Source organism: Copadichromis virginalis, linkage group LG10, assembly GCF_057382275.1.
Source record: "Copadichromis virginalis isolate Kocher_CV1m ecotype Utaka linkage group LG10, C_Virginalis_male_GT1.1, whole genome shotgun sequence".
NCBI classification, from domain to species: domain Eukaryota; kingdom Metazoa; phylum Chordata; class Actinopteri; order Cichliformes; family Cichlidae; genus Copadichromis; species Copadichromis virginalis.
Genome location: NC_140627.1, coordinates 23,168,544 through 23,233,748, shown reverse-complemented (window position 1 = coordinate 23,233,748; position 65,205 = coordinate 23,168,544). Strand labels below are relative to the sequence as shown.

Sequence of the window (65,205 nt, the reverse complement as noted above, 5' to 3'; positions counted from 1 at the left end):
AGAGGGGAAGACACATAACAATGGTGTTCAAGCATTTCAGCTTGAACTCTAGAACCAGTTTTCACAGAACATCTAAAGTCAGGACAAACATCTTTATCTTAACATCATCTTCTATAGTTTATTAATGTGTATCTACAATGAATTTCAAGCATCATTGTTCTACCAAAAAGACACTAATTCTAACAGTGTGTTAATGTGTGCAGGTGCCAGCTCTTATATGGTCGAGTTTTTGGCAAAAATTAGGACACTGGTTACATCTTTTCCACATGTGTAAATATGTCAGTGAAAAAGCAATAACATTTGTTTTGCTGTATATTTTCTCCTAAGCACACTAAAATTTATCAGCATACACTGATGGCTAAACAGTATGCAGTGCAATAGTCATAAAATGGAACACAACAGGGCACTACCACCTGGGCCCCACTTAAAACAATACATTGTTCTAACCACCTTTGACAGTACAAATAACTATTGCTTCTGTCGCCTTATTGGCATGGAGATGTAGTGCCCTCATCTGCGTTCTAAAGCTGGTTCCTATGAAGTCTCTTCATACCAAATCCTTTAAGTATATCATTAAAATTCTTCTCGATACCATAGCAACTGAGCTTTTCCTGATGCAGGAGGTCAGTGGGAGCCTTTAGAGAAAACAGCAGGTTACCAATGGCTGGGTCTCCCACGCTGACAGGTGAGAGGTTACATCTCAACTTCTGCATCAGGTTTGAACTCTCCTCCACCAGATTACTCATGAGTATACATTTGTATTGTATTTGGTGTTACTCCAATCCTATGTCAAAGACACTCAAGGGGCCTGCTTTTTTAGTATTCTCATCTCATCTGTTATTTTGGTTCTTGAATTGTTAGCATAACACTTTTTGTACAGAAGATGATGGTAGCCTTAGTTTATCTGCTGCCTGTAGTTTTGACATTCTAAGAGTATATATCACCAATTTTAACTCATCAAGCATTCATGCAATAAAGGAAAAGAGGGTTTGATCACACAGTGAAATAAATTAATGTAATCTAAAGGCCACTTCCTGCAGTTTATGAATTGATTTTGAATCAGCATCAGCAAAACCATCATGTTTTTAGTGTGTCACTGTACAAGCAGTAAACACTAAAAACATTCATTGCTTTCTAATCTAAAACCAAGTCAAAACAACTGGGAATTGTTTTTTTTTTTTCTTTTAATGATAAGTACATAGCAGAATGATAACGTGGATGCTCAGAGAATCGGGATAATGAATAGCCTCCTGAAACCTGTATTGTGAAACAACTGACAAGCTGGAGGAGGTGAAAGCATAACCTTCATGACAACCATCAGGGTGTTGAACATGAGCAATCCACCATATGTGCCTGTGTGGGCTTGTGTACTTATATTCATCACATTATGGGTATATACTGTAAAGCTGTAAACACACAGTCACTGTTTTTTTTTTCATCATTAAACATATCACTGATATGCCAGACTTGCAATCTTTATTTGGTTTATAATGGAGCACTGTAACAAAAAATAATTTCCCCCAGGGATCAATAAAGTATTCTGATTCTGATTCTGATTTATTTAATTTTATTTTATTCTATTCCCAACTCCCCTGTGGTTTCAAACCCACTCCAAGCTTCACTTTTTCCCATTATTTATCTCCCCTACCTGAATCCACTTGACTGATAAGCCCTGTCAATATTTTTCCCACCTTCTACTTTTTGCCAGATAGCTTTGGCCCGCTCTGCTTGAGCTCTGTAACCTTGTTTTTGACCTGTTTTGATTCCTGTGTTTCTCCCTGCTTCGATTTTGCCTACATGTTGTAGTTTATTTTTTTATTTACTTTGGAGCCCTGTAAGAGAAGTTTCCAAAAAAAGATTCTCAGAAACAAGATTCCAGTAAGCAATTCTAGAGTGCTTTCTCTGTCTTTGCTCAATTTTTGGACTAGATGCGTAAATAAATCACACTTCCGAGCACATCCTTGTTAACAGGGACGATAAAGCTAAAAACTTCTAATGCTTTAGAAGATTAATGAGTTACATTAGTGATGTTTGTAATGCAAACCAAAACAGTGCCGGTGCCTGACTATATTGTCTGCCTTTAAGTTTGCACTGGCATTTGCCAGTGCATTTGTAATATATTTATCTGTCCTGATCACAAATGGTCAAGGACTGTTAGTGCTGTATTAAAAATCCTTTTTTTTTCAAGATTTAAAAATGATTTAAAAATTAAAAATCAGCAGTACTTTCCAGCTCCTTGTGAAAATGTATGAAAATCAATACAGTCATCTTTATTTCCAAACAAATAATAAAATGGTAAATGGCCTGTATTTGTATAGCACTTTACTAAGTCCCTAAGTACCCCAAAGCACTTCACACTACATTCAGTCATTCAAACACTGGTGATGGTAAGCTACATTGTAGCCACAGCCACCCTGGGGCACACTGACAGAGGCGAGGCTGCCGGACACTGGCGCCACCGGGCCCTCTGACCACCACCAGTAGGCAACGGGTGAACTGTCTTGCCCAAGGACACAACGACCGAGACTGTCCGAGCCGGGGCTCGAACCAATAACCTTCCGATTAGAAGACAAACTGCCAACTCTTGAGCTTTGAGCTATGAGCCATGTATTTATGGCACGTGTTCATGCATGCCTCTAAATGTCTCAATTGTATTCTACATACATGTTTAGTCCATTAGTCCATTCACACTAATGGACTAAATAACAATGCTGGTTTGGCTGCTATCCAGTAATGTTTAGCTCTGTGCCTAACCACAAACATGTATCTAATTCCTTACATTTGCATAGTGTGAAGAATAGTGTTACTCCTAACCCTGCAGTTTAGATGAAAAAACCCCCCCATTTATTGCAAGCATTACAGCAGGGGAGGATGACAGAAAGAAACATTGTGAGAGAAAAAGAGCACATACTGGGTGATGGGAAAATCTCATCTGTACTTAAAGAGAAACCAGTGCTATTAAGCAGCTTGGTGTGAGCTTGACGTCTAAATTATACTCTACATTATAAAATACCAATGATGCGCTTGGCCATTAATCCATGTACCGCAAATAAGAAGCTAGCTCATAGTCTGCAGGTAGTCGATTCAAATGTAAAATATTAACATGGTTACCACATAACAGGTAATAATGGTTTTACATTGGGAGAACAATATTTAGAATTTCAGCACAGAAAAGGAAGAATATGAAGATATGCGCATCTTGAAACGAAGCTGAAAGGAAGTTCTTAAGTTGTCTATGGGGGGGTTTAGAGTTAAAGTGTTAAAGGTTCACTGTAAAATGTAATTGCATGGTAATTTGAAATTACCACATTTTTATGTTTTATGTTAATATGTTAAAAAAGTAAGTATGTCATATCTAGCTTTATTGAGGATTATCTTGCCTTGTAGAAAAAAATATACTGGGGACTTTTATTTCAAATTGCTAACGGATTTGCTATTTTTGACCTGTAGCCAAAAAGTCGACGTGAAGTGTAACAAACCTGAAGTAGACATTAAAAATATAAAGAAAAATGCGCTATAATCCATTTAGGGAAATTCCTAAATAACAGATCTACTCTGCCAACAAGATAAAGCAAAAAAAAAAAAAAAAAACTTACAAGATTACCTTAAGTAGAAGAATGATAAGAGGCTAGATTGTGTGGACAGAATTATGCTAATATGGAACACAGGGGACCTCCCCTGGGTATAGGAAGCAAGCTGAATGAGAAGACACTACAGTGCACAGTTGGTAAATTTGTGCATTTTTATGCTGTTGTTATTGTTATTTGTATTTAAAAAAAATCATTTTACTGTTATAATGAGTATGAGCAATGAGAGTTTGATGTGCTTAAGTCTATATGGCTTATGTTGTTTGTGAATATATGTGAATATAGACTACCGTTTATGTCCATATTGTTAAAGAATGCATTTGTGGCGGGTGCAGCATTAAAGACAAATAAGGTCAAATCCACATTACCATGGTAACCCACCAGAAGAGACCAGCTGGTCCATCTGTTATTCAGCTAACTTTGAGTCGGCTCTCCCACACCTCATACCAGCTGCTGCTGTTATAGTCATACAGGATCTGCTTGTTCACTCAAGCAGCAACATCCTGTGCTGCGCTGTTTCCCTGGAATATAATTGTGAGGGATTCAGTCCCGTCCCCCCCCCCCCCAAAGAAAAAAAGACTGTCATGCCCTTTTTTTTTTTGTAAGCGGAAAGGTCAGACAAATGGAGGTATCTTATTTTGCCTTGCTGCTTAAGGTAGAGAAAGGGGTAAGACAGGGAGAGTTTTCTGTGCTGTGGGTCATAAAGGTAAGCAGTTTTGTCTGGTCTGTTTTTTAGATGTTTTTTTCTATCCAACAAGTAATATTGCCTTTGTTGCAAGCACAGTGGTTGTACTGACAGCTTTCAATACACCTTACCAAGTTTGCTTGCATTAGCTGAACTTAACACTTCACCATCTTACATGGCCTCTTCCCTCATTAGTCCATGACAAATTAAGATAGGAGTGTGTTGAACTTGTATTTGGTAGATTTTCACTGGAACTCTTAACCTGAGGTCCAATATCATGTTGGAGATATTGGAGGCTGATTCAGAATGAGGCTAACATTAGGCTGAAAAATTGAAATAAACCTATCAGAGAGACAGCAAAAACTGGTGTGTAAATACTGTAATTACAGTTAGAATACTTTTGTTTATCCCGTTGAATTAAAGCTGAAAGTCTGAACAGAGGCAAAAATGATGAAAACTGTGTCATTGTCCAAATATTTGTGAACTTCCTGTTTGCTGCCTTCTTTATAATCTTATGTACACAGATGACTTAGCTGTTCTGGCTCCCTGTAGTTCTGGCAACTGTTATGTTATGGTGTGTGGTATGACACTGAATTTAACACTAAAAAGACTTTGATAATGATTGCTGAATCCAAGTAGAATCAGAAGCAAATTTTCCTCTCATTCTGTTTGGCTGATCAAGAACTAAATGTGGTGATTAAGGTGAGATATCTGGGTCACATGTGATGATGATTTTTTGCAACATAAGTGTTGTATCCTGTATGCACAAGCAAACTGGCTGACACGCAAATTTCATATGTGTACAGATGATGTCAAAATAGCTCTTTTTATAGCCTAATGATTTCTGCTTTATGCAGCACATTTATGGTGCAATTATAATAAAGTAAAAATAAAAAAATCTTCACTTACCATATAATGATGCATTCAGGATTTTGCTCAAGCTACCAAGACGGATTATGTTTTGTATTAGTAATGTTCCTACATTTAATGCTCTGCTGATTAATTTTATGTGCAAACTTATGTGGCTTTTAGTTGATTCTGGGGATGTAATCACAGTTGCCTTAACTGGCCCTATTCTACATTACACCTTTACCAGAAACTCAGCAAACTTTCAGATCACAGATTTTTTTCACATCCAGGTGTTGGCATACCTGTTGTTCTGTGTGTGCGTGTGTGTGTGTGTGTGTGTGTGTGTGTGTGTGTGTGTGTGTGTACTTTTTTCTATTTATTTTCTGTTATTTTGGACTTCCATCCATCGATTTTCTTAACTGCTTGTTCAATTCAGGGTCACAGGGGTTGGAACGTACCCCAGCTGGAAGTCAGAGGGGCAGCACACCCTGGTCAGGTCACCAGTCTGTTGCAGGGCAAACACATAAAGCCAGGGAACCATTCAAACTCACATTCACATCTACAGCCTATTTAGTATCACCAATAAACCTAACATGCAGGTCTTTGGACTGTAGGAGGAAACCAGAGCAGCTGGAGAAAACCCATGAAGGAGGATTATACAGAGTCCACAAAGAAAGACCTATGACGGATTTACACATCTGAAATGGAGTAATTACATAAAATATATATATTTTTTGGTTAAAACAAATCTGAGATAACTGACACAAAAAGGAAAAATAAAAATATCGTCAAATTTCACAATACATTTGTATTCACTAGGTCCTTCTTTTAATGACTCAATGCAATCAAGGTCATAGACTCTCAAAAGTTTGTGCAAAACATAAGGCAGGGTACAAAATCCAGCTTGACAATTTATAAAGTACTTCTTGCGCTGTAAGGGGATGCTTGGCTTTCTCACATTTCAAGTAGCCTCATAAATGTTCAGTGGATCTGATGTCAGGTGACTGCGAAGAAAAGTACATGACAGTCAGCTTTCCTTGGTCCTCTTTGATCTTCAAATAGTTCTTGTAAAGCTTTGAGGTTTGTTTGGGATCATTATGCTGCTACAGTAGGAATCCTCCTCCACACAGATGTAAACCACAGAGTGTAGCATGTCTTTGGAGAATGCATTTGTACTTTTTTTATGAGGTAGTAGTTTATTCAATAATGCAGGTGTCCAACTCCAGAGTTCAGAAAAAGGAAAATGTAAAAAAGCACAGACACATATTGTTTTTTTTCTGGCATTGATACACTACTGGATCATTTATTCTCCTTTTATATGTTGATGCACATTCAAATTTATAACAAGAGAACGAAGACTGTAAGCTTATTTACTTAAATAAGGATTTGAGCTTCTCATCTAATATCACATATATAAATATCACAGAGTTAAAAAGCTTGGTATCTTATCTTTACAGTCATTTTAGTGTATATTTTAAAATATAACAGATTTTCAGATTTTCTATTTTTTCCAATTTAGCTCTAATTTATGTACGATTTCAATATACAACAATGTGTAATGCATGCAAAATTGTAATTAAATGGCTGTATTTCTATTAAACATTTACCAAAACACTTTACATTATCCTGCTTATACACATGTGCATTTTTTTAAAACAATAGCAACGATCCACAATGCAAGCTGCATGTCTAACCAATAGAAGTCTGGTCTTACCCAAGGACACATCCATGATATTAAATCAAAAAACATGTTTTTCCAAAGCTCACTTCAGAAGGTTTCTCTTGTACAAATGCTGAAACTGTAAAGGTAAGTGAAATAAGTGAAATAAAGCCCTTGTATCTTGTCCTTTTATAAAAGTGGCTTTTTCTGCCACAAATCGCTCTCACTTTTGTAGCACAAAGAAATCACAGATACAGCTGCCTAGTGTGTCCGGCTGGAGTATTTTCAGTCTAGATGTCAAATGGATATTTTTCTGGTTCCTCACCATGGCAGCCACTCTTATTATCATGTGAATCTGGGTGGTGGTGGGGGGTGTCTGGAACCAAGAAAACCTAATGAATTGGTTACATAAAGTCTTCTGCAATGATTGTCTCAGTCTGTCAGGATGTCTGGGAGAAAAGCTCACCACTCATTGGAGCACAGTGTCCATAACATGGACGAGCTTTAGAAGAGAGAGAAAGCAAGCAAGAGTGAGAGGGGTGGAAAATGGAGAACAGATGAGAGAGGTAGATTTAAGGATAGCAGAGAGCAGGAGAAAAGTTGAGAAAATAACAGATGGCCAGTTATACTGTAGCTGAAAGAGTGGTTGGGTGGGTCGATGGATGAGAGAATAAGTGGGGGATGGATAGCGTTAAACATTCTTAGATATATAGCTGGATGGCTTTAACTCAAAATCTGAGAAATGAGAGGACCAAAATGACAATGGTTTGTTGCAATATATATATATAGTTTTGTAAAATAGCACAAGTTATTGAATAAGAAAAATTTTTCAAGTGATTGATAATCACTGATCACCAGAGATGGGCAGTAACGCGTTACTGTAATCTGATTACTTTTTTCAGGTAACGAGCAAAGTAAGGGATTACTATTGCAAAAACGGTAATTAAATTAACGTTACTTTCCTGTAGGAACGCTGCGTTACTGCGTTACTAAAACGGTGATTTTTTGGCGAGAATGCCTCATGACACATTGGGGTGACTGTAGCTCAGGTGGCAGAGCAGGTCAGCCACTAATCAGAAGGTCGGTGGTTCGATCCCAGGCTGCATCCTGGCTGCATGCCAAATATTCTTGGGCAAGATACTAACCCCATGTTTGCCTACTGGTGGTGGTCAGAGGGCCTAGTGGCGCCTGTGTCCGGCAGCCTCGCCTCTGTCAGTGCGCCCCAGAGCAGCTGTGGCTACAATGTAGCTTGCTATCGCCAGTGTGTGAATGGGTGAATGACTGAATGTAGTGTGAAGCGCTTTGGGGTCCTATGGACTAGAAAAGCGCTATACAAATGCAGGCCATTTACCATGACAGTGACGTAAGCGAGTGCGACGTTCGTGACAACAGCTGTGTGCAGATCAACAATGGATCATATATCGAGTGCGGGAGAGAGTATGAGCATGCAGCGTTTAAAGCTTGGAAGTACTGACCTTATTTTGAGTTTGATTCCATAAAAAGTGACAAAACCATTAGTGTCCGTTGTGCGTGGGCAGAAAACTTCTTTTTACAGCGAAAACCCCCCCCTAAACGTCCAAGCAAGCACCGGGAGTGCGCTACGACGTAATGGGAAACTCACAGAGAAACTCGCGGATTCTTCCACTGACCGCTGCGGCACACCTGCACCAGGGCAAACCTCCGCCTACGCCACTCCTGCTTTACAGGTGAAAATAGAGCAACAGGACCGCTAGTCTTTGATGTTATTTATTTTCTGCTGTGTTTTACTTGCATCTATTTGAAAGAGTGAGTGTAAACACACAAAAAAAATTATTTTATGTGCTGGAATGTGTAGAAAATAGGTTTAAATATTAAACAAATTTCTTCCAGTCAGAGAATGTTGCATATAATTAAAAAAAAATTTGCATAAAGTTAAAAGGTTAAAACTAATAAAACAAGTTTTAAAAAGAGACCTTTCCATTTGATTACATTTTGTATGATGGATTATGTAGAAAAAGTAGAATTGGGCTGAAAGATCTATCGCTTTATCACCTATTCAGGTTGTAAATCGTGTTTTTAAAAAGTAACTAAGTAACTAAGTAATGAATTACTTTTGAAAATAAGTAATCAGTAAAGTAACGGGATTACTTTTTTGGGGAAGTAATTGGTAATTAGTTACTGATTACTTTTTTCAAGTAACTTGACCAACATTGCTGACCACATAGTTTTGTCATGTGGATCAACTCACACTTCTTTCATTGAATTTTTTGATTGCCTGCCAGGCCATGCAGCTTTTGTTGATTGCCTAATTCTCAGGAACTGGATGAAAAAATAAGATAATGAAGGAAACGAATGACAAAAATGTAAAAAGGGGAAGTAATAATTTACAATGTATCTACAATATAATAGATAAAGGACCAGTGATTCATCAGTGATTGAGCTCATACAAAAAAACCCCAAAAAACCCAGAAATATGCACTCTTAAGATGTAGTTACGGATTTAGTACGGAAAAGAAAAATAAATGTACTGACAGTAGTTTATAAGCAGGCACATATATTTATAAATTAGACTTAGCAGTTATTCGAGTTCCAAAACATTGACCTAAGATGACAGTAGACCAGCAGTTATTCGTCTTTATTATTATTAAGTCAGTCCATTATTATTTATCATTATTTAATTTAATGTTGTTTTACTTCATTACTAGATTACTTGTTGTTAATAACAAGGAAAGTGTTCAGCAAACTAATGTCAAATCACATCAGATTGCGGAGTTCTCTCTTTTGTAACGTTCATGCTCGAGATTCCTGGGAATTTTGCAGGCAGTTAGCTACTTCCTCAACACTCCTGTAAAGAGGAAGACATGTCATGTCACTGTCTGACCCCAGTAGCAGATATTAGACTAATATTGGGATAGAAACTATCGGGAAATTGGACCGTCATTTCTAATCATTAGTGGCTCATTAGACTTCCTTAGAATCACATTTTTAGAGGCGAGCAGCACTGTTATGAGTAGAGTAGCAGCAACTGTTGCTCACTGAACTGTCTGTACTGTGCTTGTGATCAATGCACCCATCACCTTTGGTTAGCTGTTGAGTGTTGTTATTCTTGTGTTTTGAATGCATATATTTAATGATTTCACAGCTTTACTACATGATTATATGATGTGATACCAGGAGACTCCATAAAGTGCATCCTGTTGTTCATTGTTTTTCTCGTTCTTGCCCAGTTTGCTGGTTTTTTTGAGCTAGCTCATTTACTGTTTTGCCTCTTTTGCTTTGTTTGTTTTATTGAACTGAAAACCAGTGTACTAAACAAAGCCTTCTCTTTGGAGTCATGCGTTTGGGTCCCTATTCTGAGTATACCAGTCGGTAAATTACCTTCACGTATGGTTTCTTATTGACACGAGTTCACACTTTTTCCACAGTATTGTTGGTGTCATTTTATTTGAGATAAGCCATTTTCTCTTTTCTAACTGCTGTCATTGAATTAGAAGATAGTATTTAGTAAAGTATTTTCATTTTTTCTATTACTAAAACCTCAAAGTATTTTGTTTGTTTAGTTGTTTAGTTGTTTGTATTTAATTGGATGTGCACCTACACAAACAACGAGGCAGAAAACTAGCTTGAATGTTTGAGTGAAGCTTCTGCACTACAGTGAAAAGGTTGAGCAAAGGTTAAGAAATGAGTGGGTTGTCAGAAAAAGAAACAGCAAAATGCATTTAAACTGCTGAAAGTGTATATGAAAATGATACTATACTGTACAATACTGTAAGTACATTACAGTAGACTACGAATCTGTTTTATATTCCTTTTATTTGTCTTTAAGGCTCTTAAAGGTTGTGCCCTATCTGTCCCGTCTTATTCTCTCAGGTCAGCAGACCAGACGCTTTTGCTTGTTTGAAAGACAGCACAAACTCAGAGGTGATACAGCTTGCGCAGTTACAGTTACAAAATTGTGGAACAATTTGTCATTGCACATCAGGCAGGCTCCTTCACATACAGTTCATTTGCTGGCCTTCGACCCAGTGTGAGACATTGACTGTGATATATATATACTGCCTATTTAAACAAATGTACAGGAGTAAACTGGAGTCAAATTTCTTAGTTGTTTGTCATTTCTGTTTGGTGTTATTGTACACCAAACAAAATAACATTATGTTTATGTAATATGTTATATTATATTATATATTATATGGGTGGTGCAGTTGTCAGCACGTTTGCCTTACATTGTTGCCCGAGTTCGATTCCACCACAGCCCGTGTGGAGTTTGCGTGTTTGCGTGGATGCTCTCCAGGTTCTTTGTGGGTTTTCTGGTGAATCGCAACCACCCTAGGGAAAATTTTGACCTTGGGATTTCCAGGCCATGTTTGGTACAGATGTTCCTGTATACCAGTGGTGTCCAAACCCAGGCCTCGAGGGCCGGTGTCCTGCAGGGTTTAGATGTGTCCTTGATCCATCAAAGCATCACACACATCACAGTTACCTCCTCAATATGTCTTGAAGTTCTCCAGAAGCCTGGTCATGAACTAATCATTTGATGCAGGTGTGTAGACCCAGGGTGAGATCTAAAACCTGCAGGACACCGGCCCTCGAGGCCTGGAGTGGGTCAAGCCTGCTGTATACTATGCCAGCCACTTTGTTATGGCATTCCATGTATGCTTGGTCCAGGATTTCTCCATATCAACCACTTCTTTTATCTGGCGGTGGTAAATGCCATACAGAATCCAGACCTTCCATGCGTAGTTCCTGTTCTTGCTCTTCTTCTTTATCGGGTTTCTGCTGCCTGAGGTATTCACTAAGCACATGATCTCTTGTGACCATCTTCTCCATGTACTCATGGACTCAAAGGTTTTTGTATCTCAAATACCTTGGAATCCATGCCTTCTGGTAGTGTGATCCTCTCACTTCTGACTACTACTTCTCCACTCTAAATGACATGTTGTTTCTGTAGATCTTGTTGGTTTGGATCAGTGAATCCAAACCACCATAAATGTAGAGGAAGCGGCTGATGTCTCTTTACTAGACATTACTCAGAATGTCTAATAACATCCTTTTCCAAAATAGATCAATGGCAGTTTCTTCTCATCTATGTTAGAGCCACGTGACGTTGAAAAAAGCATGGAGAATCAACGGGAAAGCTAGATCTCATATCTTGGAATTTACCACACGCTTTGATAAATGCAATGATCATAAAGTGGACTGGTCATCTTAGCAGAGTGAATAGCTCCAGGCTTCCAACACAATTCTATTCCCTCTTCAAAGATAGATGTCTTAGCCCCAGGGGTCAGAAGAAGCATTTATATGACAATTCCAAATCATGAGGCACACATGACACTGGCGACAAAACAGAGGAGGGTTACTACATTGGATTTAGGGCCAGTGTGATATATGTAGTATATAAAGCATGCCCCTCAAATGCTTGGCTGACAAGGCAGCAGCAATTTGTACTTCAAATAGCATCATGTTGATTTAGATTAAATGCCATCCCTATTTGAACACTAACTGTTACATATTAACAATTACACTTCACTGGATTATTATACAGAAAATGCCTTGCCTTGTATTACTTTCTTTCACCGTGTCCATGTATTTTAATTCAAAAACTGATGTGCTAAAGTAGACAAATTTCAGTTTGTCTTTGCTTTAAACTACATATCTTAGTTTGACTACAAAAAAAACACAAAAAAACAAAAACAATGATAAGATAAACAAGAAAGATACCAACCTTTCAAGTACTATGCATTAGGAGCATGCAGAATAAGCCCTTTTCAATCATGTTGTCAAATACTGACAAGTTCTATGAATGTATAAAAACCACAAGGTCAATTCTAAAAGTGTTATGGCTTTAGAGGCATCAGCCAGGACACTTTCTGTAAAATGGGATTGATGCTTAAAAGAATCTGAACCTACATTCTACTGTATAAGGCACAATACACCCACTGCAACCATCTCAACACCATCACACCCTATTACACATGTAAGCTCCAGTGGTCACCCCCTCGCCAATATGGTCTAGTGCCCTCCATCAATCAAGATCAACTAGCTATAGAGGCTGAATGGAGGTGTGGTAGGGACTGAAAAGCATTTGGGATATGCTAACGCAGCCCCAAATGACAGCCATAACCACTATTTAAAGATGTGTGACCTGACCTTAAATTAATTCACATTGCTTAAACAGCTTCTCTGTAAAATGAAACACTAGCAAAGGCTGTTTTAAGGTTGGGTTTTTTTTTTTTTCAAGTGTCAGGCTTCAATTTTTTCTCGTCCATAAGCACAGAAAAACACTATCGGAAACATTACACAGTGCTGTCAGTTTCAGTCAACATCACACAATGTCAATCTTGATTAAGCATTTGACCTTGGATGTCACCACTAAAGGGTGGGTGATACCACCTGGCACAGCTCTTGGTTCATGCGTGCTCAGTAGTGTGCTGCATTTTCATGCCGCAGCAGATCCGACTCTCCTGCATATTCTTAAACAGTGTAAGTGTAAAAGGCAAAACTTGTTTACAAGACTGCTATGTTAGTAGTGCATGTTAAAACACGCACAACAAAAGATTGTGTCTACAATCAATCAATCATTTTCAGAAGCTGCAAGGAGTTTGTTATTGTTTTTTTATTGTATGTTTTTAACGGCATCAACTTAGTTTTGATTCGTCTCTATAACTGCCATAAATATGAATATTTTAATATTGCATCCCAGAATGGCAGCAATTACATCAGCAGCTTGGCCATTACTCATTATAATGTTTACTACATAGTATTAATTACTACTTTCTGCTAATTTACTACTAATTGCTACATGTTTAACTAGTTATTGAGTTCTCCGCTGTTACCGTGGTGTATCTCCTCAATATTCCGTAGAACCCTTAAGCTGGTTTCCCAACTGCTACGTCATTCGGCTTTTGTCCTGCTCTTCGAAACCGTCGCTTGACTGTGGGTCATAGACGAAGGCAGGATTTTCTGAGCAAAGACAATTTTTCTCATGCCAGCTGCTGAGGTTTTTTCTCTCTGCTAGGGCTTAAGGGGCTGAGCCAAAAGCAAAAGCCAAATCACAGGCTCCACTCTCTGGTATTGATTCGCTGGCTCTGAGGTAAAAGGGACAATTCAATCATTTACTTTTAGTTTTTTGTTCTTCAGTGTTTAAAATTGATAACATGTCACCAGCATCATTTTACTCATTAAAAAGATGGCAGGTCAGATGACATAATTTCAAATCAAAACACAGTAAGTCTAGTCCTGTATTGGGCATTGTTTGAAGTAAGGTAACACATAGAATGGATTACTGAGTATCCACAACTCTGAGATTCTCACCTTTTTCCTCCTCACTCCACAAAAGGGTATGTGGAGTGTGGTTTACCAGGACAAAGACAACAATAATTTCAAATCCTATAGAAACAGATGCATGGTTATAACTGCGAATGTCACCATAGAGTTAAGAAGATCAGCACTCGTTATTATTTGAATATTTGTAATTACCCAGATGTCTGCACTGAGCAGCATCTGAAAGAAATGCCTGTATTGATAAAATATCTGGGACCATTATAATCTGAATATGTCATGTTGGTGTGCAACAATCTATTGATTTTTCTATTGTTAATAAACTGTGCAATTAAATATTTCAGTGCTGTGTCTTTTTTTTTTATCTTTTCCACGTTACACTGATTAGATTTGCTTTAATAACATGAAAGTAGGACTGCATGTGGCCAGAAGCTTTATTTGTGACATGACTTTGTGAAAATATTTTTTCACTGGTGCTCAAAATATCAATTTTTCTGCATGTCTGTCTTTTTTTTAAATTTTCTACTCCTGCTAATGTATTCTGAGTGGCAGCAGCTCAACGAGTGCCAAAAGAGCAAAAACAAAAATAAGCATCAAGTTTTACCACTTGTTCCTGCTAGACTCTGATCAAAGGGGGGTTTAATTGTAGGTCTGTTTCTGATGGATTTTCGTATGAAAGCAACAAGAGACAGAAATGATGATGCCTGCAGCCATTTAATTAGGTATCTAAGCTTTATCTTTTGATTATGATGCCAGAGTTGTTTATTTTCTTCATCCTCTGAATCCTGTGCTGTACTTAACTGCTTCTAGCTTCTTCAGCCACCTTCAGTTGTCTGTAGATGCCAGAACTTGCCTATAAATTTAGCAAACCTGGCTTCACTAACAAGCAAGTAAAGCTTGTGTTCACAATCTTTAAGTTCACACGTATACGCCCACACGCAGATGTGGTTGGCTGGGTCCCTTCACACAGCTAGCAGTTTTAACTGTTGAAACAAAGCTGTGAGAGACAGGACAGAGAAAATCAATCCAATGATGGAGATGTGATAGAAGTCAGATGCAGATGAGGAAGAGCGGATGCAGAAAGAAGAAGCTGTTATGTACATTACATAGACAAAATTTTGGCTTCAGTGAACAATTTACAATTTAAGAAGCTTTTTCCACAACCCTCTTTGTTTATAAGTGTTGGAAAAATTGCATTTTATGTTAAGAAGAATCATTGACTGTTATTACATGGGGTTTATAACCAGGGTTGGGACTAACGCGTTATTAAGTAACGCGTTACAGTAACGCGTTACAGTAACTACATTATTATTGTGGTAACGAGCACGGTAACTAGTTATTATGCCAAAATCAGGAACGCGTTAATCGTTACTGGGATTTAGATAGGCTCGTTAGTCGTTACTTCGTGTGGTGGCTATCGCAGAGCTTCCACAGATTCAGTAACATTAGCAAGTGGTGGAAGCCAGCAGGTGGATGAGGGAAAGGGGAGTCAAGAGGAGAGACCCGCCAGTCCGAGTGGCAGGTGAAATGAACTTCAGGTAAGAAGTTATGACCCGCAGTTTATCTGGGTCAGATATAAACCAAGTTTAGGTGGAGTTTATTTTCGTTGTGCTTTTTCGTACTGCGTGCTAGCTAGCATGATGGAGTTTCTACACAGCTGGGTGGGTGCTATGATGTTACTGATGTTGAACTTTATTTTGTTCATAAGGTTAATTATTAGAGTTGCCAACCGTCCCCTAAAAAACAGAGTCATCTCGTATTCAGAGCAAACATTATGCGTTTCGTATTGAGGTGAAAAGGAACACACTTTGTCCCGGACTTCAGCTACAATGAAAAAGACACAAAGCTGGGTTTATTCTGTCTTTATGCTGTCAGCTGCCTCTTCTTCACTCATTCTCTCCCCCTCCCTCTCCCATTTCTACTTCAATCACGAAACTGATCAATGATCAGCTGATCGGCTTTTCTCTCGTTTGTTTATTGCCCACTTTTCGCTAAACGACAGCAGCATGTTTAAGCTTGATCAGCTGTTGTTAGAATTTATTTAATATTACTTTCTAGTATCAGCTGATGTTTGCTGGAGCCACAGCTGTAAAAGCTGCTGGTCATGATGTCGGTTTGGTTATCTGGTGAGAGGGAAACATGAAGATGAAACCAGGAGATGTCCTTACTGAATCATCAGAGCTGAACAGGTGATGGAGAAACAGGTTTACCTTTTAGGTGACATGAATGAGTTGAAGGGAAGTTATGAACTGTTTCTGAGAAATAACACCAGGATCCTTTTCTACATAGCTGACAGCTGGTAACTGCGCAGGGGCGGGTCTAGCAAAGTTTTGCCAGGGGGGCAGGTAGGGCATTAACAGGGAGAGGTGGGAACAAAGAAATACTTTTCTTTCTTATTCTCATTTAAAATGTCTCGCTTTTAAAAGCAAATTATTATCTGAATCTTACAACAAACGATTAATGCATATATACCATAAAAACAGTGTTCATCACTGTCACAACAGCGTTTGTTTTCATTCAAAGGCTTTATGAGTTTTCCTATAATGGCGGGCCGCTCTATAGTCAAAACGCCCGGGCCGATTTTTTGTCCCAGTCCAGCCATGTATGCAGCTCATCTGCAGTCTGGTGTTACCTACATCTTCCTATTCAGAAGGCAGAATTTCCGAGTTCTGAGTACAATCGAAAGCACCACGACTGCAGTTTTTGTGTTGGATGTAAAAAGCGCACATGACGCTGTGATGTAGGCTAGAATTATGGCGGCGGTCAACGGCGGTCCAGGCGTGGGATTTCTCTTGTGGAAATATGCACATTATCTTTTCCTTTCTGTTGGTACGTGGCACAGTGCACTTGTGTCAAGTAAGCAAGCTAGAAGACTGGCAATCTTGCTGGGTATCCAGTTACGGAAGCAACATATTAACAAGAGAATTCTGAGTAAAACCAAAGTTGCTTTCCCTAGTAACTAGTTACTTTGAAAGTAACGAGTAACTTGAAGTAACTGAGTTGCTTTTGATAGAAGTAACTAGTAATGTAACTAAGTTACTAATTTAAAGTAACTTACCCAACACTGTTTATAACAGAACAAATAATGTACAACTGATGGTTCAAAACAAACCTAACATTCACTGATTAGACTTTAACAAGATTATCAATCAAAGGGGAAATTTGTGCTTGTTTTACAGTAGTTCACAGTAAAAATGATCTTTGGAAAGAATGCTATGAATTCACTCATATTTTTGCAGCGTGTGCATATATGTGTATGTATGTTAAGCCATTTTTCAGCATAATTCAAATTTTAAGACTCTGAAATCTACAAACTGCTTTAGAAATTGAGGCCTAATTATAAAAAAAATACAGGTTAAAAAAAGAAGGAAGAAATAGTGTCTTTTGTTGGCTGTATGGTGGAAAGTGAAGCGCAGCTTTTTGTGGCTGCAACCTAGAATAGCACCTCCATACAAATTTACAGTTTTGCTGAATGAGTGAATGATGAGCTCTAATGAGTTAGGAGATGTGTGAAAAATATTTCTTTTCCTCCATTCCCCCTCTCTGTTTTTTTTAATGCTGTCACTTTCTCCCTTTCTCACACATTCACATGCACGCTCTGACACCATTCGTTTCTCTGTCACGCAGACACACAACAATTTGCACAAATCCACACTCACACATGCATACACAAATACTCCTACACCTCCAGAAATAGAGGCAGCAACAGTCTCACTGAATCTCTCCGCCCCCATGTTGATAATGTCACCTTTTCAGAGTTTCATTACCTTGTGCTAACAATCAGAGAACATCTTTCTCTCTCTGCCGATCTACTCTATCACGTTCGCTCTGTCTTTATTTTGGGATCAGTGGGATGTTTGAAAGGAACTGTCATTCCATATAATTGCCACAGTTAATGCCGCTGCACTGTCATTTCTTCATCACATCTGGGCGGGAAAAAGATTTTATGATCCATTAGTGTCAGCACTTAAATGTAAACTGCACTCAGTGGAAATATTGGGCAAAGGGACAACAACATGGAACCGAGGTACATCATGAAGGAGGCTTCGTCACAATTACAAATTAAGAGAGCCCCTCAACTCTAACATCCCGTTGATCTTCATAGCTTCGAGTATTACTTAAAGCTGATTCGTTTTAGTTACAATGCAGTCCCAGAAAATCAAATCTTATTGTGTGCACCCAATTTGATTTATAAACACAAACAAGCAGTAAGCACATGGTAAAACAATGGTTGAGAAACTGAGACTTTATCCATGACTGAAGGTAAGACCTCAGGAGGGCTAATGGTCAGCGAGTCAGCTAACATGCCGAAGAACAACAAAAATACTCAAAATGAGCATCTAATGCTGTAATTACATTTTCAGAGCTTGCAGTTGTGTTTGGCTGTATTCACGGGCTGGCTGGGATAACATCCACTGATGTAAGGAGTACTGCCAAGAAAGCTTTGGAAGAATATACAAGACAACAATCAAATAAACATTCCCCGCTGAACAGAATGAAAACCGGTCATCCTGAGACATTAATCAACAATACCTATAACAAAATGCAAAAAAAAAAAAATCTTCCTTACGTACTGTATTGGTATACCCTGAAGCATTTACAACATCCAAATAAATATCCATCCCCTGAAGGGAAATTGGTTTCTTACAAGTCTAACGTGTTTCTCAACCTGGCTCACTTTGGAGAATAAATAAAATACAAAAACAAACCAACATACACTTGACAAGGAAAGTTTGATATCCTGCTCAATGCAACAGAAAAGAATTGGCCTAAGTGTGTTAATAATATCTTATAAATCCCAAAGATAACATTATAACAGAATAAAAAAAAACAGCATAAAGGGCTACATTGTATCTGCAGCTCATTTATTTTGAAGGTGATTTGCTGTGAAACCACCGTGTGAGGCATGACCGGCAGCAGCGGACAATTTTACTAGGCAGAATAAGTGTCCAGGAAAACTATTTGAAGGAAGTCAACTATGCAGTTGAACAGATGGTCAGTGAAACCCAGGCCAACTAAACTGTTGCGCATTGGTTGGCTAAATCTCAGGGTTATAATCAGTGTTATGTAAACTGATGAGTGAAAGCGCTGCTGCTGCTGCTGTGTGGTCTGCCTCTGCTCTGTGGCCTGGCTTGGATGCTTCCGCAGTGCTGTTTGTGTTTAGTGTGCTTTCATGTGCAGGCGTCCATGTTTTTGAGATGACCCCCCCCCCCCCCCCCCCCCCCCCCCCCACACACACACACACACACACACACAAAAACCCCAAAACAAACAAAACAAAAAAACTGAAGGCAGTTTGGCTATAAATCAAGCAGGACAGTAGGAGCAAAAGAGAGCTCAAGATGTGTGAGAGAGAAGCAGATAAATTCAGACATTTAGTGCAATTCAGATGCACTTGGTAGAGCAGAGATATTTAGGTGGCATAGTCACATCTCTTTCATGGAGACCCGAGTTAAACATTAAAATCAAAACAGCCGAATGCTGCAGTTACTGCAAATAATCCTTAAGTTGCATTTCCTCTAGTGACCACTAGAGGCTGGATAAAACAAGTTGTATTGAGGTGACTGTGTGAAACTCTGGGAAAGGATGAGTTTAGTTAGGACCTGGTGAAATTCAGGCACCACATGAAGAAATTGAAAGCTTTTCTAAATATAGAAAATAAATAAAACATATTTTAAAGCACAACTTTAAACAAACGGTCAAAATTGAAGTTATATTTGTAGCAGAAGACATAAAAATCAGATAATTCTCAAATAAATAATGCTGGCAGAAATAATAGTAAAATTACTTCTAATTTCCGTAAATATTCTAAGCTGTATTTAAATTGTCTTTCTCCCCTTTTACCATTCCTTGGAAACTCTTTTTTGATTATAAAATTATTCAAGTTTTTTACACTGGTCCCGTAAAGGTCCTTTAAACGAATCCCTGGCTGTTTTCTTCTTGTATTCAAACATAAGACACACCATAAAAACTAAATACATTGTTTAGATTTTAGATAGATTTTAGCACCACAAATCAAACCACAGAGTAAATTTTATATATGCAGTGCTATTGTTGCAAGCAGCTGTAAGCATGTGTGCATTTGTGTCCATATTCAATATGATTGCTTTATTTTACATATACCCATGTGGCCTGTGTGTGTCAGCAAGCATTTCAGCTTGCATGGATGATTCATACACACATCTACATAGGTACCATATCTGTATATGAGTGTGCATGACTGCATATATGAGTTCATATAAATGTGTGTGTGTGCGTGTGTGTGTGTGTGTGTGTGTGTGTGTGTGTGTGTGTGTGTGTGTGTGTGTGTGTGTGTGTGCACCTATGCTAGCGTGTGGTACACTGGACTTGGCCTAAAACTGTGAGTCAGAGAAGATGTCAGCTTTGGCTGATTGCAGAAAGCAGCTCACAGAGGGGAAGCACTCTTTTGTCCTCTGCACAGCCTGATTTATTTCTCTGAACAACTGATTGAGGCAAGTCACTCCTAATACTCTGCAGAAGGAGAACTACAGACAACAGTGACAGTGGATTTGTGTCTACTTGTGAAACTGCTAGAACGACAGGTACCCAGCAATTTGGTGATATTAGCTTGTGACTACATTCAGGTTCACTTAGTGCCTCCTTAAAGTCATTTATTAAAGGAACTATGCAAACACTAGTAATATATGGATTCACTGTTAGTGTCCCTTCTTCTTAGTACCACTTATGGATAACACTGCAATGAAAATCTTTCCACTATACTTGCAAGAGTTTTGTCCTGATTGGAAGGCTGAAGCATAAATGATGAAATTGGAATCCAGGTGGAGACGAAGACAACACACTACAGAACAGTGCAAAAGTCTTGAGACTTGATACATTTTGAGAAAAATATTTTGTTAGAACAATGGGGGAAAAGGTGTGATGACTTGTTGAAAAATGCACAAACATACATGAAAATTAAGTATATAAAGCAAACATTAAGTGTGTAAGCTTGATAGTCAATATTTGACATCACCTTTAATCTTCAACATAGTTTGAACTCTCTTAGTCAAGCTTTCTTAATTGTTCAGATTTATTCAAGCAGTCTTCCAGGCTTCTTGAACTGCATTCTGACCTGAAACAGTTACACCTGTACATTTTACTGTCCTGCTGTACAGTCCATGTGACAAAATAATATGGGTTTGAGGGTTTGGGATCATTGTCATGCAGAGAGATAGGCATTTCCAATCAGATGATTTCCAGATTCAAATCAGTTCAATTAAATATTATTAATACAGCACCAAATCACAACAACAGTCTCCTCAAGGTGCTTTATATTGTAAGGTAAACCCTACAATAATACCCCCTATGAGCAAGCACTTTGGCGACGGTGGGAAGGAAAAACTCCCATTTAACAGGAAGAAAACCTCCAACAGAACCAGGCTCAGGGAGGGACGGCCATCTTCCACAACTGGTTCGCGTGAGAGAAGGAAGACAGGACAAAAGACATGCTGTGGAAGAGAGCCAGAGATTAATAACAAGTATGATTCCGTGCAGAGAGGTCTATTAACACATAGTGAGTGAGAAGGGTGACTGAAGAAGAAACACACAGTGGATCATGGGAATCCCCCAGCACCCCTATGCCTTTGCAGCATAACTAAGAGAGGATTATGGGTCACCTGATGCAGCCCTAACTATATGCTTTAACAAAAAAGAAAGTTTTAAGCCTAATCTTAAAAGTAGAGATAGTGTCTGTCTCCCAAATCCAAGCTAGAAGCTGGTTCCATAGAAGAGGGGCCTGAAAACTGAAGGCTCTGCCTCCCATTCTACTTTTAAATACTCTAGGAACAACAAGTAAGCCTGCAGTGCGAGAGCAAAGTGCTCTAATAGGGTGATGTGGTACTACAAGGTCATTAAGATAATATGGGGCCTGATTGTTTAAGACCTTGTATGTGAGGGGCAGTATTTAGAATTCAATTCTGGATTTAACTGGGAGCCAATGAAGGGAAGCCAATATAGGAGAAATCTGCTCTCTCTTTCTAGTCCCTGTCCGTACTCTTGCTGCAACATTTTTGATGATCCTACATGGTGGGTTATAGCTGACAACACTTTTTTGTATTATTAATTACATCATGTTTGACAAGATCCACAACACCACTGTCTGAAATCTAGTCCCAAACCATGACAGAGCCTCCAACATGTCTTACAGAAGGCTGTAGACACTCACTGTTGCACTTCTCTCCTGACATCATCAATACATACTGATAATGATTTGAACAAACAATTTAACATTTTGATTCATAAATCCATAAAACCCGTTGCTAATTTTAGTCCAGTTATTGTGTAATGTGGCATACCTCAGTCTTTTCTCCCTGTTTCCTTGCTTAAGAATAATTACCTATCAGGTACCCTTTCATTAAGAGCATGTCTGAAGAGGTTTTGGCAAACTGTGGATAGATCACACAAATGCATCTCTCAGGTCCCATGTCACGTCTTTGCATGATTTTATTTTCTATTTCTTAAGGACATGACTTTCATATACTGTTCACCTGCTGTTTTAGGCCTCCGCTTGTCCAGCTTCTTCCATCTTTCAAGGGACAAACTGCAAACTGTGCAGTTTGAAAATGAGTAAAAAGGCACTCAATGCCCAAAGAAAAACTTTGACAGACATTCAGAAAGCCTGGAGAACTACTGGTCAAGACCTCTTTCAAAATGGCAAAAGGTCTGACTCTTTGGAATTAAAACATAAAGAAATAAGGAATGATTCAAGACATTTCCACAGTACTTTACATCCAGGTTCAAAGGCCACACCAGCACCAGAGTTTAAACCAACTGACACCATGAAATGCACTAGCCCTGTGGATAATAAAAAAGGCAAGTGCAGTAATTGAAATAAAGTACTGCACTTGAGTTTATATCTCCATCTCTATCTCCTGGTAGAGCCTTAGATGGAGTCAGCCAAGGGGGGAGCCCTGCCTGTTGTTGCATATGGACAGAGTAATCTAGAGTGGACTAAACAAAGCTAAAATGTGCAATTGGCTAGAACAGCCCAGAATCATGGAGACTGGATTTCCAATCTAGTGACGTCACATTCCAAATTAAGACACTTTTGCCTTGCGATGTGCATACTCCTCAAGAAATATACTGGGACTCTCTCATATCATGCTTCATCTATTTTTTAAATGTTCTTCAAAGCCTGCAAATAATTTGAAATTAGACTGGAGCTACAAATAAAGCTGAGGTGTTAAAGATTGTGTCACAGTGAGACTGCATGTGTTGACTAAACTTAAAATAAGAGTACAGTAAAAGCTTTCAGGGTCATGGGCCACTTTTTCTCTGAGACACAACAATCCTGATGCTTCAAGCGCATCCACAGAACATCCCAAACAGCAAATAACTGTCTTCTGGCATGTGCGGTCACGTGGCACTTGGGCAACAGAGAATGCAAAAACATATTGACTCTGTGAACACATAGAGGAGTTGGCAGCTGGTTGCTATTTGCGTTAATGTGTCATTAATACAAGACTGCAACACGTGGTGTATGAAAGCCAATTTACCGCAGTCAGTACTTTAAGATTGTGTAAAATGAAACAACTTATCACCACATACAGCACTTTGATGGATGCACAAAAGGAAGGAAGAGGGGAAGTGAGAGGGGGTGGAGGCGTAGTTACTCAACGCTTCTTTCAAAATTCAAAAAGACTGTTCACAGCGAGTGATTATTTCCACATAACCTGCACACCTCTCACCTAAATTACCATCATCCATCTCTCTCTGCAAACACATACACACAGCTCACTTCACTATCCGTTCCCATCACCTGTCCAGAGATGGAGCTGTGAGGAGCCAAGTCGCCTTTGTTTGCCATTTGTTTAAGCGGAGTCCCTAGATATTCATCTTAACTGATCACTTGCAATGTTTGGTAGAGGCTCTACATTGTTCCCCAAGAAGAAGTCCCCCTCTTCGGCACAACGGAAGGTTAATAAAACGCCAGGAGGAGGAGAAGGAGGAGGAGGCGAGGAAGCAACGACAGTCATACTTTTCCCTCTCCACTATCCATCGCGGGCGTGCGCGTCGATTTGAGCGCACACGGGCACGTGTTGGTTGTGCATGCGCTCAAATCGAGTCACATGCAGCGGTGGCGTCTGGCTTTGGGAGAAGGGAGGCAGCTTGAGACGATACCCCACTTGCATTCTGATAGCATTATGAGCTGGGTGGGGTTGTGGACCTGTTAAATATATATACACAAACACACACCCGTGCAGCATCAGGTTAAGAGCGGAATGGGCAGAGTGCAAGTGTGTGTATGCGTGTGTGAGGTAGTGGATATGGTGGTAGGGGTCCTTGTGGAATACATTTTCATAGATAGATTGATAGATAGGTAGATGAAAGACATGTCTTATTGAATACAGACATAAAGGAGGCATACAAACCCATGACGTCCGTCACAACTAATCACTCACATGCACTACTTTAACCACGCGTGAAGAGGCACACACATACACACACTCACGCTCACAGAGGAAACGTTGCACTGCAGACCAGACTGACGTGACTACACTGCCAGCTCACTCTGCCTGCTCTGATGAAAATAAACCCCCAGTCAAAACTGAAGGCGAAAAAAAGAGTTGTTCCTCTGTCAAAATCATTCTAGGATCAACAGACGAGATTTATGAGAGGCTTATGCGACCATCAGTCATAGTGATATGATGTAAACTGCCCATAAGAATGCCCTTGCTTTCCACTTATGCCTTCTTTCAGAGTCCTTGGTGATGAAAATGTCCCCTGATTTGTAGTTTAACTTGAAATACGCAGACGACTACAAAAATATACGCCGGTTATCATAAGCTCGTTTTTTTCCCTCCCTTGCAGATGCACGCAGCTCAGCGCTCCTCGTCGTTCTGTGCTCAGTCTGGAGCGGCGCGGCTGTAGCAGCAGAATATTTGGCTGTAAACAGAAACAGTGTTGGGGTCTCGATGCGAAACGTGGGTTTTTAGTAGACAGCGAGTGATTCGAGGAGGATTTTTTTTATTGCAGAGAGAGAAGCTCGTGTCATCAGTGCAAGCTGGTGAGGGAACACGATTTTCTTAACATTGTGGATGTGTCTTTTCCCCCCGCTGGTGCGCGGGAATCTGTGCCATAGCATCGTTTTTTAATTCATTTTTCCTCTTCATTGCGAGAACTCACTGTCCGTTTTATAGCCGTAACTCTTGTCCATACGATGTCCTAGCTGTTTCAGGTCGTGAGACGGTCTATTTGATGAATGTCAATATAATCTCTTTGGAAATCATCACGTAGGAGTCAGGGAGAGAGGGAGAGCGAGATGGTGAAAAAATAACAAGGAATTCCAATCAAAAAATGTAAGAGGATTTTTATTTAGCGGCCAGTGAAAAGAGATTAGTGCGACAGCAGTGGAAGTTAAATTGTGCTGCATATAAAATGGGCGGGCTTTTCTTTATATTAGGTCTGCACAGCCTATTCTAAAATTAAATAGTCTGCGCTTGGACATAGTCTGTTTGGTGTGCGCTTTATTTACAGATACGGTCGGTGAACAGCAATAATTTGGAGGGGGATGTCGGTACACAGACCAGATTTGGTAGTTTAGCAGAAGATTTCTCCTTTTTTTTCTTTTTTTTTCTTTGCTGCTGACAGACTGAGAGTTGAACTCACTACGGCACCACCAATGAACAGTGAGAGAGACCTGCGCATATCGTCAGCAGCCGCTTCTCCAGCCTCAAGCTAAAATTCGTCAGATCTGAGATCACAGAGGATTTTTTCTCATTCAGTCCGGCTAGAAAAGCTATTCGTAAAAGTTTGAGGATATAGGCAGCGGGCAACGAATATACCCCGACTCATCTGCTGTAAGTGATTTCTTCGTTTTTTTTTTCTCGCCTTTCTGTCAGGCAAAAGCGCGAGAGAACAGTCGGATTCAGAAAGGGATGGTTTGTTGCTGGACACCGCTATAACCGAAGACGAGTTTTACAGGGGAGGAAGGGGCAGTTTGTCGTCGAAATTAGAAGCGATTTGGGGGGTTTTTAAAAATGATTTCTGTGGAGAACACGAGCTGCTTGATGTTTTGAAGGGAGGCAGCTTGGTTTCATCACCACGGACAGCGCTCCGAATAAAATAGCATCAACGTACATTTGCTTAATTACTCTGCCACGCACGAATCCGATCGTCATGCATGTATTTAGAGCATCCATACAACGATGCCAGTTGCATGCCAAATGTCTGTCCGTGTCAAATATGTATTCATATGTTGTTGGGGACAGGGTGACATTTCCTCTGAATAACTTAGAAAGTGTGCCTATGCGGGATTTTCTCCTCCGTTCCTTAATCTGTAGTATCCTCGCTTATCAAGTCCTTGTCAGCCTCGGGATTTATTTTCATTTCATTTCATTTTAACAGAGCAGTGCATGTTCATCTCACTGTGCATCCCGCTCACTGTGCATCTTGGCACACCACAGCCAAGTATCAGCGGTATTGTCTTCTATCTGGGCTGTGGTTCTTTGGCACCATTTTATGGTCGTTTGTGAAATTTTAGCGCTTTTTTTAATAACTTAGTAACTGGCCCTCTCGTGGACACACTGAATATGCTTTCAGGAATGGATTGTGATTTGGGGCATTGTGATCTACATGCACAATAACCCTTTCTATCGTCTGTACACTTTATGACCCGACTGCCACAGCTAAATGAATAGAGAAGATGCAAATATTGGTCTTTTAGGGAGATTTGGTTTAATACTGCGGTAACGCAGTTTCAAATTATAGGGTATTAGAGGAGGCTGTGTACAGGTGCTACAAGCTCACGGGGGTGTTATGTGGTCAGTGATGTGTTTCCTTGTTATTTCTGCTTAATTATTATGCGCTACAGATGCAGCCATATCCTATGCATATGGATTAAGCATCAATTATGAGAAATGTGTTTACACCGTATGCCTTTTTGGTAATCAAAACGTTGATCAGTTCTTATCTCTCTCGTGGCTTGGGTGTAGAATGTGGCTCTGTCAACGTGACATGTAATGCAAAATTTGATGTCAAATCTTTGATGTAATGTTGGATGTAATGGCCCAATACATCAGTGCATGTGGCTTGGCTATTTGGTTTTTGATTCATGTGCTGTCAGTGAATCTGTTAGTGATGTTGAGAGTCAGGACCAAAAAACCTCACATAAAGCATCCTGGTCCATAATCATGTTTGCTGGTGTTTTACCACATCCTATTTGCTGACACTGAAATATTAGGAATGACGGTGTGCCACTGGCTCATATGACTTGATAATGATGTCCATTCTCTCTCTCTCTCTCTTTCTCTTTCTCTCTCTTTCTCTCTCTTTCTCTCTCTCTTTGTCTCTCGCTCTCTCTCTTTGAACCCCAGCAGTGAAAGGTCTTCATATTGCAACCATGTGTGGACGGGGCCGGACGCTCTTTCTGTATCTGTGGGCTTGCTTGCTTTTTACCAACAGCGTACTGTTTGGGAAAAGGTAAGAATAAACTTGAACTTGTGATTGCACATATCCTGTATTTCTATCGGATTCACTGGACAAATCATTAAAGTCACAAATCTGCATAAGATGCCTCACAGATTCATATCTATGTCTTCACACTGTTAACATGTTTTGGTTTTGAAGGCTTGCACAGTGCTAGAGGGGGAAAAAACAATGTTGAGGGTGGTCATTCTTGTAGGCATAGATACAGCCCATACGATCATGCTATTATTGGAACTCTAATTGCACATCACGATTTGAACATCAGATTGCATCAGGCAAAAAATAAAAAATAATTGTGGGCACTTTTATGAAAAAGCAGAAGTACCTTTTAAAGCTGGTGTCTTTGCTTACAAAATGGTCAACAGGCTTGTACTGTAAATATGTCAGTGAATCAGCTAAACATGGAGGTAACTAGTTCTGTTCACCTGAAATGCTGATAGTCTGTCTTACTACCTATTGCTTGGTGTATTGGGCTCCTCTCTATTAAAGCATATTCACTGTGGTTGTAACTGGGGCATCCTCACAGGACACCTCCATGCTTTTAATTGCATAGTGGTAATATTAAGTGGCGCATAGTGGGGGGAAGATGAAAGCCAAAATAGCCTCTATCAGCTTTATCACAGTGTTACACTTTTTTTGGTTCACTAGCCATGCAGGACACATTTACATTCCTAGATTTCAGTCCTGGGTTGTGTACAGTAGATGGTGTGTGTTGCACAGAGACATTTGGCAAGGGTTATTGCACATGTGTTTTTTGACGGTGGCTTCAGGGACAGCGGGGGTTGAGTTACACACACTTCTTCTCAGTGTCAACACTGAAGTGTTGGACGTCAGCTAAACCTGAAGCAAACCAGCAAGGACAGAGAGGGAGAGGAAAGTTGAAAAAACATGACACAATTTAAAAAAAAAATACTGCCATGCATTAATTCCTATACGATTCAACAGCGAGAAAACATAAAAGCATACGGTTAAAGATTCAAGAACACAAATCAGACCATTCCAAAAGGACAAGTGATTTATTAAATAAGACCACTGGAACTTTAACCCCTTTTTAAATCACGTGTACAATATTGGAGAAACTAAAGGGATTGGATCTGCCTCACAGCTGAATAATCCAGGAAGGCAGTTAACTTCACTGGAGATGACTTGATGGTCCAGAATGCTTTTTCTGTGTCACAAAAATACACATGGAGCATGAAGGTTGTGTCTCAGATAACACGCCTTGAGAACATGCAGAAGACATATAAAATGTTTCCCATTTTAAATATTTGATGAGTTGCAGCATCTCTGTATTTTTAACTCATTGTTTCCAATTAAACACAACAGCAGCTTTAGCTTGCGAAGCACTGACTTGCAAATAGAGGGTCTGATTCATGGGGTTTGATATGTTGTACATTAGAGAAAATCTAAAAGTACTCATTACCTTACTGAGGAACTGTCAACGCAAACTGCTAAGCAATTATCACCCAAAGATTTACTGTATAATCCAGTCCCCTTTTTGAAGTCAAATATAAAATCACGAACACAAACACACAGAGACGCGCGCGCACACACACACACACACACACACACACACACACACACACACACACACACACACACACCTTGGGGGATTTAAACAAGACACGGTAATCAGGAAGACCTAGAACTCTGCTACAGCATGTTGCCAACGAAAGAAATTGCCTTATAATTAGATATCCGGCTGACAAGATAGACAGATATAGAGAGAGCGAAGGAGGGAGAAAGAGAGAGACAGATACAGGTTAACAGAGAAAGACAGACACTGGCAGAGAGTGTGTGAGCAGCATTGTTGCTGTTCAGATGACCTGTAGATGGGGATGGTGTACAATGTTTCAGTAGGAAGTAGCCCCTGGCTGATAAACATGTGTATTCTTCCACATCACCTTTTTTCTGTATTCTTTTCTTGTCCTCGACATACAACTCTAACCTCTACACTCAACTATTTCCCACATATAGCTTAAAAAATATCTGCCTCTAATGAGGATCAAAGTTTGTCAAGTTAAGATAAAATAAATGTCATTCAAGAAATGTGAAAAATGATTTAATAGATAGATTGACAGTGAATTTTTCCAATTAGTTTTACCGATTATGAATATTTTCATTGCATCCTGTTAAATACCTGTTGACCGTAAAGGAGCGTGGCTTGTATTCTATATTGGTGGAGATTATAAGAGGAAGGCTATATTTTGGGGTGTCTTACTCTAGTTTGGCAAATCTGAAAAATACCAGATAAATACTGTGAAAATGGGAAATACACAAAACTAAGGCAAAGTAGACTGTGATTTATTTTAGTCTTAGCTGATGTGCCATGTATGCGGTTTGTGCTGTCTGTTTTTATACATAATTGGCTCCTCAGACCAGAACAAAAAAGAAAAAAATTATTATTATTTTGAATTACAGCACTTCAAAGCAGTTACCGACTGTGTTTATGGGCGAAGAAATTGCTCATCAGTCTCTAAAGTTTGAATGCTTTTTTTAAATGTATTTATTAATTTTCAGAGAAAAGTGGACACTTGTGAATTAAGGGAAACTGGAGGCAGAGTTAGATTAAGCATCTCTTAAAAACCCATGCGGATGTGGATGGTGCATCCTTATTTACAAAGAAGTGTTTAGCACGTTAATGTTGAAATCTGTAGGCTCTGCCTCAGACCTATAGCTTTTTTTGAGAACTATGTATCTATGTGGTTGTGGCAGTCGAAACTGTATCTTCACTTTTCCAAGGCTTTTGAGTCTCTATTCCCTTGTTTTTTGTCTTTTTAGACTATACATTGAAGCTTTAACTCCCATTCTTAATAGGCGTCACTCTCCCACCCGCTATCCCTCCTACTTTTCCCTCCAACCTTTTGCAGGTCCCCGCTAACTAATCTCGATGACCTCTCTCTCTCCTTGGAGCTTTTCAGCTAGCAGAGCTTGTTTCCAAACACTTGCTGTTTATTTTGCATGCAATCAAACCAAATCCCTTTGGCACAGCAAAGGAGGCGAAGATGATAGTAGAATAAAATATGCTGTTGAAGATAATCATTGTGCTCTCATATATGGAAGCTTGTGGGTGCAGATGGTACATGCATGCATTCCTTCATAGACACACGTGCTCTTTCACTGCAGTCCTTGTGCTACACATTGTAATTAGGGGCTGTATCCCAGATTATGAGTGCGTTGAAATATTTATGTGTGGAGATGCAAACCCTCCTCTAACAATTACTGATTGTGAGTGTTTTCAGCATTGCTCTAAGCATTTTGTTTCATGTTGTTCAAAGAGCACATTCAGCAAGGGCTTTGTGATCTAAAAGTCCATATTAAGGCATCAATAATGTATTATGGTTTCTCTATGTCTACTCTGTATTTCACTCTCTATTTTCTCTGCTGAGTGTACCTACACATACGGTACATGCTATGCAGCCCACACGCCCCACTAATAATAAATAAATAAATCCAGTGTCAAATTGGTCTCACTATCAAGTCAACACATACTGACGTTTGGGATGGACCCCCTTGGCGTAGCATTTTAACACACTGGATACCCCTTGAGCCATTTGTCATTGTGCATGGTGGCCTGTAAAACTATAGCCAAATGCACCCTGCTGTGCCATCACTGTTATGGGATGAGACAATGGCAGAGAGGTGGCTAACATGTAAAGTTGTTCTACTCCTAAACCTAACCATATAGTAACTGAGACTAATAAGTCAAAACTAATGTTTAGTTGAAATCAGTTCAATTCAATTTGATTTCTACAGGGCCAAATCAAACAACAGTTGCCTCAAGGTGCTTTATATTGTAAGATATAAACCCTACAATAATACAAAAAAACAGAAAACGACAACTGTCATATAAGCCCCTATGAGCAAGCACTTTGGCGGATGTGGGAAGGAAAACTCCCTTTTAACAGGAAGAAACCTTTAGCAGAACCAGGCTCAGAGGGAGCCATCTGCCCCGACCGGTTAGGGGTGAGCAAATGAAGACAAGAGAGAGACATGCTGTGAAAGGATCCAGAGATTAATAATAATTAATAATTAAATGCAGAAAATCACTCAGTGCATCATTGGAATCCCCCAGCAGCCTAAACCTATTGCAGTGTAACCAAGGGAGGTTTCAGGGTCATGTGAGCCAAAATAAAGTTTTAAGTCTAATCTTAAAACTGAAGGCTCTGCCTCCCATTCTACTTTTCAAAACAAAAGCCAAAGAAACTGGAACTCCTGCTATCACACTGAATAATAGCGCTCTTCAATGCTATCCACTAGCCCAAGTTCAATTTATCCAGTCATTTTTTTCAGTTGCTATACTTTGTCATCTGGCAAAAATGTAATCTGTGCTTTGGAATGTAATGCTATAGTGTGTGAACATGTTACGCCAACTGGTTCTGACCAAGCGTCAGTGATGACTTGGAAGTGAGAATGTGCTAATAGTAGAGAAAAACTTGGCCTCATGGGATACGTTCGTTTCCAGTCCACCTCTGAACAATCACTTGCTTATTTATTTCATATCAATATGATCTGAAACCTTATGCTCGTGCTCACACACTGAATTCTAATTTAGCAGCTAAATTTGTCAGTGTCATATAGGATTTGGCTGAGTTTTCTTTGTGTTATCACAATGTGATTCACGCTGCATTGACGCTACCCATGTGCATTAACTACAAAGCTGAAACCGTCCTTCTTCCCCCTTTGATTTATAATACAGTTTACACAGTTGAGAGTTCTGACTGTGGTTTTAGATTCTAGCTGTGACTTTAAATCTTATTCTTTGCGTTCCCAGCTCTGGGCAGAACGGCATGACAGATCAACAGAAAGATAACACTACAGTCTTCACAAAGATCTTAGACAGCCTTCTGGATGGCTATGACAATCGCCTCAGGCCAGGACTAGGAGGTCAGTAAACCCAAGTCATTGCATATATTTTGTCCCACATAATGGCTGCTGTTTGTCTTTTTTTTTAAACTTGCAATAGAATAATCTCCAAGGGTTTAAATGTTACAGAGGGGAGCTTGCAGTAAGTGTCAGACTTTAAAAGGTAAAACAATCTGAGACCTGGCCCTTCTATCCTGCTTTTGTGTGTGTTTGTTCCTTCTATTGTCAACTATCCATTGACAAAAGACGGAAGCAAAATGGCAGGAATTCAAGGACAAATCCAGGAAATGAAAAGGTGCAAACTAGATAAAGAAAGAAAAACAGAGAGTAAAAGGGAAAGGAGGGAGTGATGATGTGAGAATTAGTGTGTGAAGGACACTGAGGATTGCACAGTATGATGCAGCAGGCATCAAACAGACAGGCGAATAAAACAACGCCTGCTAGAAGTTCAGCAGCCAAGGGGAAGAAATTATGGATTATGATGGGTATCATTCATAAATTGTTCTGCCACAAACCTTTCACACACACACACACACACACACACACACACACACACACACACACACACACACACACACACACACACACACACACGCTCTCTGCAGCCCATTCCAAATGAATCCTCAGTGGTCCCATTTTGGCTATCAGCATTATGGGACTAGAATGGCACATTTCCAACAATGCAGCAATGCACAAATTTATTAAGAGATTAAAGCCCTGTCCGGTTTCAATAACAACAGAAATGGTTATTGACATCCAAAGTGGACATTTTTTTAAATGTTTTGTTTTTTTGTTTGTTTCTTGTGTGCATGTCTAAGTGCTAAAAATATTTCCGAATAGATTTAGTGCTTCAGAGGCTATAGCCAGGTGGTCCTGTGTTAACAGGTAGTTAGAAGCTAATGAATGCCACTGATAGTCACTCACTCAGCAATTTCCTGCTTCAACAGAGCGTGTAACTGAAGTCAAGACTGACATTTTCGTGACTAGTATTGGGCCAGTTTCGGACCATGACATGGTAAGACTCTTTTCGCCTCTATAAATGTCATTAGTTTTCTGGTATTCCTCCCCTCCATCTTTAGCCCTGCCTTATAGCCTTTCTGGACACAGTGTTCTTTAAGCTGTGAAATATCTATTGATTTGTAGATTCATTCTATTAACTTATGATGTGTTAATAAAACTGTCACCTGCAAACTAAATTTTCCGGTTCATGGTTTGTAAGCTCATGCTACAAAAATGCTGTGGTACCAGTGTATACTACAAAAAAAAAGCCTCAAATATCCTTCTTGTACAAGTTGGAAGGATAGACAATAAAATTACTTGCATTATTTTGGAACATTCACATGAACTAAAGTATAATTAAGAACAAATCAATACAATAACAAGCAAAATTGTGATTATGAGTGATTGATTATGACAAGCTTAAAGTTTAATCTGATTTAAAAACAAGTCATACTTTATTGTGTTTTTCTGCAGTTTGAAAGGTCAAGCTATTTGAACCCATCTGAAATTACAAGAAGCTACAAAATGCAAAGAAATATTAATAAACGTTTTTATTTTTTTGTCTTATTTAACATTCAACCTGAAAACACACACACTCACACACACACACACACACAAAATGTAAGTTGTTCCAACACAAGTGATCTTTACCCTGTTCACCAGAAACCAATTAATCTCATTTAAACGACTCACTACCCAGCCTTGATAAAAAAAAAAAAAAAAACACTCCTGTTATAAGCACGTGAAGTGTGTCTGCTCTGTTTGATATAATCTCAGTTAATTGCACTGGTTGACATACAGGCCACAACTATTTTGCTTCTGTTAAAGCCAGAAGGAAGAGCTGAGGAACATTTTCTCCATCTCCAGCCTTTCCCTATCCTGCTTTATTGCCTTGAAGCTCTGTTTCACTTCATACTAATTATCTTACGGGAACTGAGAGGCAAAGAGGCGGGGGAGAATAAAAAAAAAAACCCACGCTGTTCTGTAATTTTTACTGGCTCCCTTTACTCTGCCGGGCGGTCATGTGGAACCATTAAAATCTGCTCTCAGCTAGTCATTAGCTGGCTTGAAAATGAAATGTCCTCCTAATTTTGTGTCCGGTGCTTCCTTTTTGTGTCGGGTGTAATTTAGATTACTGAGCAAAGAAGTCCCCCCAAAGATAAATGCTAACAATGATCATTTTTGGCACTTACCTGACAATGCAAAACCAAATGGCCAGATAATTAATGATTCTGTATTTGCATAGTGCACATTAAACTGACCAGACAATAATTATGTAAATAACATAAAAGAAGAAAATGGAAAGGCAAAGCCACATATTACTGTTTGAAACACAGCAAAGTTACTGTACAAAGGAGGCATTCTTTAAAAAAAAAAGAATACACTTACCAGCCAGGAAACCTTCTTCTTCTATCCTTCTTCTTCTTTATGTTCGGCAAAACCGTTAATGTAAAAAGACAGTTACCAGCAGGGAAACTAGGCCAACCATAAGAAAGTCAAAGTGACATGAGGCAAAACGAAGAAAAAAAAGAGAGAAGAAAAGTGAGAACATGGCAACAGGGGAAAAATGAGGTTAGATTACTCAGCATCTTCCTCAAACCAGCTGAAGGTAAAAGTACAAAGAAAACTGCTACGAGGTGGTGGAGCACGACTTTTTGTTGACTTGTGTTTTTTTTGTCTGTGCCTCACCTGCTTCTTGTAGGAGTACACAATTGATGTGTTCTTCAGACAAAGCTGGAAGGATGAAAGATTAAAGTTCAAAGGCCCCATGGCTGTGCTACGTCTCAACAACCTGATGGCCAGCAAGATCTGGACCCCCGATACTTTCTTCCACAATGGCAAAAAGTCAGTGGCGCACAACATGACCATGCCAAACAAGCTTCTGCGAATCACAGAGGAAGGCACACTACTTTATACCATGAGGTAGGCCAATGTATTCTACTGCACTGGTGCAATAAAGATTTTAAAAGGAACTAGATAATGTTTTGAGATTGACTGAAAAGCGACTGGTATTATTTCATTACATGCAACATTTGATGAGGAATCTGGGCTAAAGGAACAGTAGATCTTAATGGTCTTAGCTGAAAAAGAAGAATTCAGTTATGGAAGACTGATGTGGAGAAATTGTGAGGAATGATGTGAAATTACTTAGCCTAGAGTTTCGCTTCGAGTTCTGAACTCCCTGTTCTAGTTGTGTCAGTCCTTCCCAAGACCATGTATTTAAAAAAAAAAAAAAAGTCTGACATAGTTTGATGAGGACAGTAAAAGTTCATGTCAGTCCCTACAGCTGCAAGCCACACAGATGTATCCCCTAGTACTAATAACTGGACCTCAAAGTAACTATGTGTATCTTTTTTGAAGGTCTAAAAGAGATAAATTTGTTCCCAAGCAGTAAAAAAAGGTACTGGAGAGCTCTCACTAAAGGCACAGTGCTCTGCTTTTTTTTTCCACATTCTGAAGACGTGTGTTATAAGCACATTGTAATTCATGAGTAAGACTAGGAAAGCGTTTCCAAGTGTATGAATAAATGATAATAAAAATGCACAGTGTAAAATAATGAATGCCCCCTTATTTAGCATTTTTTTTTAGAAGGTCCATTTCTGTACTTTTTACATTACGGTATAAAATTGTCATCAGAGGTTTAAGACTGAGCTCTATAAAATGCAAACCACAAATAATTACCCCCTGTCAAGGACACACATCAAATGGTACTGCTCCAGTGACAAGACACCATAAACCAGTAACAAGGTTTTGTATTTTCTGTGTCCAGCTAGAAAACGTATATAGCACACGACTCAGACACAACAGCCCGTTATTTATTAAATTTTTTGTTTCTCGAGACACATTTGGTGTATTAATAAGTAAAAAATTATATTTGATTGATTCATAATAAATTTTAAATGCCATGGTCATAATAATGAAAGATAATGTCATCCAAGGTTGTCTTTATTCATGTATTTTTAATGGATTTGGTGGTCATCATTGGATTTTGTCAGCTAAACTTGCAAATGCTATAGGTCAGGTCTTGGTGTTTGGCATTAGAATGTGTTAAAAGGTATGAAATACTGGGTAAAAAAGCTTCATGTTACAAGTCACTATGTTCTGGAAAGGGCTGTCGACAGTGTTATCTGAGTTAATGTTTTATGTGCACTGCATCTACCCCATTTAATATAAAGAATATACTTTTTTTTGGCTCCTTCACACAAATATGATTTACCATACAACTATATTTATATTTTTAAGTTCTGTCACATTGATGAAGTGTTTCAATGCTTGCATTTTAATGTCTGTATTACGGTAAGGCACCATAAATTTCCAGCACAGATGTTAATGTCATTGTAACTGCAATAGCATTCGTCAGGAAAATACATTTGTATTTATTTATTTATTTTTTAACCATATTATGATTTATTGCTTTGAAGATGCCGCATGAACCATTGAGTTGATAAGGTGTGACACCTCAGTATCCTTCCACAGAGTTGGTTAAAAAAACCCATTTATGACAGTGCAAACATCGATGCACAAAACAGACTGATGCTAATGTGAGATGTCTAAAGCAAGGATCATAAAGCATTTGTTTCAACATGTTTACTAGCAGGGGGAGGGGTGATAGGCGGAGCCCATATTGCTGTCACAGATGAGTGAGATGAGGGATAGATGGGAGATTAGTGTGTCACGGGTGGCCTGACATGCTGTTTTTCACCAGGCTGTCAGGAAATAGAAACTCACAGCTCAGGGAACTGGAGCACTTCTGTTGGTTTGGGGAAAAGTAGTAGAGCTTCGTTCAACAGGCGCTGGTCCCAACAGACTGGAAAGAAGAATAATATACCACATGTTTCTTGTGCCTAACTGTAATGAATTGTCATTCTGCCTTAATTCTACTGTCATCACACTTTCATTATTTTTCTGCCCGCTTTGCCACATGCTCTGTTTTCCTCTATACTCTGTTTTTTTCTAATTCACTGCCCATGTCTTTGTGAACATTTTCTAGGCTTACAGTAAGAGCAGAATGTCCTATGCATCTAGAGGACTTCCCTATGGATGCTCATGCTTGTCCATTGAAGTTTGGCAGCTGTAAGTAGCCTCTGTTGTCACTTATAATCTTATGCAAGTTAGGTTTCAAAAAGCTTGCAACACTGTGTAATCCTGTGGAAATTAAAACAAAATGCAAAGATTTGCAAATCCATTAAAGCCCTATTTCCTTCAGATTAAAAAACCAGAAAACATTAAATGTTTGAACTGAGACCGTATGCTATTTGATGGAAAAATATTAGTTCACTTTAAAGTTTGATGGAAGCAACATGTGTTATAAACGTTGGGATAGGTCAGAAATAAATGTTACTAAAAAGAAATAACTGAAAGAACATTTTGAAATTATTTGGGTTAACTGAGAACAGATCAGTAACAGTGACTGGGTATGTAAAAAAAAAAAGCATGTTGTAGAGGCAGAAGTTCTCAGAACTAAAGACAGGCAGAGATTGATGGTCTCCAAAAAAAAACTGTCTACAAATTGTGGAACAATTTCATGGATACTCCAGCATCTACAGTACACAATATCACAAGATTTATAAAATCTGGAGAAATCTCTGTGCGCAAGGGGCAAGTCCAAAAATAAATCTAGGATGCCTGCGATCTTTGGGTCAGGGACATTTATAGAAATTGCTGTCTATTAATACAAATAAAGGCCTTACATATTTCACCAAGACCATGCTAAACTGCATAGTACATACAGGCATAGAATTCTGACCATTGATAGGTAAAGTGAATAACAATCATTATCTCCTGATTATATTACCTGTCAGTGAGTGTGATGTGTTAGTGAGCAAGTGAACATTTTGTCCTCAAAGTTGACATGTTAGGAGCAGGAAAAATGGGCAAGTATAAGAATTTGGGTGAGTTTGATAAGGGCCACATTTTGATGCCTAAACAAATCAGTCAGAGGATCTTCCAAACTGCAGCTGTTTTTGGGTGTTCGGGGTCTCCAATGGTCAGTATCTATTAAAAGTGGTCTAACGAAGGAACAGTGGTTAACCACAGACAGGGTAATGAATGGCCAAGGCTCATTGATGTTTTGGGGGAGCGAAATCTAGCACGTGTGGACCGATTCAACAGACAAGGTACTGTAGCTCAAAATGCAGAAACAGTTAATGCTGGTTGTAATAGAAGGGTGTCAGAACACACCGTGCATTACAGTTTGTTACATATGGGGCTTCAAAGCTGCAGACTAGTATAATATCACAAGATTTATAAAATCTGAAGAGATCCCTGTCCACCACTGAAAGCACCAGCAATGAAGAAGAACAGAGGAAAAGGGTAGCTGGTTTCATGAATCATGGTTTCTTTTACATCATGTGGATGTGTGGACTTGGTGCATGTGTGTTGCTTACCTGGGGAACACCTGGCACCAGGATGGACTATGGAATGCTTTGGGCAACGTTTTGCCTGGAAACCTTAGGTCCCGCCATCCATGCGGATGTTACTTTGACATGCAGCTACCTAAGAATTGCTGCAGACCATCTAGGTCCTTTCATGGAAAGGTCATTCCCTGATCACTGTGGCTTCTTTCAGGAGGATTTTTTACCCTAACACAAAGCAAGCATGTTTCAGGAATAGTTTGATGAGCACAACAATTGGTTTGAGGTGTTCACGTGACCGCCAAATTCCCCAGATCTCAATCCAATCAAGCATCTGTGAGATGTGCTGAACAAACAAGTCCGATCCACGGAGTCCTCAACTCGCTACTGCTAACATCTTGGAGACCAAATGTTACTTGGTCTCCTCGGGTCTTAGATGCTTATGGACTATTTTTAAAAGATGATTGGATGCTACACAGTGGTAAATGTAGTAAACATGTCCCTGTACCAACTTTTTTTAGATAAATTGTTGTCATGAAATTCAAAATTACCTTTTTTTTCCTTAAAATCGTACATATGATGATGGCATTGTATTGTGAATAATGATTTTCAAATTATTTGATTTTGCAAATCACTGCATTTTGTTATTATTAACATTTTTTACAGCATCCCAAATATTTTTGAAATTGAGTTTGTTGATTATCCTGCTAGACACGCGAAGTGTAGACCTGTGTTTATCGGCGTACTCTAGATAGTATTGATAGTACCTTGCCAACTGTTCACTGGTGACAGCTACCTGTACCCTATATTACATTTGAAAAAAACCAAACAAGAAGAAAAGAGACACAAATAAAGAATATCAAGAAAAAAATATGAATGTGGCAAAACTAAGCCAATAGAGAAGTGAATGTAACACCGTCTCTGTGCCACTTTTCAGACAGCTGCACAGCGTGACTGAGAGGACCAAGCCTTAACTGCTTTTAAATTGAACTCACTCCCTAAATATTTTAGTGATGAGCTCTCTTCCTTATGCTGCAGTCTGCAGTTGAGCCATCCTTTTCTCTGCAGTGGTGGAGCCACACTGCAGCTTTGACAGGTTGGGTGGCCGGAGGGAAGAATAGACTGACTTGTCTGGTTTAAGGTCATGTTGTCCTGATGGGAGGTTGTTTGCTTGTTTTCTTATAAATTAAGAGATGACATGATGTGTCATGACATAATGTGACACAACATCAACTCACATTATAACACATGTGAGAAGATATAAAATATATATAGGCCATAGACAAAAAAATAATAATATAATAAAGATAATTGGAAAAAATGTTTTCTAAGGTCTGTGGAAACTCACTGGATAAAAAAGGGGCATAATGTGCTTGGATAGCAAATAAGCCATGATAGACAGCACTGACGTGGTAAAATGGGAGAATAGCAGACAAGAAGACAGGATGGTACAAAATGAAATGAGGTAGGACATGAAGAATTAAGAGCAAGACATCACTTCAGATTTATCTTTTTTTCCACCTGGTATCCCTGGCAGCTCCAAAAATATAACGTTCAAGGCAGCTAGGGACGGCAAGACACCAGGAGCACAATAATTCATAACTTCTTACTCTTTTGTTTCTTGTCAGATGCCTACACTAGAGCTGAGGTGGTGTATGTGTGGACTAGAGGGGCTGCCCAGTCTGTAGTGGTGGCAGAGGATGGATCCAGATTAAACCAGTATGATCTGATGGGGCAGCATGTGGATTCTGGTGTGGTCCAGTCCAGCACAGGTAGGTGTCATTGTGGTTGTAGGTCTGCTCTTCATTAACTGGTTTGTTGTAAATTAAATGAATGTCTTTTAAGGGATTTTTTCTTCAGTTACTAGACATTTTAATATTCACATGGCATTTATTTGCTGGGAAAGATCAATACATAAAGAGCCATGTAGATCCTTTTGTTATCCTCTTGAGGTCTTCTTGTTAATTATTTCTAAATGCTCAAAGGATGGTGTAGACAGTCTGAATTTACAAATTTTGAGAACTGCATCAATGCATTGGCATCTGTAGTGGCATCACTTTGAGCCTCACAAATGACAGACTATGTCCCACATACTTATTTCCCTACTGGCCACCACATCTTTTTTCCATCCACCTCATTTTGGTTGATTGATACTGGCAAAAATTAGTCGCAGCATAAAATGGGTGACCTGTTTGCAGTGATGTTAGCTGCTGGAAATAAAAAGTAATGCTTAATCCCAGGCCTCCATCCTTTGTTTGTTTTACTGGAAGCAGGCCCCCAATTGACTTAATACCATCTTATTATTATTATTTTGTTTTGTTTTAGTTATTTGGGTCTCTGGAAAACCTCAAAATCAATGCATTCTTATGCCCACTTTAAGTCCCACAAGACAAACCATGCCAATAAATCTCAAGCACAAAAACAGAAAAAAAAAACTGAACAGAAGCAGAAGGGCAAAATACAGCAAAGCATTTATGGCACATAGACAGACTCTATGAGCTATTTCAATCTTGTACTTGTTTTGCTGGTACAAATTTGTTGATGAGTTTGTTCATTTGGAGCATTTTCCAATTGGTGGTTTATTTTCACAGAAAAAAAAAAACAAAGAAAAATCCATCACTTAACCTTGTGATAACGTATTGTTCACCTGTATCTGAAGAGGGAACAAGAAAGGGAAGGGGGCGTTGTGTTCTAGTCACTGCCATGTACTTTAACATGAGACAACAACAGTGTTAATATGTTTTCATGACAATGTCAAATATCTGAGCTAGATAAAACTATTCTAGGAAAATTTACTTGAAAGAAACATGAAAATACTATCTTGCTCTGTACTATAATATAAGATGTTTATGAAGTCCGACGACTGAGCGGAAAAAGAGATTTTATAGTCATCATTTACAGTATCATGTTGCAGGTGTGAAAGTCTGATCATGTTCACACCACGAGCAAATAGTTTATTTTGTTACCAAACCTAGACCACATCATTTTAAGCGCCTCGATGTGGTTCTTTTGGGCTACACCCAAGCACATTAACTTTGCTCCCACCTGCCCAAATGAGTTGTAGCAAGGAAGAAAATGAACCTGATTTAGGCAGAGTTAAAAACCAGAGATGTGAAAACACCCAGTGTTCATGGGGCATTCACATTAGTAACTGGAATTGAGAATAATAAATAAAGTCCAAAGTCCATGCTCTAATTTTAATAGCTTTATCAATAAGTTTGAATAGTTTTGTCAATACAGAATAAACTGTATTAGAGATACGGTCCTTTTTAGTGTCTGATGACTAGTAGTGATAGAGACTATATAATCTCTGTAAAATCAGGTTTATTCCAGTCAGGACCACTTTTCTCAAAACAAGACAATTCTCTCCATCCGCCATTATTTATGCCATGGCTCTTTTCTTGAACACAAAGCAAAAAGGTAGAGAGGACTATTCCCCACCATTCCCCTTCCATGTTCATGTACAGTGGTGTGAAACAGTGTTTGCCCCCTTCCTGATTTCCTATTTTTTAATGTTTGTCACACTTGATTGTTTCAGATCATCAAATAAATTTAAATATTAGACAAAGATAACACAAGTAAACAAAAATACAGTTTCTAAATGAAGGTGTTTATTATTAAGGGGGGGGGGGGGGGGGGATCAAAACCTGCATGGCCTTGTGTGAAAAAGTGATTGTATAGCAACTGCAATCAAGTTTTTGCTATAAACTGGCAATGAGTATCTTACAGCGCTGTGGAGCGTCTTTGCAAATTTGTTGTAATTCAGCCACACTGGAGGGTTTTCAAGCATGAACCGCCTTTTTAAGGTCACGCCACAGCATCTCAATCGGATTCAGGTCACTCCAAAGTCTTCATTTTGTTTTTCTTAAGCCAGTAAGAGCTTGACTTGCTGTTTGGAATCATTGTTCTGCTGATGATGTTCTAATGTTCCTTTTGCTCAGCAGTGGTTTTCGTCTTGGAACTCTGCCATGCAGGCCATTTTTGCCCTGTATATTTCTTATGGTGGAATCATGAACATTAACTTTAACGGAGGCAAGTGAGTCCTGCAGTTCTTTGGATGTTGTTCTGGGGTCTTTTGTGACTTCTTGGTTGAGTCCTTGCTGTACTCTTGCGGTAATTTTGGTTGGCTTGCCACTCCTGGCAAAGTACACCACTGTTCCACGTTTCTGCCATATGTGGATAATGGCTCTCACTGTGATTCGCTGGAATCCCAAAGCTTAAAAAATGGCTTTGTAACCTTTTTGAGAAATTGAAACAAAAATTCCAAACATGTTATACACCATAGTTAATCTATGCTCTAATGGGGGTGGGGAGGGGGGCAATCACTTTTTCACACAGGGCCCTGTAGGTTTGGATAACTTAATCAATGAAATCATCATTTAAAAACGGCATTTTTATGATGTATGTTTAATTGTGTTATCTTTGTTTAATATTTAAATTAGTTTGAAGATTTAAAACATTTAAATGTGACAAACATACAAAAAAACTGAAAATCAGGAACACTTATTCACACCACTGTATGTGGAAAACTGGAAAAGCTGATGTGAAGATGACATTAGTTGATCTGCTGAGATTGAGATAAGTTTGTCTCCATGTTGGGTCAGGCGTGGCTAAACTAATGCTAGGCTCGATTTTGTACATGTACATATGACCACAGTGTATAAATAATGCTCTTCATGAAATTTAACAAATAGCTTTACTTGCTTTAACATTTGTCAGACAACAAAACAAAATAAATGAAAATAAAAAGATGTTTCCAGGCTGGAAATATTGCCTGGAAACATATGTAACCTAGCTCAGTGAAGCTAAGGGTAGACAGATACAGAGAGACAGGAGTAAGATGCACTGCCAGGCTCATCAACTCACTGTTATTTGCTATCATTAAAACTGATTGCTTTTCGATCTCGTAGTGATTTGTTTGTTTTTTGTTTGTTTATTTGTTTTATCAGAACTATTTTCTACCTTATCAACGCTAGCTAATTTGCTAACAAAATGGGAACCATGTCTCTAGCCTAATTTGTAGATCACTACGTGGGATTGGCCTGGCCACCTCTGGTCAGTCTCAGTCTTAAGAAGTAAACCAAAGCAGTGGTGTTAACGCTCGTGAAAAATACACAATAATTCCAAAAACAGACTTTTATTTCCCCAATTTAACAGCTAAAACCATAACTTTTTCCCAAAACTTAAATCATTGTGTACAGCTTTTAATTGATTTCTGCATCTTCAGGACAATCCTCTCAGGTAATTGTCTAAGAATCTATGCTTATATCCTAGGGAATACTCTTGGCTTTCTGTGAAAACATAAAGGAACGTAAAGACAACACTGTTTCCATCACAATGTTACTTTAAAATATGGCAATTAGTGTTAAAGAGATACCAAATTGCATTGCTCCATATCAAAAGAACTAAATGCATCATAAAAGCTCTTTCTGTGTTGATAAAAACCATGGCTAGGTACTTCAATCTAGTATCCATAAGTAAAGTTTTTTTTAATGATTGTAAATGTTCAATGCTTTCTGTCTGTGAACAACAGGAGAATATGTTGTGATGACAACCCACTTCCACCTGAAGAGGAAAATTGGTTACTTTGTGATCCAGACATACCTACCCTGCATCATGACAGTTATCCTCTCCCAAGTGTCTTTCTGGCTCAACAGAGAATCTGTCCCTGCCAGGACTGTCTTTGGTGAGTTTTTTTTTTTTTCTTTTTTCCCTTCAAAACATCTTTGGCTAGAGGCCATCATCAGAAGTTTTCAAAACTGCTCTTGAAAAGTCTGAAAGATAATCAAATGATACATTAGGTAGTCACACAAAAGCTAGGCAACAAATCGACTAATTGCTTAAATCTATAATAACAATAATTAATATATTAAAAACAATAATAAAAAAGAATACAACAAAAACTATTTAAAGCCAACACATGACTCTTAGACACACTGATATGAAATTATTTTCAATTGCATTTTTTACAATACCTTCTTTTAATTTACACATTTATTTAATGAAGAATACTTACTATTGATGAATACTTCAAACCAATAATATATCGCTTAAGAAATGCTTTGCTTTATTTTATAAAGTAATGCCATCTGCATTGTTTATTCAAATTAACAAAACAGAAAGTCCAAAAACACACTCAACATAATATTGTTTTATTCTGCAGTACTACATCTGGCATTTTGATTTTTGCCTCAATACATGCACAGAAAAGCGTGTGAACAACATTTTTCAGATTTATAACACAAGCTTGAGTTTAAGTTGTTTCTAAAAAGCTGTTGCTTAATGATGGTTTGATTTTTTGCTTTGTTTCGTTTTATTATTCTCTGATTTAGGAAAAAAAAGTATTTTTCCATAAAGTACTATTTCACTATTTTAGAAATATATAAATTGAAATAAATGGATGGAGGGGGAGGGAGTCAGCCTGGCTATGCTCAATGTTTTTGTAAAAAAAGACAGCCTCTAAAATTCACAAATTAAAATGTGTGTCTCATTTGTTTGTGCATAAACAGAAATGTAAAAAAAGGCGAGCTGCAAGCTACTTTTTCGGGGGGGTGTTGGATTGCTGGGAAACCTTATAGTCATGAACAACAACAACTGGCCATCTAGTAACCACAGTTTTCGAGGGAAAAATGGGTATTCTTAGACTGGTTGTGAGTTATTGCTGGAAGTTGCTAGCAGTTGCTGTGACATTACTAAAACTTCATGAGGTATACAGTGCTGCACTGAAAAGCCTCTTTGTGAATGCTTTGATAACAGTTTGCATGGCAGATGCTGACACAGCTGCAAAACAATAGCAAACTACTTTCTAAGCAATAGCGAAACTGTGAAAAATGCTACACAAACCAAAAGTATTTTGAAATCTGTAGGTTGCAGTGGTAAGACGCAACTCTGAAATAAAATGTTCCAGTTTTCCAGTGTGTATCACACCTTTTCAAGTGGCAAGTGTTTGCGGACAAGTTGGTGTCTTTCATGCAAACTCTAGGTGACCGAATGTGGTTATAATCAAAGCAATCGAAAGGAGTTTTAGTGCACTGGTTTTTCTGACTGACTTCACCCAGTATCAGCCAGTAACCTCCCGCAATCACTCACCAGCTGGCCAGGGAATACACGTTTTCCCCTTGTGACCGGTGGTTGCCAGATGGTTGATAAATAGCCTGTAGGCTTTTTTAACTGAAGGCTAAGATGGCTATGTCAAAAACATATTTTAAAATACGTGAGATATACCAGACATTTTATTGTCTCTGTTCAGTACATCCATACTGTTCTATTCTGTTTTGTTTTTTACTAAGGCAAAAAGAGCGTTAATCACTTGTGGCAAACTGCAGTAGAATTTTAAGCTCAGTGTGAATTTAGATTTACGTGCTTAGAATGTTTGACTACAGCTACTGCGTGTTTGTGCCTGCTTGTGTACATCAGTGCATGTGAGAATGCGAGTCTACACGTGCACATTGGCCTGAGTGTGTGTGTTTGTTATGTGAATGTGTGTTTGTGTGTGTCTGATGGTGTGTATGTAGAGTGTATCTGTCTGTCACACTAAGGTCTTACATAATACAGCCCACAAGGAAAGCTCTTGCTAGTCTGCAGCATGCTCTGTAGCAGCAAAGCACGGCAGCAGGCAGAATGTCCTTGAGTTACCTCACCCTCCACACTTTCTTCTTCTTTTTTCTTTATTCTCCTTCACTCCCTCTTTCTCTCTTCATCTTCTTCTCATGAATGTCAGTGTCTCCCCTGGCCCACTACTTAAAGAGCTTTCCCGGAATCATTATACAGACACCAGATTTGCAGCTCTGCAGTCTCCAGCAGGTTTTTCTACTCTCCCTGCAATGTTTTGGAGTCCGTTTGTGTGAGCTGTGAGTTTCTTCGTGTGTGTATATGTATGTGTGTGTTTGTATGTGTGGGTGTGTGTATGTGTATGCCACAGCTTGCTACCTGAGGTGCTTGTCACGTGTTTAGGGGGGGATGAGGATGGCCTAGATTAGATTCAATCAACTATCTAGGGCGTGTGTGTGTGTCTGTGTGTGTGTATGTGTCCCTCAATACTGGTTGTGCTTCATGGGATTACATGTATGTAGTATGAGCATGACAGAGAGCAACACAGTGTCCCAGCACATTAGGATGACCATTCATATGATTAATATGCATCAGCAGATGAATGAGCCTGTTCTTGAAAGAGGTTAGTAATGCCAGTATCATCATGAATGAAGCATTATAAAGACAATCGATATCTTTCATTTCCATCTTAATCCTTTAACTATCATCAAAGTCAAACATTTATATGATCTTTCAGACCATTGTACACATGTTTTGCGCTATTATAATCGTAGGGTAGAATGAGTGCAGTATATATGCTTACTGTATGCAAAAGACAACATCATTAGGAAGGTACTTGGCATCATAGAGGGATAAGACAGGATTTGTTGTTCCAAAGTGTATAAACACTTTAAATATCACATCTGCTGCCAAAACATATGTCTAACATATTGCAAGTAACCCACATTTCCTTAAATCTTTGTCATTTTCATTCCTTTTTTCTTGTTATTTACTTATTTTATGGGCATTTTAGGTTGTTTTCATTTTCAAAGACTCTCAATAATGGTGAAAATAAAAATGCTTGATTACTATAATTACATCCATAGCTTTCCACACATACACATGGAAATGCATAATGTACATCTAGTGATATCACCAATAATTTTATGTGATAGGTTATGAGATATCACATGTGTCGGTGCTCTGGATGTTTGCTGCAGACTAGGAAAAAAGTGTTTGGGCACCTCTGTCCCTGTTTGTTGAAGGTCTCCTCCATGTATAAATTCACCTTGATATGATGTGTACAACTTTCACAGATTTGAAAGAAAACCCGTGGCACCTAAACCCAAATCTCTTGTCTTTATATACAGTAATTTTAGCTTCCTTTCAGGAATGTTCCTCATTATTTAGAAGAAACTGAAATTTTATAGTAGGTCTGATATTTTTAATCTATTTCTGTTACTGAAACTTCCATTGCTGGGTTTAGTAGATCTGATGTAATATTTCAAATAAGGAACGAGTTTGATTTCATGGCAAACATGTAGTGATTTACCTTATTAGGACTACTAATAAAAACAATGAAACCATTAAAAAAACTCATCATAGTCAGTGCCTTTTTTGGGCGGGGGATTGGTCGTGTGATCAACCAAAATGATATTCAGAGCCACACTAGCTCACTATATTTTGTATTTTCAATTATACCAACTTCATGGATGGATGGACAAAAAGTATTTTTGCAAAATGTACCACATCCATGTGGGTTAATAGGAATTAAATGAGTTTAATGCCTTGTCATTCTATTTGTGTCAGACATTATAAATGTGGCTGCACGCTTCTCTGGTAAATAAGGAGATTTATGAGGAGTATTATTTGGAAGATTCCCTGTGAGAGGCAGGAAGAAGCATGACTCAAGTCCACATTAGGTCATTAATGAAATCTTTATCATAAATTCATTTTCAAAAGCAAAATAATATTTTGCAATATAGTAATGATGCAAACGAATGCACCTTTATATACTGTACATAAAAGCTCCGCAATATTGCGTAAGCACAGTGGCTCTGTCAGTCCGGCTATACCCGAATATGGCTCTGTAAACTTTATCCATGAACAGAGATCTAGGAATAAAAATAATGCTATTAATATTGAACAAATTACTAAACCATGCAAATTCTATTTAGTCATCCTGCCACAGATATTTATTTATACCTTGGTTTTTCCTCATTTTCATCTCAGAAACAGCTACTGTAGTACTGTGTTTTGTTATTGCTACAGATGTGATCAGGTTGATGTTGCCACACAGTTGTGCACAGCTGACAAAGAAACAGTATTAACAAAAACAAATTGAACATTGAAAACCCTGTTTAAATTACATTATGTCACTATGAAGCACAGCTTCTGCACTAAATCTTTTTTCCTAAAGCCTGCCCTGTAGATGAATAGGCAATTTAAAAACACAGCAGTGGGTAGAGTTATCTTATTTATCACTGTACCGATTAAGAGGCTGATTAGTTTATAGCTAGTTCAGTGTAGTGGAAAACTGTTGGCAATTTATTTATTTAGTCCAAATGAAAACCAAAAGGAAACAGCCACTGATGGCTCTGATTTGAGCTCTCTCTTACATCCCACCTCCCTCTCCCGCTCCATTTTTCTGTCTCTAAGCTGTCAGGGACAGCAGGGCTCAGAAGATAAGCTCCCTTTCTTCCATCTCTGTTTTAAGAGCGATTGGCTGGGTATTTATGGGTTTTCCCATGATGATTTTTGAGGTATCTGTTCATCAGGGAATAACACCTTGTATGTGAGTGGGTGGTGTATACTGGAGTTCGCACATGTGCGCTCATGCATTTGTGTGAAAATGTGTTTGTTTGCGATATGTGAAGAAATTGGGTACTCATCAATTTCTAATTAGTAGCTAACAACAGTGTAAGCACTATGTGTCTCCGAAGCTGCCTGTCTGTGTGTTACAAATCTCACATCTATAGTGTTGGCAGAGTTATTTAACTCACCTGCCCATCAATGTGTCCGTTTATTTCTTCATTATATGTCAGTCAGAGGTGATGTAATAATGCTGAAGGTATTGTGTGTGAGTGTAGCTTCCCAAGGGTTTCAGTTATTGATAAGGCATGAATAAATAAATAGCTGCTGCACAGCGGGGGTGTTGATAGACATCCAGCAAAGACAGCTCTGCACTGGGGAATGTTTGAGGAAATTATTTTTTAAAAAAGCTCTCCACACAACTCCACACACAGCTAACATATGAATTTACTCTTTAATACACAAGCATGCAGTCAAACTGGTCATCTTTGTCCTCCCACAAGCATAAGAAAACTGTTAAAATTAAAAACCACTTGTTATATTTCCTAATATAATATAGTGATTTAAATTGTGATTTCACAATGACAATTTAACAGGAAAATTTTAAACCAATGCATTTCATATTTTTCATTTTCAAATTCTTTACTCACATAATTCATCTGTTTACTACTTTCAGCTATTTGTTATTATGCCTTTTAAGGTTTGTAATGAGATGGCTGGTAGTAAATGTAGTAATAGGCCTCGTCTAACCTCAGTCGGCTTTTTATCTCTAATGTCACAGACCTGTGGTTGCATGCAAAATATCTGTACAATTAAATGATGGCATCCTGCCACACTATTGAGATTCCAGAAACATTTTAGAAAGGTCATTATTAGGATGAAACATGTTATAACAGGCTTTTAAGACTTCAGCATAAACAAAGTTCGATGAACTTTACAAGTCAAACGAGAATTGAGTGTTGATGTTGTTTATGCATAAGTAAGCTGGTCATATTTTCAATCAGCCAGTTAGACACAAGGTTTAACTTGCACATAAAGTTTGCATATTCTTAAAGTTAACACATAACTCAGTTCATAAAGTACTTTTGACCTCTTGCAGCGTTTTGAATGTCATGTGTGACAGGTTGCCTGTAGAAAACATTCTAACTGGAACCAGGGACATTTTGCTGAAGGCTCACTCCTGAACAAAGATTTGTGGCTTGGCTTCAATGTGGTGGCTAAACAGTATATTTTTCTTACTCACGTAGGATTTGCCAGATTATTTGAAGTCTGTCATTTAAGGGTTGTCAGTGAAGGGCTAAATATAGAACAGAACAATCAACTTTGAACCTTACTGAAAAATGTTTTGACCTTGAGTTCAAGTTAATTTATTTTGCCGACAACAATTTCTATTAGGCTGATTACTCTAATAAGCCTTAAATCAATTTTCTGTTATTTTTCTACCCTGTGTTTAACCAAGTTAACATTTTTGGCTCGCATTTCCCAAAGAAATAAAAATATACTTTTGAAGTTAGTAACCATTAACCTCTATACATGTGTTAATATTTAATAAATAAGACAGAAAACCTTGTTAGAAGATTTGTATCATATAAAAAAAGTTTGTGCTTGTGCACACTGAGTTAAATTGAGTGGAAGAAACTCTCAAGAACTGAGTTACACCACTATTAATCCAGTTAGAACTTTCCAGATCAGTGACTTTGTTCATTAACAGCCTTCAAAGCCTCAAGTCTATTAGTTACAACATGTCAAAGAGAGTCATTTAAAACTAGCTCTGGAGACATGTTCAAATGAATCAAAATACTAGGGCTCTAAATGATTCCAAGTTGGCCTGTTGCTTAACAGGCACAAAGGGAAATTGTTCTTACTAGAGTTTAAGAAACACACCTTGTCGGCCATGTTAGTCAAGTCCCTGACATGCACACACCGACAAAAAAAAAACAGCCAAAAAAAAAAAAAACCCCCACACAAATGCACACACACACCTTTAGACTTGTGTGCAGTTGATTAAAAGCAGTGATACACCTGCAAATAGTTTATGCAGTAGTTTGTGTGCAATAAAACATAACATCACTTAATGTTCAAATCAATGGAATATTTCATGTTATAAAAGCAAAATGTTTTTATTTTCCTTTCTCCTCTTTTCTCTTGTGGTAATAAGACATTGGAGGAGTTAGAAGACTTGTTTCCATGACAACGGTGCTTACCAAACATAGTATATATGATACCAGCATCAGGGTGCTTTTGTGAAGGCTTGTGTAATACCCAGTGGTGCTGTCTTCATCCTCCCCCACAAAATTAACAGATTTACAGGCAAACAAAGTATCTGACAAATTGACACTACTTTGTTGTCACCCATTTCTTCCATCTACCAATCTCTTCCCAAATATATATATATATATATATATATATATATATATATATATATATATATATATATTCATTTATTTTTTATTTTTGCTGCTGTATTCAGTATATTTCTAAATAAATATTCTTCATATGCAGGATGTAGTTTGTGAACTGTTGAAAAATCGGAATATTTTAACTTAAATATGACCTAAAACATTGTACCACACAGGTCCTTAAAGTACATTAAAAAAATCAATTGAACAAATTAGAAGAAAATATTACACACTGGGCCAGATTTTCTAACAATTTTCACCTCCTTCTGGATGGGGAGGAGAGTATTTGAATGAATCACATGATTAACCAAAGCTTGCAGTATGCAGTTTACTGCACTATACCGAAAAATAGAATGTCTTGTTTTGCAACAGACATAGTCATGATAGTTGCCTCTGGAAGTGCTCATATATTTCAAATGAGAGGGGGGTAGAGGTTGTCAGAACGAGTTTGTTATTGGCGCGGGTGGATGGCTCAAAGCTGTGCACGTGGTGCTAAAGCTTTGGCTCTGTAGCTCTTCACTGAGTCCTCAAACCCCAAATCTTTAGAGCCTAGCCCTACAAATTTGTCTTCCTCAGTAATATTTTGTATATTTTCATGAGAAAGAGCAGAACTTAACTGGACTGGAGGAAAATCTCAGTACAGCACACATACAAGGATTTGTCTTCATTTCCAGGTAGCCAAATTACTTTTTATAGTAAGATGATGGTTTTGGGCTTTTAGTAAGATTTATACACAGAAATTGCTATATAATGAAAACATCTGCAATTTCAGATCTGTTACATATCACAATTGCATATGCAGCTATTAGCAGAACTTAGATCAGAAGTGTGTTAGATTAATATCTGGAAGTTACAAAATGTAATACAGTCTCTAAAAAAATCTTCTCACAGAAGAAAATAATGCAATAAACAAGAGTGATGCATGCATTTATGCTCGTGGTACAGAAACAATAATTTCATTAACACCCATGTGAGTCGGGAATGGGCAGGAAATAATGTTTGTCATTATAACATCATTGTAACACAACACAATAATTAAATAACACAATATAATAGTATTAATGTAATAATAATGTAATAATAACCCCCCTCTGGATAGGTTCTGTGCGTAACCTTAGTTGAAAGCTTTATCCAAAGAATGCCTGTCTCAGTCTACATGCCTTCACATAGTTCCCTTCTGACAGAAGAAGAGTAACCATTTAAATCATATAAAGCCTCCTTCGGCTATAGTACATCTCATTGTTCTGGATTGTCTCGCTATTGACCAAGAGAAACACTTGCATAAAAACCTGTGCTTACACAGTATTATTTTGGTTAGTTGGTTAGCTAATTTGCATTGTTTTTGATAGAATGAAATCATTTGGCTGTCGTAGTTTATGAATTAGTGTATATTAATCAGATTGCTCGAAGAGCTTTCCGCTCCCATTGGTAAATGTGGCAGCTAATTTGTCACACTTAGTAAATTTGGCCTTTGTTCTTTAGTTAGTTAAGAAAAATGATCCAATATTTTATATCTATGAAAAGGAAAAAAAAATCTAGGATTAATTGTATAATTGAAGGGGAAATTAGATACAGGTGCTTTCCATTAATGGATGTGAGTGTGTACTTTGTTTGCTTTTTGTTTTTATCAGGAACTACCAAAGTCTGCTTCTCAGAACACATTTTAGGAAGTAAATCACTCCATTAACAAATTAGATTTTTGAGGAAAAGGTTGTTCTTGCTCATCAGACTGGAAAGGGGTATTAAACCATGTTAAAGGGTTTGGAATGCTAAATGAGTCAGACTGTGTATAAATCGAGGACATTTAAGAGCATTGTTTTCTATCTCAGGAAAGGTCAACTAACAAAGTTTCCTACAAAAGCAAAGTAGACAAAAGTTTGGGATGGCACAAAGGAACCCAGGGTAGCTTCTAAGCAACTAAAGGTTTCTTTCACAGTGACTAATGTTTATCACCCCACCATCAAAAGAGCACAATGACAAAGCCATAGTCCTCCAAAAATGAAAAGTGTTGCCCATCTGCAGTTTCCTAAAGAAAGTAAAACCGATTGATGAGACCAAAATAAAACTTGTTGGTTTAAATGAAAAGGGTTTTGTTTAGCCACAAAGATTTATCACCATTCATGGACTAAAGCATGTTGAATTTTACCAGCAAATTCTAAAAGAAAATAGACCACATCTGCAAAAAGCATTAACAGAGAGAAGCAAGACAACAGCCCTCAGCACACATGTTGTTCTAAAGTAAAGACAATCCCCTTTGAGCAAGCACTTGTTGACAGGAGGAAGGATGAACTCCTTTCTAACATGAAGAAACCTCCCGCAGAACGAAGTTCGGGGAGGGGCAGCCATCTGCTGCGACCAGTTGGAGGGTAAAGGCAAAGTGAAAAGAAAAAACGAGAGCATAGAGAGACAAGGACAAAACAAACTATGGGAGAGTGAAGGCAAATATTAATGTAATGCAGTTGTGGCACACATGGTGAGGGAGGTCAGTGGAGAAGAAATTCTGAGCAGCCAGAGCCAATGGAAAATTTGGTCTTCACAGCACCATTTGCCGTGCATTCCCTTAGCCATCATTCAGTGCATAGCCTGCTTAGCATCTGGTACAGTGCAGAACATGGTCACACATAGATTCCTAAATATCTGCATTAATACGCTTAACAAGGCATAAAATGTGCTTTTCTAGCCCTCGTTTTCATAGCATGTATCTAACTGTAGCAGCATTTAGTCTTCATGTAGCCACTCTTCATCTGTGAGCATCACTTGTGTGGGTGGCTGTGTTTTATCCTTATACCAAACAGGAATTGAATATAGCCGTTTTCATCTGAAGCTGTCATTTGTTTTTGTTTTTGTTTGTTTTTGTTTGTTTGTTCAGCTTGTGCTTATGCCAAGTGCAATTATGCCATCCACGAGAAGCAGTACATTTCAACAATAAATGACTTCACAATAAATAACTTTGACCTACTTAGTTGTTATTCCCCTTAGAGACATAATAAGCACAAAAAATGTATGACCATGCACGTTGTGTTCCTAGTATGCAGATGCAGCAAACCCATTTAAGGTGCATTGTTTGCTCATGGCTGAGGACCAGTCGTTTATTTGGCTATGAGTAATGATAACATAATAATCATTCTTTATGGTCCATGTCACAGCACCCAGTCAGCAATGGTAAAGGCTTGTGAAAAGAGAGTGGGAGGACAGGGAGTCTGTGAATCATCACTTAACACTTCACCACGAATGAGGAGGAAGCAAAAAAAAAAGAATTCAGAATTATAAAGGGAAACCGTAACTTTTAATCTCAGTACAGCTGCTTTTGCTTCTTGGAGATGGTGGACACATGAATAAGAGCAGTGTGCAGTATATAATTGGATTACGGTAAATGATAGTTTTAGTCAGCTTTATAAGCTTGTTTTAGAAAGATGTTTAACTCAGTATTAATCATTTGAAACTAGTTGGACATCTTTTTTTAGGTTAGCTGATTGAGATTGTTTTTGTTTTAATATAGATTCTCTATTTGCATACAGTATGTGACTGTGATATAATGTGAAGTGTAGTAGTGTTTTATTTTTTGATGGCAGCTAGTCTTTACTCTTTAACCGATTTGTAAAAGATCTTGTTGAGGAGTGTGTGTGTCTGTTCCTGTCTAGCTATCTTTGTGAGGACCGAAATCTGCATTCTACTATACTTGTGAGAACCAACAGTCACTTGTGAGGACACACTCACCAGTCCTCACAAGTTTGATGGCCTTTTTGAGGCTCAAAATGTGGTTTTAGTGTCAGGGTTACGATTAGGTTGTGGTTAGGTTTAGGGTAAGGGTTAGGGTTAGGCATTCATTTTTAATGGTTATGGTTAGGGTATGGGGCTAGGGTAGGGGTCAGCAACCTTTAACACCCAAAGAGCCATTTGGACCCGGTTTCCACGCAAAAGAAAACACTGGGAGCCGCAAATACTTTTTGACATCTAAAATAAAGATAACACTGTATATATTGTTTTCTACTTTTATTCTTTGTGTGAACAACTAAGGTGTGTTGCTTATGAAATCCATGAAGTGCTACAGAGAAAATTACATTTTATTTATGTAATTAACACATTTGAACTCTTAAAGAAATATAACAAAAGGAAAGACACCCAGATGAACTAAAATGATCCATGTAGCAAGCAAAAACTGTTGTGAGCCGCCACCCTTATATCGCCTAATTCCTAATTCTAATTCTGCCTAAATATGTATTTTACCTGGTTAATGTGTGTGGCGGGGCGTGGTCTGCTGCGCCGCTGCAGGGGAGGAGGACGCACCTGAGCGGCACCCGCAATCACGCCTGTGCTATCTATGCTGTTGTGTTGGTATGTGTCGGGCTGTGAGCTGAAAAGCTACAGCCGGCTGTATGCGTACAGCAACCGTGTGTGAAAAGCATGTTCATGCAAACATTGTCGGGTCTGCCGTGATATGTTTACAATGGGACTTCTGCTCCTGAACCTCTGCGCACAGCGTCTGCAATTCGGGGCTGTACGAAGTCACTTTCATCTTTACGCAGGACTGTAAGCTGTCATCTGTGAGGCGTGAGCGGTGTTTGTTTTTAACATAGTTCACGGAGGAGAACAGCTGCTGATATAATGTGGATCTGAAGATCCATAATTGGCCTACCTGGGGGTGAAAGTCTCGATAAATGCACGGCGTTTCTGCGGGTGTGACGCTTATTTTGAGCGATGAAAAAATAATAGAATATAATTTTATTTTTATATTTCAATATCACAATAATCTTCCAATTTAGAACTACTAGTTAAAAAAAGAACTAACATAAATAAAATACACTTCAGCTAAATACTTTTCCCAAACCACGCGGAGCTGCACTTCAAGGACTAAAGAGCCTCATGCGGCTCCGGAGCCGCAGGTTGCCGACCCCTGGGCTAGGGAAACCATTATGTCAATGAAGGTCTTCACTAAGATAGCTGAACAGGCTTGTGTGTGTGTGTGTGTGTGTGTGTGTGTGTGTGTGTGTGTGTGTGTGTGTGTGAGATAAAAAGTGCTTAAACTGCACAGAATAAAATGCTTTATGAAACTGTGTGTGAATGAGTAAACATGACTTGTTTACCCATTCACACATGAAAATACAGGCCATTTGTACTGTAGAAACACGTTAAGTGCTTAATATGATTGGAAAACGTTATATAGATGCCTGTCTACTCTATATTGATGAAAACTATTTGCATGACTTATATTAGTGATGATTACTTATCCCTGTATGGCATAACAATTTACAGAAAGTTGATTTTTTTTTAAGCTTACAAAGGATTAGTATATGCACATATATTTACATAAAGATCTCTCTGTATCGGAGAGGGTCTTCTTTCACACTCCAGCTGTTCTGCATGATATTCCAGACCAAATTGGTGGATTATTTGCTGCTTGGGTTAATGTTATTTAGTTTGTTAACATATGCAGTAACTGCTTGTGTGATATGCCTCTCACTGCTTGAAATGCTGTGCTCCAGTTCCTCTTCTTCTCCATCTATTCTCTTCGCAGCTTTCATTTGTTCAGGGTGTAGACTAGCAATTTGATTTTCAGTAGCTGAAACACTGGGACACTTTTTAGTGTGGGGCATTTTAAATTAACACATGTATTTAAGCAGCTTGAAAAGCTATTGTAGCAGCTTGAAAAAAACATGTTCATGTTACTTCTGCTACTCTTTATTATAATTAAAATGTTTATTTGTTCTTATTTGAATAAAGTTATAACATCAAAATGCTTCATGAACAAAGCATCTCATTATACAATGTTGATAAAATGTGCACACTTTTTGTTTTCATCGATTTATGATAATGATCAACAACATGAGATTTGATGTCTATATTCTCTCTGTGTCTGTCTGCAGGAGTGACAACTGTCCTGACCATGACCACACTGAGTATCAGTGCCAGGAACTCTCTCCCTAAAGTGGCCTATGCCACAGCTATGGATTGGTTCATTGCTGTCTGCTATGCCTTTGTCTTCTCAGCCCTCATTGAGTTTGCAACAGTCAACTACTTCACCAAGAGGGGTTACGCTTGGGATGGAAAAAGTGTGGTGCCAGAGAAGGTATTTGACCCCTTTTTAAAAATGGTCTTACTTATTTAAAGTGTGCTTTTATTATAATAAAAACATTTTTTTAAAAGCATTACCACTGGTATCAGTACATAGGAAAACCTTACCATGTTACCGTCCTCTAATGTTTTTTAAAAACCCAAACAAGCAAAATATGAACATTAAAGTGTTTATTTTATTATTATTTTTTTGCACCAGCACATCACTTAACTGCTGATGGAACTGCATCAAGCAGGGAACATTTAATTATTGTCATCTAATAGAAAATGCAATTTGAGTAACATGACATGAACATTAATAGTTTAGTGTTCAGCTTGTGCTTTTCTGCTCTACTTGTCTCTGTGCTGCAGTTAGCAACAACATACTCTGCAGTCTCCGGGTGTTTTTAAAAAGGCCCAATGCTGATTATAAAGATGTTATATTTCTGACATTAAAGCTTTCATTTGGATATATGCCAATGAGAGCAATTAATATTTCCCAATTAAATACCTATTTAAACCCAGTTTGATTCACCAGGGTTTTGCATGCAACAGTGAATAGTGGTAGTTTGGGAAAGGATACAATAGCAGTGTGCGCAGTATTGCATCTCACAAAAAATGAACTCTTTATCCTTTTGCCTTTCTCCGACAAACAAATCAGCAAAAGAAAAAGAAGGAATCTCTCCTTAAGAAGAACAACACTACGGCCTACCCAGCTGCCACTGCTACAGCCTTCGCCCCCAATATTGCCAGGGACCCTGGATTGGCTACTATCGCTAAAAGCGCCCCACCACCCCCAACTGAGCCTAAGGAGGAGCCAAAGCCCAAGCCTCCAGAGGCCAAGAAGACCTTTAACAGTGTGAGCAAGATAGACAGGATCGCCAGAATAGCCTTCCCTCTGCTCTTTGGAACCTTTAACTTGGTCTACTGGGCGACCTACTTGAATAAGAAGCCCAAATTGCAGGGGGCCAATCCACACTAATCAAGTTTTTCATTCCTTTTAAACTATACCTGTAATTATTTCATTTTCTTATTCCTATAAACAGTGTTTATTTTCAGACAACATGGTGTCCATGCTGGTTTCCAATTCCCAGTTGTTGCATTGCTTCTATGTTGAACAAAATTTTGAAGATTTTGAAAAAACAAAATATAGGAAAAAAAAATGAAAACAATACAAACTTTTGAAAGAGTGTTGTTCAGGTCTGGGATGATGCTACTAGGAAAATGCTACTTTAAATATATAGCCAAGAGAATGCTATTCTACAACTGCACATAGCCCAAACTTGTTGAGAGGCATGTTTTTGTTGATTTATTTGTTACCTTTTATTTGATTCTACTTCATTTAAACATGGAATCACAGATACAGTGGGCATTTGTGTATATGCATGGACAGGACATCTTATAATTTGTATTTATTTATTCAAAATACAACTCATCATTGACTGTTGGCTTGGTTTATTTGACATCAGCAGCAAAATGCTACAGTCAGTCTCTTTCCAAATATCTTCCATTGTTTGTAGATGTTTTATGAGCCTAATTATACCATTCTCCATAATATGTTAGGATTTCTGCAATAGCAATAAAACATGTCTCAGTGGACACACCATTTATTTAGAGATCAAAAGATACAAAGATTCAATCATGGTTGTGATCAACATTGAAAAAAATATAGTAAGTTATTTTCACAGCATTGTAAATATCAGGTGTTACAGATGTCAGTATTATGTTTAGGCTTTGCAAAGTGTAACTAAAGGGTAATTGTACACATGGAGAGAAAAGAATTTTTTGGATTAATTTGTTTTTGTTTCCTCTTTATGATACTTTCTACAAAAAAAGAGTATATACTGGTCTAATTCATGCTTAAGTGACTGTTTTTCACCAAGTTAATGTTCCATTCAAAGCTGCTTTTACATTGGATTAAAATATTAAACTGTGTGCTTGTGTACACATTGACGGCAACAACATCAACAACAAAATCAGTGGTAAACTGACACTGGCTAGTTACGAATAAGAATGTAAAAAAATATATATCACAAATCATGGAGTGCATTAGATTTAGAAATAAAACACTCATTACCTATGTATATTTGTTTTTGTTTTTTGGGGCTTTTGACTACTTATGGTGGGGCCTCCTTTGTCAGAAACACCATTGGTAGGAAAGTTCTGTTAGCATCAATTGAAAAAAAGGGGCAGGGGCACATTGAGAGGGAGAAGTGCCTTTTCCATTTTCAGAGTTGAAGCTGTGAAGGCTGTTACTTTGGCGATTGACGGCACATCTGTATTTTCCATCCCACTGTGTCCCCTGACCATTTTTACCATATTCACCCCCATCCCCATTCAGTTAAATATTGAGACATAACACTCAGAAAGTACCAGCTACACTGCCTTCAGTATCACATGCCCGTTAGGACTCATTTGTTGCTGCTTGTCGGTGTGCAACAGCGAGAGACAGGGACAGAGACAGAAAGGGACAAAAGAGAAAGGAGACATTTAGGTGAAGTGGCATTGTAAGCTTACTTTAGCCAGCGCTGTGTTTCACACAGAGGAATTGTCTTGTAGTTCTACGATAGTGACAAAGATGAATCTATTTTTGTAGCATGATGTCAATCCCTCTTCCGAGAAAAACCAACAGAAATTAACGCCAGTGTGAAAAGAATGCTTTTGTTTTTGTATTGAAAATTGCTTGCTACCTTCATTTCTTTAAAAAACACACACTCTTTAGGGAAATGCTCCTTCTCTGACGTGGCATGTTAAGGTTTCTGAACAGTCCAATTTAAATTATGTTAATGTAGCAATATTAATTAGCAAGGGCTTTTCTTAGGACCTGAACCTGACACTCAGTCTGGAGTTGATATCCATTGTAGCTTTACACTGACCCCTCTCTACTTGTAGTTTCATCTGTATGCTGTACTTAGAAATTTATTCTATTTAGATTTTGTTAAAGAAAACAGGCATCGCATTGTGTGTCCATGCTGGGTTCTAAACCCTTTGGCTCGCACTCAAACTGTGTTTGATGAAGAATCAAGAGTGCTGGTGCATTGCGTCATATTACTGATTCAATGTCTTTTGCTGAATATATTTTACAGGGCACTAAACAGGCCAAAGGGCAAATTAGAACTGTGCAGAATTCTCTGTGTGCTTGTGCACTAAGGTGAAAAGATCATGCCACTACCAGAGGGAATCAAAAAGAGATTGGTTGCTGTTGCTATTGTCATTATTTGCATTATCATCATAACCAATATGGAATCTATCCCCTTATAGCAGACATCTTTACAAGCATATGCAAGCAGTCTACTGTTCACAGCCACTTAACCTACAAGCTTAGGGTCATGGAACTGCAAAGTTCAGGGTGAAGAGTTGTATAAAGATATTTGAATTCTAAACTATTGTATGTATGTTTAATATCATAAAGAAAATCTATATATATATATATACATATGTAAAATACTTAATGCATATAGTATTTGATTCTATCAATGAAGATATTAGCTAAGATGATGATGAATATTGTTTGTATTATCAACCTATTGTTATGCATTTTGCACATTTAGAACAATAACATTACATTTATGTAGTCAGCTTCGTGCTATGCAAGGACAGCTTTCAACCACATCACTGACCTTCTTTCCCTGACCATTGTGCTTCAGATTTACAAGCTATTACTACAAAAAAAGGAAAAAAGCTTAGCTTTTATATCAGCTGTGCACCCATTAGCATTTTTTCTTCTTTTTTTTCTCTAACCATGGCTATACAGGGTGACATCAAAGAAAACAGTGGATTATCTCTTTTGTTAGCGCTTTGGATTTGTCAGTGGTTGAAGGGAAAATGGCTTTCATTGTTGATTGCACTTTTTCTCCAGAGACATGCAATAAAGTGATTGAACTGGAAAACCAGGAGCAAAACCGTAACCTTGTTAATAACATTTCTGTTAAGTTCTTGAGCTTATTTGTCATTCTAAAAATGGAGGCGGGTGAAAATGTTACTTTACTAAATAGATCATTTTTTTTATCTTTTGCTTTCCAAAGCTCAGTGATATTACAGGAAGCAACAGTGAGTTTTGTTTCAAGTTTGTAAAGCCCCGAGTTCTACTCCAAGCAGAATGAAACAAAGGATCATTTCCAAATATTTTTGAGCGTGGTCTGTCTAGGTAATGCTCCAGAGAGAATGTGATATATGAGGCACAGTGCAATCATGAGCTTCCAACCTTTACCCTTACACTCATAGGCAGAGCATACATGTAAATATCACATCGGTAGGCACATCAGTCATTGATTTCATTGTTCGATGCAGTTCTCAGCAGCACTTGCTGTTCAACATTGAGTCTTTGGTTATTCCTAGATACCTACTGGAGTTTTTCTTGTATTTTTATCAAACAAAATATGTTCTGATTTTCACTGAAATGTAAAAAAAAATAATTTTCTAAAGCACAAAAGTTGACTAGGGTAGAAGAGATAAGAATGACACTGTATACATATGGACATCAAAGAACAAACACAAAACGCACACAAGCTCACAAACCTACATACAGTTCATGCTGGCAGTTCAATGATACTGACAAAAGGTTCTGGTGGATGTAGATGAACTGGTGAATCTTCTGTAAATGTTTTGTTTCTTTTGGTTATGATATGGCCCTGTAAAATCTGATTCTCTGCATTAGTCTTTAAATAAAAAGAAAACAAACTAATGTCATGGCTATACTTCTGTCTCTGTGCTATGTGCTACCTGACCAAGGCTATGATAGATTTTAAAAGTTAGACCTTGTTTTTGAGTGTTTAATTAATCATAAGAAACATTCTCCTGATCATAATTAATAAGATATAGAAATAAATAGACTGTGTATGATAACTGGCATCTGGTATCGGGCATGTGAAGAAATCTGAATGATTCAATTTTTGAGCTAAATGGCATTTAGATGATACCTGTGGGAAAGAAGGGTTACGTTAGCTTTATGTGGACAAGGGGGCAGAGGGATAGAAGGTGGGACCTCACCTAAAGGGATTGGTGCACAGGTGATTTTTGTTTATGTTGGCAGTTTACTGTTTGGACTTCATCTGGATTTACAAGATCCAAAGAAGACTTGCTCTTAGATGACTAAATGCGGCAGGATATCACAAGCTATGAAGATTTGTTCCAACCATATAAAGTGAGTGTAACTCTCCCACGGGCAGAATAACTCATAACACACCTCATTTATTCATTTAGTTGCACCACAGACAGGATCGGTCAGGAGACCTCGGACAGCTGAGCTGTTACGCACAGAGTCACAGTTTTCAGCTTAAATCATTTGTTACGCAGCAGCTGTCTTCTGAGTCTCAGCCCCGATCACAGCTCTTAGGACATTTTAAGCCTGATCCATTTTGCTAATATCAAAAATACATATTTTTTGCAGTAGTTTCAGCAGTTTATATTAGAAAAAATGGCGATAGATAGATAGATAGATAGATAGATAGATAGATAGATAGATAGATAGATAGATAGATAGATAGATAGATAGATAGATAGATAGATAGATAGATAGATTTTGAGGCCTTTTATTGTGTTTATTGCTAACTAGCAAGTGTTAGCATACAAACAAAACCACTGCTTTTGATATGATATGATAAAAATGATAAAAACATGATAAAAAAGATCTTTCTCAAAATAAGCATCCTGTCACTGTAACCTGTTTTCATTCCAAGAGTGTCTAATAACTCGTGTTCATAAAGCTGCAGGCATCACCTGTGCATGTGAAGTAATATTATTTGCTTGTGACTATCTGGCAAGAACAGCTATGTTCTTCAGCATGTTTTCTCCTGAATATTCCCTCTCTGCTCTCGCTGCCTCTGCTCACAAGCCTCCACCTCATCCTCGTCTTCTCCCACCGTGCCATGAGACTTCAGGTGCAGGGGAACGTGCGCTTCTTCCTTAAAAGCATGTGAGCTGCCAAGTCCTCAGGCTGTTATGTAATAAAGCTGCTTCTCCCTGGCAAGAGAGCAGAAAGAAGAACAATTTTTCCCTCTCTCTGTGTCTCTCTGCATAGTTCTCATCTTCTTCCCACTCTCTGTTTGTGTCACCTTCCACTCATAAGCACAGATTAAAAATGGGGTTGTTAGGCGAGGAAATGATGGACATTTGGACAAGTTCCATTCAGTCTTAGGCACTGGATGAATTGTGCTTAAAGTTTAAGCATCCATTGCACATGCAGTGTTTTTACTTAATCACGGTTTAAGGCACGTATTGGGATTTAACTTCATTTGGAGGTGCATTTAACAGTCTGTCCATTAATTGTTTGTAGTGTTGCCTGAAAAAAAGGCAAATGAGGAAAATGATTATTAACTTTCTTAAATCAAAACAATCAATCTCAGACATCATCATTGCTAAATACCCTTAAAGGGCACATATCATGTTGCTGTTAAGAAACCAGCTTCCATTTTTGGTAATATAAGTGGAACTTGATAAATGTCTCAGGCAATCATTTAGAATGGCCCTCAGTGGCTACCATCTATTGTGACTGCAGAGAAACAAAACTGAATAAATCAGAACAGTCAAGTTGCAAACTCTCAGAGTCACATTTTAAGCATACAAGTAGTGGAGTTATACATAAAGTAAATGGATTTTGTCATTCGCCAACAATGACATTATCAGCCTCAACAATGTATTGTGTTACCACAAGAAAACAATAAGATTAACACTGTGCCTGGAGTACATGATTATAAATTTAAGGCATTTCTAAACTAAATCTCTATTTCTCATTGAAGTTAACATCCTCCACATTGAGATGATGAAGACTTTGGTTCATGGAGAAGAAAAGGAGGAATCTTTCTCGCACACCTCCAAGTTGTGTCACGTCCAATTCTTCAGGGCCTAAATTCTTAAGCAATGGCCATATCAGGGACCCACATCTCCTGAGATTTCTATTAGCTCTCTCTCTCTCTGCTTGCTCGTGTTTGCTTCAGCTTCTCACTCCATAGATTGCTTGGCCAGGTATCAGGATCTGAGATTTGTTTTTCTCCTTCAACTGAAATGAATAAATGAATACATAAACAGAAAAGAAATGCAATTGGGGGAAAAAGATAATTACTTCACATTCTGCACCTCCTGAAAGTAAATGCCTCTGTCATAGAGGTTTAGGGCAAGGACGTTACTGTTTTGGGGGGGGGGGGGGTTGTTTGTTTGTTTGGTGTTTTTAATAATTCGTACATGACGGAAAGTGATTGTCATACAGAATTTTTTTGTTTCTATATAGGTCTTAATGAATAAGTAGTTGGCTGACCTTTTCAGTGCTATGGTTTGGAAGGTTGCCGGTTCGAGCCCCGGCTTGGACAGTCTTGGTCGGTGTGTCCTTGGGCAAGACACTTGACTAGGGCTGGGTATCGTCACTGATTTCTAGAATCGATTAGATTCCGATTCACAAGGTCCCGAATCGATTCGATTAAATTCAATTCGATTCGATTTAAATCTGGGAAATTTTGCCTCAGACAGTCAGAAATATTATAATTCTGACATTTACATATTTTTGTATCTATAAAAAGGAAGCTGACACTCACAAGACTTTATCCAAGGTGTGAGCGTCACAGCAGATGTCTTTGTGTCAAAGTAGCTGAAGATAAAACACAGAAAAACATGAAGGTGATTTTCCTGGCCTGGGATTTTACAAAAATATTCTGCAGTACATCAAAAACAAAAGAAAACCATTAATCAAAATATGAACATTACCTCTGAAGTTACA

At 38.3% G+C, this 65,205-nt stretch overlaps 1 protein-coding gene across 5 annotated transcripts; it reads left to right on the top strand.

The window, feature by feature from the left end:
• Positions 1-24,879: 24,879 nt before the first annotated feature.
• On the top strand, positions 24,880-62,194 carry gabra1 (gamma-aminobutyric acid type A receptor subunit alpha1). 5 transcript variants are annotated; one of them, XM_085470724.1, is made up of 11 exons: positions 24,880-25,067; positions 25,652-25,860; positions 27,376-27,481; positions 32,262-32,374; positions 33,301-33,368; positions 35,055-35,275; positions 37,344-37,426; positions 40,335-40,478; positions 44,240-44,392; positions 57,311-57,513; positions 58,159-62,194. In XM_085470724.1, exons 3-11 carry the CDS (start codon positions 27,402-27,404, stop codon positions 58,477-58,479), a joined length of 1,386 nt encoding a protein of 461 aa, XP_085326850.1. In that variant the 5' UTR covers positions 24,880-25,067; positions 25,652-25,860; positions 27,376-27,401; the 3' UTR covers positions 58,480-62,194. The 5 variants fall into 5 exon arrangements, with proteins under 5 accessions (XP_085326850.1, XP_085326853.1, XP_085326851.1 ...); XM_085470727.1 differs by lacking the exon at positions 25,652-25,860 and having other exon boundaries at positions 27,379-27,481; XM_085470725.1 differs by lacking the exon at positions 25,652-25,860.
• The last annotated feature ends 3,011 nt before the right edge of the window (positions 62,195-65,205 follow it).

Excerpts from the sequence above, each read along its gene's own strand:
- gabra1 (XM_085470727.1), top strand. The coding sequence starts at position 27,402 with ATGTGTGGACGGGGCCGGACGCTCTTTCTGTATCTGTGGGCTTGCTTG. Across the intron at positions 37,427-40,334 it reads TCCATTGAAGTTTGGCAGCT|ATGCCTACACTAGAGCTGAG; the intron begins GTAAGTAGCCTC and ends GTTTCTTGTCAG. Across the intron at positions 40,479-44,239 it reads TGTGGTCCAGTCCAGCACAG|GAGAATATGTTGTGATGACA; the intron begins GTAGGTGTCATT and ends TGTGAACAACAG.